General features: G+C 42.1%; 2 protein-coding genes and 1 non-coding gene across 5 annotated transcripts; all 3 read left to right on the forward strand.

The window, feature by feature from the left end:
- Positions 1 to 8,358: 8,358 nt before the first annotated feature.
- HRG (histidine rich glycoprotein) lies at positions 8,359 to 19,241 on the forward strand. The gene is made up of 7 exons (XM_047755421.1): positions 8,359 to 8,612; positions 10,526 to 10,642; positions 11,649 to 11,739; positions 13,457 to 13,623; positions 14,187 to 14,258; positions 16,729 to 16,830; positions 18,278 to 19,241. Exons 1-7 carry the CDS (start codon positions 8,421 to 8,423, stop codon positions 19,166 to 19,168), a joined length of 1,632 nt encoding a protein of 543 aa, XP_047611377.1. The 5' UTR covers positions 8,359 to 8,420; the 3' UTR covers positions 19,169 to 19,241.
- Positions 19,242 to 24,155: 4,914 nt separating this feature from the next.
- KNG1 (kininogen 1) lies at positions 24,156 to 58,284 on the forward strand. 3 transcript variants are annotated; one of them, XM_047788530.1, is made up of 11 exons: positions 24,157 to 24,577; positions 27,042 to 27,152; positions 28,078 to 28,162; positions 34,972 to 35,144; positions 36,535 to 36,642; positions 45,311 to 45,395; positions 46,715 to 46,887; positions 52,950 to 53,057; positions 53,175 to 53,261; positions 56,048 to 56,125; positions 58,050 to 58,284. In XM_047788530.1, exons 1-11 carry the CDS (start codon positions 24,386 to 24,388, stop codon positions 58,128 to 58,130), a joined length of 1,281 nt encoding a protein of 426 aa, XP_047644486.1. In that variant the 5' UTR covers positions 24,157 to 24,385; the 3' UTR covers positions 58,131 to 58,284. The 3 variants fall into 3 exon arrangements, with proteins under 3 accessions (XP_047644491.1, XP_047644479.1, XP_047644486.1); XM_047788535.1 differs by lacking the exon at positions 56,048 to 56,125 and having other exon boundaries at positions 24,156 to 24,577; XM_047788523.1 differs by lacking the exon at positions 58,050 to 58,284 and having other exon boundaries at positions 24,156 to 24,577; positions 56,048 to 57,973.
- A 3,182-nt stretch (positions 58,285 to 61,466) lies between these two features.
- LOC125114445 (small nucleolar RNA SNORA27) lies at positions 61,467 to 61,589 on the forward strand. The gene has a single exon (XR_007131804.1). It is a non-coding gene; the product is annotated as a small nucleolar RNA SNORA27 (small nucleolar RNA).
- The last annotated feature ends 7,835 nt before the right edge of the window (positions 61,590 to 69,424 follow it).

A 69,424-nucleotide genomic window follows, 5' to 3' on the forward strand; every position in this document is an offset into this window, starting at 1 on the left:
TAAGAACCATCAATGAACCAGGAGAAATCAGTGTTACCCAATGGAATTTCCTACAGATCGTTTGGAGGGGCCAGGTGGTTTCTCAGCATTAAGCAGTCATTAGGGACTGTCAGTTACGGAGGGGAGAAGAGAAGCAAGATTAAGGTTATTACAATATAAAAGAGTTATGTGGGTAACAGTTATCAAAAGGACGTCTAGGAGGTGAGGTGGCTGGCTGAGAAATGTTGAGTGTGATGAGAATTCAGGAGCCTTCTACTGCATGAAGTACAAAATGGTTAAAGGGCATCCCACAATTGTTTTCTCAGTGATCTTAACCAAAAGGGCAGTGGCCATAATAGCCCTAAGGCAAGGAGGTATCCTTGTGCCACAGAGTTCCTTTGCTGGACATAATACACTGTGGGTTGATGATGGTCCCTGTGTTTGTGGTGAGTACCCAAAGGCATTCCCTTCTTCTTCATATGCAAAAAGGAAAAGGGGAATCTGACAATTGGGATGTCCAAAGGCAGGTGAGTTCATCCAACTCTCTTTGAGAGCCTTGATAGCTGTGTTCTTCCCATAAAGTTGAATTAGGGTTATTGTTGAGTAAAACACAGAGATTTGGCATAAGAGAGAAAATTGGAATCCAATTTAATTTATTTGTTTATTTTGTGGCATATGGAAGTTCCTAGGCTAGGGATCCAATTGGAGCTGCAGCTTCCAGACTGTGCCACAGCCAAAGATATGCCAGATCCAAGCGTTGCTGTGGCTGTGGTGCACGCCAGCAGCTGCAGCTCTGTTTCGACCCCTATCCTGGTAACTATCATATGCTGCAGGTGTGGTGCAAAAAAACAAAAGACAAAAACCTGGGTTTGGATAAACTGCAAGTTTTCTTTGGTCACCTTATGTCCCTTTAAGGCTAAAAACTTTAGCAAGTGCATGCTGTCTTCCTGTGAGGAGGTTTGTGTAGAAGAAACAAATCATCTACATGATGCAACAAAGTAGAATCTCTGTGGAACTTTGTGGTCCAGATCAGCCTGCAGGATTTGTGAGAAATGAGGTTATTCTCAGAATAACCCTCAGGCGTTACCATGCAGGTGAATTGTTTTTCTTCCCAAGTAAACTTATAGGAAGATATTGGCCAGCTTCATCATCTGGAATACTAAAGCACAGCATAAATCAATTATGATAAAAAAAAATTTTACTCCGGTGGGAAAAGATATTAGTAATGTTTAAGGTATAACAATGTTGTTTATTGCTCAGAGGTCCTGGGCAAATCTTCATGCTTTGTCCTTAGGTTTTTCTCATCAATAAAATGGGAGCATTATGGGAGCTCGTATGACATAAAATGAGGCCGTGAGTCTTGTAATCTACTATGAGCGTTTTGCCTTGAAGGACTTCATTACTAATAGGGTATTGATAATTCTGGGAAGAGGTTTCTAGGGCTCTATTTGAATCTTGATGGGAAGTAGGCTGTGAATTGTGCCAACATCAGTTGTAGATTTTGCCATAAGGAAAGAGGTAGCTGACTCAATAGGGACAAATGATCAGTTTTTCCAGAATCTGCTCTAAGCACTGTCAGAGATGGAAGAAATACACGATGTCCAAGGATCTTTTAATTCATTGGCTTATTTTGATGATGACTAAAAATTTTCTAAAATTATCTTCCCCTTTTGGGAGACATTCTAGCATGATACTTCCTGAAGAAGTCCTGGCCTAATAAATGAGTAAGGGAAGAAGAACTAAGGAGAAAAGGCCTAAACAAAAGGGAATGAGTTCAGAGACAGGAAACTCTTTAAAAAAAAAAAAAAAAAGCACCTTTTTTTTTTTTTTTTTTTTTAGAACTAGAGAGTGGAAGCTCATGGGGTGCTAGATCAGCTAGAGTTTAAAGAGGTACATTTTATCTTTTTTTTTCTTTTTAGGACTGCATTCATGGCATATGGAGGTTCCCGGGCCAGGGGTAGAATCAAAGCTGTAGCTGCCGGCCTGTGCCACAGCTACAGCAATGCCAGATCTGAGCTGCATCTATTACCTAAACCACAGCTCACAACACCGAATCCTTAACCCAATGAGTGAGGCCAGGGATGGAACCCTCATCCTCATGGATACTAGTTGGGTTCTTTAACCCCTGAGCCATGACGGGAACTCCAGGAACCTTTTAAGGTTCACTGGAGGTCCCCACTGTTTGAACTGTCTTAGTGCTACAAGACAGGGACTGTGAATGGTATTGGGTTAAGCACACAAACTACAGCTCTAGTGTCACTTAGGACAGAAAGAGTTTCATCCCCAATCTGAAGAACATTTCTCCAAAGAAATAAAGAGGGAGGACTGGCAAGAGCCCTTGTAGTTCCTCAGAATGCTGTCATTGACCATTGAAAGGACATTGGAAAGGCTGGTCAGAGGGCTGAAGGCGCCTAAAGCGCTTGAATTTTTAACAATCTCTCAGCCAATGTCCTGGCTCTTTGCAATACTAGCAAAAACTAGGAGAGCTTTGGTTTTGTTTAGTAGCCTTTGTTTGCTGGAGCTAAAGTTTACAATTTTGGAAGTCTTCCTTGGATGTGACTTATCAGGAATACAAGAGAGTTGATTTGCCAGATTCACTAAATCTGAGTATAATTTTCCCTTCTATCTTGGTCCATTTTGCTAGAAGGGAAAAGTCCTTGTTCAGCCTATTAATAAACATTGCATTAAAAGCTACCAGGTAAAATCAACATCTGAAGGAAGATAAGAATTAAAAAAAAAAAAGTATTAAAAAAAACAAAAACCAATCAGGGCTTCCCATCGTGGCACAGTGGAAACAAATCCAACAGGGCACCCTGAGGTTGCAGGTTCAATCCCTGACCTCACTCAGCGGGTCAAGGATCTGGCATTGCTGGGAGCTGTGTTGTAGGTCAAAGAGGAAGCTCGGATCTGCCGCTGCTGTGACTGTGGCTGTGGCCGGTGGCTACATGTCTGATTTGACCCCTAGCCTGGGAACTTCCATATGCCACCATGTGGCCCTAAAAAGATAAAAAAAAGACCAAAAAAACAAAAAAACAAAAAAACAAAAAAAACCCCAATCCAACGTCTATTGTAATATTCATGAACAGAATGTGCAAACCTGAAATTTGTTCCCATCAACAGGCTTTGGGAAAAAGCCCTAGAATTTGTTTAATGAGGTTACCTAGCAATTGCTTGAGTCTGATTACATAATAAGTTAGTGGACTCGTCCCACTGCTGTAATTCCAGAGACCTTTCTGAGCTTTCCCAATTAGCAGTTTTCATCCAATGCTGGGCTTGGCCTTTGTGGATAATAAGAATTAGTTGACATAAGTCAGAGAAGGCAGGTTAAGTTTGAATGACTATATTAAATTCAAATATGTGAAGATCTTTGGTGCTTTGGGAAAATCTTTGTGGCTCACAGTTTAGCTTTAGTCCAGGGAATATATGAAATTAAGGGTTTTGGAATTCCTATTCTAGCTAAGCAGGTTAAGAACCTGGCTAGTGTCCATGAGGATGCATGTTCGATCCCTGGCCTCGATCATTGGGTTAAGGATCTGGCATTGCCATGGCCCATGGTGTAGGTCCCAGACACAGCTCGGATTCCGAGTTGCTGTGGCTGAGGTGTAGGCCAGCAGCTATAGCTCTGACTCAGCCCCTAGCCTTGGAACTTCCATATGCCATGAGTGCAGCCCTAAAAAGGAAGAAAAAAAGCAAAAAAAAAAAGAAGGGTTTTGCCCTTGGATCCTCAGAAGACTCCATTTTTAAAAGACAGGTTCTGACAAGCTCAGGAGAAAAGGGAGTGTGGAGAGTTGAAGAGATAAGGGAGAGTTTGGTCGTAGAATTTGTACATGAGTTCTGAGGGTATAGAGCAGATCTTGGCGTCATAGAAGGGAAGAAAGATGGTGCCAGGACAGAGCCTGAGACCAAGAAACCAAAGAAGAAGAGCCTGGGGTTTCGGGAGCCATTTACTTTCTTTGTTTGCCTCACTTAATCTTAAAACCTTGTTTTGCAGAAGCAATTTTAGACTCCTGGTAACAGCTGGGAAGCCTCAAAATACCAGTTGAAATAAGCATTCCACTCCGTTCTGGAAATTTTTGAGCTAATGTAGTCCAGTTTGATTTTAAGGAAATTAAGTCTGTGAATTTCAAAAGTTCCCCACAATGGCCATTGGTATTGTCTTTGGTCAGGTCCATGTCTTTAGTTAGAAAAGAACCTGAGGGAGTTCTCGTCGTGGCACAGCGGAAACGATTCTGACGAGTAACCACAAGGTTGCAGGTTCGATCCCTGGCCTCGCTCAGTGGGTTAAGGATCTGGCGTAGATGTGAGCTGTGGTGTAGGTTGCATATGCAGCTCGTATCCCACATTGCTGTGGCTGTGGCTATGGGCAGCAGCTGAAGCTCCAATTTGACCCCTAGCCTGGGAACCTCCACATGCCACGGGGGCAACCCTGTAGTGGGGGCACCTTCAAAATACTTAGACAACTAGGATCCCATTTCTCAGAGTTTTTTCCTCTAGACTAAAGAATAATTTTCAAACTGCTTGAACAGCTTGCAGCACAACAGCGCAGTTCAAACAGCTTACAAGCCAATCCCAGGCAGTCTTAAGGAGAAGTCTTGTTCCTGGAGAATCCACATCGAAGGGTTAAAGCCAGTTTCCAAAAGACAGCCCTTCCAAAGGAACAGGCCAAAGGCAGAAACACTTGGCACTGTTTCAGAGAAACAACCCCTGTTCCTGAACAAATGAGTCAAAGGCTAGCCAGGTTCAAGAGAAGCAGTCCTTGTTCCAAAAGGAATAGGCCAAAGGCTGGCCAGTTTCAGTGAAACAGTCTGATCTCAAATCAGACAGACGTGCCAACTTCACATATAGGACAAAGCCTTAATCAGAAAGAGGAAACCTTTAAATAGATACTGAATAAAGCCTGAGCTTCAAGTGCAAAGAGGGTGTGAGCTTACATGGAAGATAAAGCTGTACCTTCCAACATCAGGATCAGAAAAGCAATGAGTGGCAATGGGTTCAATTTTGGATACCATACTTGTTTGCTCACCAACCCCAGAGCTGTTGGGCATCTTCTCTGGTCCCTGTACAGGCCACTAAAATGTTGATCTGAAACAAAAAGACTGCCAGATTCTTCTCTAGCAAAGACAGGCTTATTTTGGATCATCAGAGAATTGCGAATTGGGGTCTGCAAACACAGCAAGCCGCAGGCGAGTTCCCAGACAGCAAGGGAAGGAGAACCCTTTTATGAAGAGGAAGTTGGGAAGGCTGGGGTAAACAAAGAGTCTGTGGATTTTTATCAGCTGAGTTGTTGACAGGAAAGCTCTCTTCCTATTGGTCTCTGCTGTTGCCACGGGGCGTTAGTGCTCCCCGCTCTGGTCTTCCGACCTTATGTAATCATGATTTCTGTTAATTTTTTACTCTATGATTCTTTTGATCAAATAAGATGAAAATGGAAGGATATCAAGAGACTGAGTTTCATCAGAATTTCACTTTCCCTTTAATCCATAATTATTTCAACACCAGGTATTGATCAGATATTTTCTGTACAACCTTCAACTGAATTTTTTTCCCTTACCTGTCTGAATAGTCTCCCAGCCCCAGAACTTGGTATACTCATTGATGGAATAGATGGAAGGGATATTTACCTGTACCCTGTGGTTAAGCCTGGGGAGAACCAATACTTACTCCAAGTTGGGGAAATTTCTGACTCCTTTAAAATGTTTTTAGGAGTTTCTGGTGGCTCAGTAGGTTAAGGTCACTTCTGTGGCTTGGATTTGATCCATGACCTGGGTACTTCCGCATGTTGGAGGCATGGCCAAAAAAAAAAAAAAAGTTTTCCCCAGAATAGGAATTAAGGGCCCAGATAACATTTACTCCCAATTTTTTCACTTAAAAATTATGTAATATAAAATATGTGTATGGGAGTGCCCGTCATGGCTCAGCAGAAACATCATGGCTCTAACTAGCTAGCATCCATGAGGGCACAGTTTCAATCCCTGGCCTCTCTCAGTGGGTTCAGGATCCAGCGTTGCCATGAGCCATGGTGTAGGTTCTAGACAAGGCTTGGATCTGGTGTTGCTGTGGCTGTGGTGTAGGCCAGTGGCTACAGCTCTGTTTCAACCCCTAGCCTGAGAGCTCCATATGTGAGGGTACAGCCCTAAAAAGACAAAAAAAAAAAAAATTGTTTCAGAATGTGGCTGTATTTGGAGACAGAATCTTTAAAGGGTAATTAGGTTAAATGAAATCATTAGGGTGGGCCCTAATCCATTATGACAGGTATCCTTATAAGAGGAGGTTAGGGAGGTCCCATTGTGGCTCAGCAGGTTAAGAACCCTACATAGCATCCACGAGGATGCAGGTTTGATCCCTAGCCTTACTCAGTGGGTTAAGGATCTGTCATGGGTCACAGATGAGGCTCAGATCCAGTGCTGCTGGAGCTGTGGTGTAGGCTGGCAGCCGCAGCTCTGATTTGAATCCTAGCCTGGAAATCCTAGCCTCCATATGCCTCAGGTGCAGCCCTAAATAAAAAGAGAGGCTAGGATACAGATGGTACAGAGGGAAGACCATGTGAGAACACAGAGAAGGTGGCCATCTACAAACCAAGGAGAGGCCTCAGGAGAAATCAGTCCTCTGACACCCTGGTCTTGAATGTCCAGCCTCTAGAATTGTGAGAAAACTAACTTCTGTGATTTAAGCCACCCAGTTTGCGGTACTTTGTTTTGGAATTCCAGCAAACTCACACTAATAGGGAATTTGCAGCCGTAACTATTGTCCTCGCTCCTGGCAGCTGTTTCTCCGAAGAGGCACACAGGATTTTTCTAAGCTCTTTGGGCGATTCCAGTATGAATCCAAGGATGAGAACCGTTGCCATAGACTCTTACAGAAACTGCAGAGAAGAAAGTGGGGAGGATGGCAGATGGTAGTTATTAGTGGTCCTTTCTGATGCCACAGGGGTCTGCTGAGGTGAGTGGTCCATGCAGGTATATTGGTTTTTTTAGGAGGGAGGTGGGTGGAGCATCAGCTTATCCCAACCCTATCCCCCAATGCTGAGCACCCCCCCCCAAGGGTGTGTTCCCCCAACGGCTCCTCCAATAGACATTGAATGGCTTGGCTCCTACCCTCACTAGCATCCTCCTCCACATGAATTAATTCTCTTTAGCATGCTTTCAGGGTCACAAAGAACTGGAACATCGTGAGTGTAACCCTAACTCTTTCGAGGCACACTAATTATAATAATAAAAGAGCATTATTCATTTAGCACCTGAGTCTGTGCAGAGAATTGAATTGGTTACTTTATACACGTTTTCTTAGTTATCACACCATCCTACCAAGAGATATTAATCCCTATATTATAAATGAGGAAACTAAGAAGAAGAGAAGCTTTATAGCTTACCCAACATCACACAGTAAGAGTAACAGACCCAGGGTGGAAATTCAGATCTAACTTCAAAGCAAAATTTCCTGTAATCATTCATTCTATTCTACCTGAACTCAATTCCTTTTAGGTGTTAACTATTTTTTTCCTTTTCATTTTTTTTTTTGTCTTTTGTCTTTTGTTGTTGCTATTTCTTGGGCCGCTCCCGCCGCATATGGAGGTTCCCAGGCTAGGGGTCGAATCGGAGCTGTAGCCACCGGCCTACGCCAGAGCCACAGCAACGCGGGATCCGAGCCGCGTCTGCAACCTACACCACAGCTCATGGCAACGCCGGATCGTTAACCCACTGAGCAAGGGCAGGGATCGAACCCGAAACCTCATGGTTCCTAGTCGGATTCGTTAACCACTGCGCCACGATGGGAACTCCTCATTTTTTGTTTTTTGGGCCACATCTGCGGCATATGGAAGTTCCCAGGCTAGGTGTCAAATTGGAGCGGTAGCTGCCTGCCACAGCCACAGATATGCCAGATCCTTAACCCACTGAGCGAGGCCAGGGATGGAACTCGAATCCTCATGGATACTAGTCAGGCTGGTTACCACTGAGCCACAATGGGAAATTCCTAGAGTATTAACTATTTAACATGTTACCTCCTTTAAATAATGTAGCTACATTCTACTGAGGATTTTCACTACCACCATCCAAAAAGGGGACTGAGGGTAGAAATTTCTAGCTGGCAGATGGTGGATAATTATTTCTGACTCCACCTGCCACACCAACGCAGGCAGAGCTTATGGTCAAAAACACACTTTGGATCTGCCACCTACTGGAAATTTCCAGATTTGTACAGATCAGAGTTTCACCCACCCACAGGTGGCATGTTTCAACTTTCTGTCCCCAGGACCCACTAATCATTTACAGAGTGTTGACAGACATTTGAACCAGGGGTCAAGGTGAACATCCCCGGTTACACAACAAAAACATATAAGACATTGTTTAATCAATTGTGCATGTGTGTGTTTAAGAAAATCTGTATATAAACTTCTCCGCCGTGGTATCCAGAGCAAGGCATGGTTTTCACTTTTTAACAAAATGAGATTACTCAATGCAGTGCCGCTTTTCATCCTTTTGATCACATTGCAGTGTTCCCATGCTGTGAGTCCCACAGGCTGTGATGATGCTGAGCCTGTGGCCAGAAAAGCTCTAGACCTGATCAATAAAGGACGATGGGATGGCTACCTTTTCGAGTTGCTGCAGGTTGCTGATGCCCACTTGGACAAATCGGTGAGGAGTCGCCTGTGGTAGAGCTGAGTGGGAGAGAGGGTGATGGATCAGGACCAGTGTGACTCTAGGCTGGCCACTTTGCCCCCTGGATTGGCTTTGGTCGGGTTGTCTGTTTCATTTCCAGGTAGATTCAACCAATAGTTAATATTTGTTACTAGTATGTCCTTAACTATGACTCAGTCTACAACTACTTATAAGCACTTAGGCAGAGCCCAATCCAGTGCTAAATGCTCTCAGAGAAAGGTTAGAATAAACTGTGGGCCTTGTTCTCAATGCAATAATCAGCTCACATGCACACACAGCATATTCAAGGCACCAAGTGAATGGTACGGATATGGAAATAATAGAGCAATGGGGGTCTGTTAAGATGGGATGGAAGGAGTTCCCGCTGTGGCTCTGCAGAAATGAATCTGACTAGCATCCATGAGGATGCAGGTTTGATCCCTGGCCTTGCTCAGTCGGTTAATGATCTGGTGTTGCCATGAGCTGTGGTGTAGGTCACAGACATGGCTCAGATTTGGCATTCCTGTGGCTATGGTGTAGGCCAGAAGCTGCAGCTCCGATTGGACTCCTAGCCTGGGAACCTCCATGTGCCACCTAAAATAAAAAAGACAAAAAAAAAAAAGAAGAAGAAGAAGAAGAAGAAAGATGGGATGGGAGAAGCCTTCCTTTGGGTCCTGAAGAATGACCGGGATTTGAATAGGACGATGGCCTGGGTAAAGCCATTCCAGGGTACTTCCATGCCTACCTCCTTGATGTGGGGATGGAAGCAGGAGGGAGGGTGTTAGGGAGAAACTGAACCTAAGCAGAGAGGTTCCAGAAATTCTCTGTGGGCTTTGGAGCAGTCATCATCTTGGAAAAGAAAGTAGGCTTTATCTTGAAGCCAAGCAAGCCAACTGTCTCGGAGTATATGCTTATTTTGAGTGAGTTGAAGGGCTTGACAGAGATTGTGGAGGGAGTCCTCCCTCTCCATGTCCTTCAAAAATAACCTTTCCCTTGTGGAACCCCTGAAATTAGGGGAGGCCAGACCACGGGGCAAAGCAGACATGCAGAGACATTTATACTTGTTAACATGTTAGAAACAGAGGCACCAAAGTTTGCAGAGAACAAGAGTGCAGGGCCTTAGGATTCAGCTGGCAATTTGGTGACCGTGAGTCCCATTGCAGGCTCTCTGCCACACATGTAGGGCACAGGATGAACCGGCACAGTGCTACCTCTGACTGGTGTAGGGAGGGTGTGGGGATGAGGGGGAGGGGTCCCCTGTGCCTGGGGAGATGGGAGCAGGTGGCAGGGACACAAATTGGGAGTTACTTCACGTGTTCAGAAGTGAGGCCATGCGGACCAGACCTAGGCAGTGGGAATTAGGCAATGAGAATAATAAATTAGGCAATAAATAAAGACCTGGGACATCTGCAAGAAAGACCATCCAGGCCTGGCCACTGGACATTCTTCAAGCCAAAGACTAAGGAAATAAATAATTCACAGTGCAGACAAGGAAAGTCGAGAGAGGGAGCTGGTTGGTAAGAGAAGAGAGTGACGTTAGCTTAGGGCAAATTGCAATCAAGACAAGAAATCCAAGATGAGGAATAAAGCTGGATGAGGTGCACAATTGCACTCATGGATTGGAGCCCACGACGTAGTTGCCATCACTTATATTCTAGGCTTGCATCTTCAACACCTCCACCCAAACCAACACTGCTTTTTAGTGATTGCTTTCCAGTTAAAGAGAGCATTTGGAAGCAACACTTTGAAACTTTTTATTCAAATAAATAGATCCAAGGACACACAGGTAGGACATCAGCATGACTTTGAGAAGAGCAATAATTCTATTTAAGAAATAAAGAGGTTGTTTCATTGAAAAAGCACCAGGCTCCCACATGCTCCTCACCCATTCCTTTCTTGGCATTCCCCAGGAATCTACCGCTGTCTATTATTTAGTCTTGCATGTAAAAGAATCGGACTGTCCAGTCCTATCCAGGAAGCACTGGGATGACTGTGAGCCAGCTGTTTCCATACGTCCATCTGATATAGTAAGTAAACAGGGTGCCCTTCCCCTCCTTTTGGCATTCTTGACTTCTGTCTATCCCACTTGCCCATGGTAACTGCATAGCTGGGCTAACCCGGCCAAAGAGTGTGAGCAGCTTCTGCCTCTTGGCTCATGACAACAGTGTTGACTGTGAGCAATACTCTCTTGAGAGCCATACTGGGAACCCAGTTCAAGATAAATTAGTGGGGCTTGTGATCTCCTGTGGTAGCTCAACCAGCTGTGAGACCTTGGGCAAATTACCTAATGCCTAAGAACCTAGGAACTTGGAATTGTGTCCTCTGAATGCTGGTGCCACTAACAGAAATGACCAAAGAAATTAATTGTAGACACCGTGAGGTCTTGTTCTGGACATTGCTCACAGCTACTCAGATCCCCATCTCTCAGCCACAGGAGGAGGATAGGAAGATGCACATTTATAGGACTTCAGTTCTAGAAAATAGGATGTTTACATACCCAAGGTAAAGTTTTGGCATTTTTCCCCTTGCAAACATTTGGGACATGGCGATGAACTGTTTTAACAGTTTCTCCATGGTTCTCATGAGGGTTTTGGATGCTTAGAGCATCCGGCTCACAGAAGCATACTAAGAAAATTCAGGTCTTTGAGAGAGGATTTGGTGAGAGAAGGCACATATAAATTTTAAATGGGAGTTCCCATTGTGGCTCAGTGAATTAAGAACCTGACTAGTCTCTATGAGGATGTGGTTTCATTCCCTGGCCTCACTCAGCGGGTTAAAGATCTGGTATTTCCGTGAGCTGTGGTGTACATCAGAGGCGGCTTGGATCTTGTGTTGCTGTGGCTGTGGTGTAGGCTGGCAGCTGCAGCTCCAATTTGACCCCTAGCCTAGGAACTTCCATATGCCATTAGTGTGGCTATAAGAAGAAAAAAAGTTTTAAATGGATAGTAGGAATAAATTGTCTCACTTGTTTGTTCCCTTATGTTCAATTTGAGGAAAGCAGTGTGTGCTAACATTAACCCCTCTTTCTTACAGGTTATTGGACAATGTAAGGTAATAGCTACAACATGTTTGGATGGATCTCAGGATCTTAGAGTGAATGGCTTTAATTGCACCACAAGTTCTGGTATGGTCACCTTGTAAAATGCTAATTAATTATATGTTAATATAAAATTCAATCATACAGTGGTATTCATCACATTAAGACTATGAAATACATAATCAGAAATGGTTTGTGCCCTATGGGTGCAATTATTACTTGTTCTCTTGAGAAGAGAAGGGAGAAGGTTTTTTCCCTGTTATTGGTACACTTTCCTTTAAAGAAATTCAAAATATAAAAAATAGAAATTTACAAGTGGCTGCATAGCATCATTGCGGAGAATATAGGCTCTGGATTCAAATTTGTCTGAGTTTGAATCCCAACCTCATCGCTTAGTATTTGTATGGTCTTGAGGGCAGTTTACTTAACCTCATCAAGTTTCTTCACTTGTAAAATGAGGATAAAAATAGTATTACCCCTTTGGGTGCTTCTAATAAGTAAATAAGATGGTCTAGATAGAGAACACTTTGCAAAGTACTTAGCACTCAAATATTGAGCTCAGGAGTTCCTGTAGTGGCTCAGTGGGTTAAGAAGCCAATGTAGTCTCCATGAGGATGCAAGTTTGATCCCTGGCCTTGCTCAGTGGGTTAAGGATCCAGCGTAGGCCTCAGCTGCAACTCCAGTTTGATCCCTAGCCTGGGAACTTCCATATGCCACAGGTGCAGCTATAAAAAGAATATATATATATATATATATATATATATATATATATATAGACTTCAACATATATGTATATATTGACTTCAACATCTGAGAGCTATGTATTACTGTACAGCTCCCAAAGTGATTATACATGTCATTTAATCTCACAACAAAATTATGAAGTAAAGATTATGATACTTTCTACTTTAGAGATAAATTAACTGAGGCTCAAAAAGATTCAATGACTTGGCCTGGGGAAAACAGCCACAGTGTGGCAAAGACATGACCCTTCCCTGCCAGCCTTGACTCTAAATTCCATGCTCTTTTAATTCACTTTTTCAAAAATAATTATCATAGAACTCCCTTTAAGATAGCAAATCTTAACATGGTTCAAGATACAAAAATTCAACAGCCAAGCAATTAACTCAGGAAGTTGGCTTAAAGAAAGCTGTATCTTCTCTTCTCTCTGGGCAAAACTTTATGTTAATGATGCCGCTGTCCTTGACAGAGACAGGAAAAGTTCACAAAAACATTAATGCTTCATGAGTGATGGGGCTGGAGGGCATCGTGAATAAGGGTCACAACAGAGACCTGAGCATCAGAAGGATCTGGGTTTAGGAGTTCCCGCTGCGGCTCAGCAGTAACAAACCCAGATAGTATCCATGAGGATGCGGGTTTGATCCCCGGCCTCGCTCAGTGGGTTGAGGATCTGGCATTGCTGTGAGCTGTGGTGTAGGTAGAAGATGCCACTTGGTTCCTGTGTTGCTGTGGCTGTGGCATAGGCTGGCAGCTGCAGCTCCGATTCGACCCCTAGCCTGGAAACTTTCATATGCCACTGGTGCTGCACTAAACCACACACACACACACACACACACACACACACCCAAAGAAGAAGAAGAAGGATCTGGGTTTAAGTTTAGCTCTGCTGCTGATTGGCTGATGTGATTTTGGACAAGTAACTCAGCCTCTCCAACCCTCAATTTGTCCATCTCTAAAAGAGAAGCCATTGTTATTCTTGTCCCCACACTTGGGTATATTAAATCCCAAGTGACATTGTTGTTTCTAAGCCAATAATTACAAAGCTGCCAACTTTTTTCTCCAGCCTCTTCGGTACTGGCCAATACGAAAGACAGCCCAGTACTCATCGATTTCTTTGAGGATACGGAGCCCTACAGAAAAGAAGCTGACCAAACCTTGGAAAAGTACAAAAGGGAGAACAGTGACTTTGCCTCTTTCCGAGTGGACAAAGTGGAGAGGGTTACAAGAGTGGTGAGTTCCCACTAATGCTTAGCTAGAGCCTGAGGGCCCAGGTTCCAACCTGGCAGGTGAAGATGCGAAGTTAAATAGATAATGGTGCATCCAAGCGTCCTAAACACGTTTTGGATGTTTGACACCGGAAAGAGTTTCAAGATATATTATTGACGGGAAAAGCAAATTACAGAACAATACTTAGACTCTGAGACCATTTCTATTAAGTAATTAGATATATGTGTCTATGAGCAACATATTTTGGAAAAGCCTTGAAGGAAAAACCCATCAGGGGGATGGTAGTGGTACCTTTGAGAAGGGGAGGCTGGGGTACAGGAAAGGTGATTTTTCACTCTATACTTGATTACATCTGTATTATTTGACCCTCTCCATGAAATTGTATTCACCTATCACTTAATGTGATAAATTTTTAAAAGGCAGAGACCATCAGAATAATGACACCTATTGGAGATTTTTGAATCTTCATAGTGCTTTATTAAGTACAGTAGATAGGAAGTATCTATTGCCTTTTTTTTTCTTAAACTATTTATATTCCTGAAACTGAGTCATCTGTTTTATCCTAGAGAGGAGGGGAAAGAACGAATTACTACATGGATTTCTCTGTGAGGAACTGCTCCAGTCGCTGGCGCTCTCCTGTGAGTATAATCAGCATCTATGAAAAATGAGGTAATATTTAGAGACCACTTACAATATGCCAGGCACCCTTCTAAATGCTTTACATATGCTAAGGTTTTTGTTGTTGTTTTGTTTTTAACCACTGCACCTGAGGCATATGGAAGTTGCCAGGCTAGGGGGTCGAATCAGAGTTACAGCTGCCAGCCTACACCACAGCCACAGCAACTCAGGATCCAAGCCGTGTCTGCAACCTCTGCTGCAGCTGGCAGCAACACCGGATCCTTAACCCACTGAGCGAGGCCAGGGATTGAACCTGCAACCTCATGGAGACTATGTTGAGATCTTAACCCGCTGAGTCACTATGGGAATTCCAACATATGTTGACTTATTAACCCCACCTCCACCCTATGAAGTAGGTACTATTTTTAAAAATTGGACATACAGTGTTTATTCCTGATTTACAGAGGGGGAGAATGAGGCACAGAGAAGTTAAGTGAATCATGAGCATATCATGTATATTATAAAACTATACATGATATATACATTAACACTGAGGGTTTTCTTACCCATTAGGATCACAGACTTAGCTAAAACTAGTCACTAGCTTGTACTAAGAACTGACACCAAAGGGTGCTTTCTCTCCACCTGATTTACTCCTCACAATAGTCCCATGTGACAAACAGGGAGGTAATAGAGGGACATCAGAGAGTCCTACAACCAAGCTGAGATTAGAATCCAGTCCTCAGATGCTTGGCTTGGATTGTGGGGGGTGGTGGTGGTGGTGTTGGGTTCCCTGAGTCATTTGTAAGTTGATACTCAGACACCTGCAGGAAGATCTCCTTACTAACACTTGGCACTTGTACGGTGACTTAAAGCTCACAAAACACATATATTTTCACCTTGTTGGAGCCCTATGACAACCCCACTGAGGAGAGGCCAATGTCTGCCTCCATTTCCCCAGGACAGGAGGGCCTATGCATTTATACACTTACCTGAGTGCACTGAGCTAGAAAGTGTTAGGATTTTAATGATGGCCTTCTGATCTCTTTTCTGTCTTTTTTTTTTTGCTTTTTTTTTTTTCTTTTTAGGGTGGCACCTGCAGCATATGGAAGTTCCCGGGCTAGAGGTTGAATTTCTGCTGCTACAACGGGAACTCCCTGGCCTTCCAATGTCAAGTCCAGGATTTTTCTGAAGTTTAAGAATACTTCTCCAGGACTGGAAGAAAGGAGGTATTCATTAGTTCCTTCTCTGGCTGTTCCACTTTTTCAGTCTGAGGCAGTTCTAGAATCTTACTTAGGGGGTACCAGGAAAGATACCTCCCCACTCCTCCACTCCCACCCCCAACAAAACCTACCTTGGTGCGGGTGATGCAAACCCAGTGCAGAGACATGACAGCTGAAGAAGAGGAGCCCAGTGTTTTCCAGCCTTTCTAAGTGCTAAATGTTTTCCAGCCTTTCTCCTTTAATTAAGCTGTGGTAGTTAGTATTGTACTCATTTAATAGACCAGATACAGACTGGTTTCAGAAATCTTATGTTACTTGCTTAAACTCACAACTAGTAGATGGTAACCCAGGATTAATAAAGGACCATCTGACTCTAAAGCTGTACTCAGAACCTCAATGCTTAACAGTCTCTTCTAAAAAAGAGAGTTTTAGAGTTCCCCTTGTGGCTCAGTGGTAAAGAACCCAACTAGTATCCATGAGGACATGGGTTTGATCCCTGCCCTAGTTCAGTGGGTTAAGGCTCTGGCATTGCCATGAGCTCTGGCGAAAGTCGCAGACATAGTTTGGATCCCACTTTGCCGTGGTTGTGTTATGGGCTGGCAACTGCAGCTCCGATTCAACCCCTATACTGGGAAATTTCATATGCCATGGGTGTGGCCCCAAAAAGACAAAATAATAATAAGTAAATAAGAGAGTTTTCTTCTTGTCTAATTTACCTTTGACAGCTGGATGTCGAGGCTTCAGGACCTAGGGGTGCCAGCCCGCGGTAGCCTATGTACTTAGGGTAGGACCAGCAGACAGTCACTTTGTACAGTCTGTGCAAACCCATTTTTACACTGGTTCTCCCCTTCCAACACTTTCCTTCAAGGGGCCTATTAAAGTTGTGTAAGTCCCTCTTCTGCATCACTCTTCACTCTCTTTAGGCACAGGCAAGTCAGGTCTTCGGGCAGAAAACTGGCCTAAAGGCAAGGCATCAGTGCCATGGAGTTCCTCCTATACCCACAGGGAAGCCTGGCTCTGGGGATCATTCACAGAAGGGAACCACATCAACCTGGAATGAAATCCTTTGGAGCCTGAACTTTCCCCAAAGTATTGACTAGGAAAGATGTTCAGTAGGTGCTGGGGAGATTTGATAATATTATCCTGACTTTTCTAAAGTCCATCTTCCTTTCCCAAATGTCTGAAGGTTCACAGCAAAAGCTGGGTAACTTCACACTACCTGCACACACACACACACACACACTCTAACAGGTTTATCTCTTTATAGACCTTTGGATTCTGTAGAGCAGATTTCATTAATGATGCAGAAGCCTCTGACTTGGAAAACCCAGAAGATATTGTCATAAACTGTGAAGTCTTCAACTTCAAGGTGGGTTGCTTAAGTAGCCTTTGTCACGAGCAGTGTCAGAAAAGTGATATTTTCACACACATAGTATATTTTGTTCTTATGGCTGTTTGTATGTTGTGTGGGTGTGTGTGTGAGAGAGAGAATGAGAGAGAGAAAGATGAGGGTTGAGGGGGAGGAGAAATACAGAGAGAATAGGCCTCTGGGGAAAGTGTAATTGCTGGTATGACACAAAAAGTATGATTATTTTTCCTCCAAGAATTAGGGAAAGTAATATTTGCCAAAAAAGTAAAATCATGACCAATTCAATCAACCTTTAATGAATTTGAAAGTGGCTCTTGTAGTCAGGACTCCAGTGCTGACAGTTAATAATTCCCAGCTTTTATCGTTAGGCATAGAACCTAAGAAGAATAAATTAGCCTAAAGTTTACTATATAAACATATATGAAATAAGATTCAAACAAAATATTTTACATATGTCCCAGAAAGCTTTGTTCTGTACCAAGATATTCTTCACAGTATTTTTGATATAAGCAAAAACCAAAAAACAAAAAAAAACTAAACATTATCCAAATATCCATGTACCAAACCAAAAAAAACACAAAAAACAAACAAAAAACCCCAGAGGGGGCAGGTTTGTCACCATGAACATGGCTCCATAACTTTCTTAAAAATTAAAATCTCAACAAGGAGCTGTGCAAAGAAGTAAGAGCGCATCCTTTAGGAATAGGAGATATTTTATCATAAAGCCTTAACTCTATTGGGAATATAAATTATAAAGCATTAGTTTTTCAAAGGTTGGTCTACAGATGATTACCATTCTACACTATAATTTTACCTGTCTATGCTGAAATGAGAAGAGTAATAAGAAAGAGTATTTTCATAATACAACATTTATTCCATTCAAAGGACCACCCTGGAGTTCCCGTTGTGGCTCAGTGGTTAACGAATCTGACTAGGAACCATGAGGTTGCGGGTTCGATCCCTGGCCTCACTCAGTGGGTTAAGGATCTGGTGTTGCTGTGAGCTGTGGTGTAGGTCACAGATGTGGCTCAGATCCCGCGTTGCTATGGCGCTGGCATAGGCCAGCTGCAACAGCTCTGATTAGACAGACCTCCTAGCCTGGGAACATCCATATGCTGAGGGAGCAGCCCTAGAAGAGACAAAAAGACAAAAAAAAAAGATAAATAAATAAAGGACCATCCTTTACTCTGAGATTAACTCTCTGACTCTTGTGTTATCAAAATACTATTCCTACTGTGAAATAATGATGGTGGTAGGTGATAACGCTTTTCTGTATTTTAATTGCCAAGTTGGCTAGATAAGAATTTGGGGGATCCTTTTTTGGTATTCTACTTTTAACATTAACTGTGGAATCCAAAAGTCTGAGAGCCATTGGTCTAAATCAGATTAAACGTCTAACTTCTTTTGTGTTCCATGATGATAGTCACTCTTCTGTGTCTTTTGCCAGGATCATAGAAACATCAGTGGTGGGCAGCAGCATTTGGACCATCACTTCCACTCTGGTGAGCATGAGCATTCTCCTGCTGGCAGGCCTCCACATAAGCCCGGTAGATCTCGAGATCACCATGATTCCCACAAGCCACATAAATTTGGGTGCCCACCTCCTCTAGGAGACAAAAGTCACTCAGACAGTCCACCATTTCAAGCAGAAGCTTCTCCATCATTGCCCTCTTTAGGCACCAATGGGGTCCATGGACCCTCAGATAATCATAGTTCCAGTGAGCATCATCTCCCAGAACATCCTCCTCATGGACGCCATCCCCATGGGCCCCCTCCTCATGGACGCCATCCCCATGGGCCCCCTCCTCATGGACGCCATCCCCATGGGCCCCCTCCTCATGGACGCCATCCCCATGGGCCCCCTCCTCATGGACGCCATCCCCATGGGCCCCCTCCTCATGGACGCCATCCCCATGGACCCCCTCCTCATGGACGCCATCCCCATGGACCCCCTCCTCATGGACACCATCCCCATGGCCATGATTTCCATGACTATGGACCCTGTGACCCACCACCCCATAGCCAAGGTCCCCAAGACCACCATCGCTGGGGCCATGGCCCACCACCTAGGCACTCAGAAGAAAGAGGTCCAGGTAAAAAACACTTTCCCTTCCACGGGAGAGAGATTGGATATGTTCACCGACTCCCACCATTAAAGAAAGGTGAGGTTCTTCCTCTTCCTGAAGCCAATTTTCCCAGTTTCTTGTTGCCAAACCACAAGCCCCTACAGCCAGAGATTCAGCCCTTCCCTCAATCAGCCTCTGAATCATGTCCAGGGACATTCAGGGGTGAGTTTTCATATCTTTCAAAGTTTTTTGCACATGCATTTCCAAAATAAAGTCTCATTGCCTTGTTGGGGAAAAATGGATCATGTCCTGAAGTTGAACCATAAATAAAATGTGATCAGTAATAAATGCAAAATTACAAGTTATTTTAATTGTATTTTCATATCCAGGATATGGCACAATGGGGGTGGGTGTGGGGAAATGGCATGAGAAGAGAGAGACAAATGGAAAGGAGAGGAGAGATCACAGCACTGCAGATTGGTTAATTCCATCACTGGCTACTACAGCACTTGAGGCAAATCTCTGATCCTGAGCATTTCTTTCTTTCCTGGACTTAACTCCTTTTATGATAGCATCATTCCTCTGTCAGTACTTATGCTGTAGCTGGGCATACCAAGAAGAAATGTATTATTACTTAAAGGATTATTCTTATAAAAATGACACAAATACTCTTCTACTTGTTGCTTTCTAGTCCTTTAAATTTCCCTTTGGAAAAAGAATTTCTCAATTCAATTATGAAGGAAACAAAGTTCATGCTATAAATTGCAAAAGAAAAAAAATGGTTGCAAGCATGAATCATGACTATAAACTCAGGGGTGCAAAAAATAACACTTTATTTTGGAGCAAATCAATTCCCATTTCAGGTGGCAGTCCTAACTGACCCATTGGGAAATTTAAGCTCCATCCTTCTTGGTGTTGCTGCTACTCCCCACACAAAGTGGTGCCAGAGTTTTACTCTCACAAAGTGCCAAAGTGTCTGGGTAGTGGGCATGTGAAGGAGGTCTGATTCTTCATCAGTGGTCCACCAGGGTGTCCTCCTAAGGATGCTTACTACTCATTCACATTGGTCATCTTCTGTATCAAACTAGGGCCAAGGAAGTCTCTATAAGACTGCTAATGGACATGACTGCCCAGAGAGACCAGTGGCTGTTCTCTCTCCCTGAGATCTTGCAGCCACCAGACCATGTCCCCAGAAAGCAGGGTAGAGGTGTCCTCTGCTTCAAAACTCCTGTCTTTTCTTCAGGCTAGATATAACTTCATTCATTTCGGGTGCCAACAGACTCCTTTTTCACACTCAAATCCTCTTTGTTTTCCTGTCTTCCCAAATCAGGGCTCAAGCATTTAAACACAGGCTAGTAAGACTTTAGATTCTCTCTACCTGACTTCGTGAAATGGTTTCAGGTGCGTGGTGATAGCAGCAGGGAGATTTCATGGGGAGGGCGTGGAGGAAAACAAGCTAAGCGTGAAAGAGACTTGGGTAAGTTCTTAGGTAGGGAAGAAGGAGACATGCACAAAGATGGAGAAGCTGAAGCTGGGGAAGTGAGAAAGCGTCTGGAGGTGCACCGTCCAGAAGGGGCTGGAGAGGAATTCAGGGCTGGTCTCATGGTGATTCAAAGTAAAGACCCAAGAACAGTGTTGTTGAACCCAAGTTGGTATGCCCGATGCACCGTATGGCCAAAAGAAATGTCAGTTTGGATCAGAGAAAAGTTGATTAGATGTGGAGGCACCAACTTGGAAGATGAGAGACCTAGATTCACCTCAAATACATCCTGATGGCTCGCCAGGGTACAAAGTTTTTACAGGCAAAAAAGGTAAAGGGGGGCAGGGGACCTTTGTGGTTTCAGCTTCCTGTTAAGACCTCAGTTGCAGATATCTTTGCACCCTCTTGTGACTCGATGTGTCCTTGGCAATGGTGATCGATCCAGTAAATCATGGGCTTGTGATCCCTTAACTTCTTTCTAGGATAGAGCAACAGCAATGGTTGAGGCATTTTGTTATTTCTTAGCACCTTCGTGATGGTTCAGGAGTTTCCATTCTTAATTGACCCTCCTGGAATCATCAATTTTAAGCCAGCTTGAGGCCAGCTGGTTGAAGCCACAGGAGAGTTTGGGGTCATAAATCAAGGCATTGGTTTAAGCTAGCAGTCAATGGAAAACATTCTTTTGGGTCTGCTAACCCCAAACTCCCAGATGCAAAGTGTTACATTAAGAGTGGATAGGCGCTGTGGTCCTGCTGTATAGCACAGGGAACTATGTCCAATCTCTTGTGATGGAACATGATGAAATATAATGTGAGAAAAAGAATGTATATATATGTATGACTAGGTTACTTTGCTGTACAGCAGAAATTGATAGAACAATGTAAATCAACTATAATTAAAATTTTTTAAAACAAATAAAGATTCTTTGGGGCTTGCTTTCCCTTCATTTCTGCATTCCCTCATTTCCCTAGTTAGTAATAGTTTGAATCTGCTCTTTGGAACTCAGGGAAGGTCTAGGAGACTAAAGCCTTTTTTCTACAAACCAAAGGCAGGCAGACAACATGGGGTGGGGGTCTGCTCCAAGAAGACTCCTAGGTGTCCCACTCCATTACAACAGGCTTGGCAGCATATATGGGAGTATAATAGGAAAGAGTGTGACTTTGAAGGATATTGATCTGGGTCCTAATCCAAGTCCCACAATTTAGTAATTATAACAAATAATAAAGAAATAATCATATGCTTTTTAGCTATCATGTAACCAAAGAAAAATCTAGATATCAATGGTATATTCTCTAAACCTCTAGCACAATATAAGATCCTGTGTGATCTCTTAAAGTAGGAATGTTTTTTACCCCATCATTCACCCATAGCAATCGTGTTTGCCTGTTATGAATGCATTTAATTGAAATGCATTGAGGGCATTCAATCCTATGTTTTCCAGGTGGTATTTTCAAGAACTCAAGCCATGTTTGAGAAGGGATTTAATAAAATAATAAAATATTGCTCCAATTCTTTTGTGAGTAATTATGTGATATATTTTTGGGTCTTCCTGGATTTCAACTTTCTCCACTCCCTATTCAAGCAACCAACCCTGTGTCCACACCATCACGGAGGAATATGATTCTGCAGGGCCGACATTCAGCAGGTGCCTCCATGGGGACCAATCTGGTCTGATTGATCAGTGTGTGTATTATATTAGTTATTAAACCTTTTGACTATGGTCACTGTGGCTGCAGGAAAAGAAGTCTAGCTGTATTCCAAGGAGAAAGGAAAACAGGCTGCCACCACTACCATTTTTTAGGAAAGAAAGATGAGGCCCAGAGAAAGCTTAATTATTTTCTTAGGATGTTATTATGGTCAGTAAATTGTAGGAGTGGGATTACAACCAGGATTGGCTTCCTCCAAAGTCATGTTCTTTCCTATTTATTATATTGCCTGTATACACCAAGTCCTGTGGGGGGTTTTTAAACTTTCCAGTTTTATTGAGTAATAATTGACATTCATCACTGGGTAATTTAAGGTGTACATCATGATGCTTTGATTTACATATTTTGTGAAATTATTATCACAATAGTTTTAGTTAACATCTGTCATCTCATATAGAAAAGAAAAGAGATTCTCCTTGTGATAAGAACTCTTAGGATCTACTCTCTTAACTTTTTGATGGATCAGACAGCGGTGTTAACTAGATTTACCGTGTTGCATCTTACATCCCTTGTACTTATTTATCTTATAACTGGAACTTTGTCTTTATTGACCACGTTCCTCCAAGTCCCCCCTTTGAGTCTTCACTTGAAACACCACCATGACCAGCCCTGAATTTCTCTCCAGCTCCTCGTGGACCATGCACCTCCAGCAGCCTCCTCCCTCCCCCTGCTTCAGCTTCCTCATCTTTGTGGGTCCCTCCATCTTCCCAGCCTAAGAACTTCCTCAAGTTTCTTCCACCCTTAGCTTTTTTCCTACATGCCTCCCCAAGCCACACACACTGGAATCTACCTTCTGCCATCACCATGCATCTGAAACCTTTTCAATAAGTCAGGGATTCTTAACCAACCCACTCTAAATGGAGATATAATTTATAAGAACTAATTACCAGACCCTGTACACATATTAACTCATTCACTCCTCCAAAAAGCCCATTAAGATGCTATGATTTCCCACATTTTACAGGTGAGGAAACCAAGGCTCAGAAAGTTTATATGACCCTGACTTGCTCAGGATCATAGAGCAATTAAATAGCAGAGCTAGACTGGAATAAAGTTTGGACTTACTGCCACGTTCGTGTTCCTGTTACTCCACTACAAAGCCACTACTCAGCCCACAATGACCTGTCTTTTCCAGGGACTCTCAGGGAGACTTGCCAAACTAGAGAGCCTATCAACAACAATGAAGGAGTCAAATATGTTTCTGGGGGTGGCAAGACAAACATCCACTAGGAACTAGCTCTTGTCTTTAACTACTTTTGCCTCTCCCCTAATAGCCAGTCTTTCTCAAACAGGTGGCTTTGTAGTGAAATATCCACCAAACAAGAAGAAAGAATTGGGGGTGGTTTGCTTCATTCAAACTATCTCTTCTTATGCTTCTTCCCCGTCTCCTCCACCCTGGGGTACATGGAGTGGCGGGGGAGGGGGAGGGCATTTTCCTCTCTAGAATTTTTTTTTTTTTTTTTTTTTTTTGCTTTTCAGGGCCACGGGTGCAGCATATGGAAGTTCCCCCACTAGGGATCGAATTGGAGCTACAGTTGCTGGCCTATGCCACAGCCACAACAATGTAGGATCCTAGCGAGGCCAGAGATTGAACCAGCATCCTCATGGATCCTAGTCGGGTTTGTTACCACTGAGCCACAAAGGGAACTCATTCCTTTCTAGAATTAATGAAAGTGAGTGGAGAGAGGCTGGCTTGGCCAGAGACATTATAGGAATATCCATGTTTTACATTTGGTTGCACCAGTATCCTGGTGTGGGACCCCCAGCACTCACTACGTCCCTGTGCGTGGGTGCCCCCATTGTGCAATATGATCGGTAGCAGCCGGTTCTCTGCAAAGAAATTTTATTGAAAGATATCTGCAGGTTGTATTCACTGTTGCATTGTTGTCACATGCAGTGACCTTCATAAATGGCTTTGGGAAAGTCACGAGGGAATAATGGAGGTGGTTAGTGTTTTTTTTCCCCTCCTCCCTTATTAGAACCTGCTCTGATTCGCTGGAGAAAGTTATGCAATCACCAGGAAATGTGTTCTGTGCTCCCACATGCTCCCCAAATGTAAACAAGCAGGTCAAAAACCCCAGTGTTGTAATGTTTCAGTCTGAAATCTTCTTGTATAACCCAGCAGGGCCATTTGTCCTTTTGGAGAAGGGCAAACAGTACATGGCAGCAGGAATCAACCAGGGCCCTAGAGCACTGAGGCAGAGTCAGGAGAACCTGGAGGAGACAGAGGCTGAAGACAATTAAAATCAGCATCTAAATCGGCTCCCAACCCTGGGTGAAAGTCCCAGAGAGAAACTTATATCATGAAATTAATCGCCATCCTTTTCCTTTGCTCCAGGCTGCTACCAAGTTTAACTCAGGAGTCTTCGCAAGAAATTGACTGCAACCACCAAGATGTATTTAAGGCTGTGGACACGGCTTTGAAGAAATATAACAGTGGAAACAAAAGTGGCAACCAGTTTGTATTGTACCGAATAACCGAAGTCACCAAAATTGTGAGTGAGCTGGGTTTGACTTTGAGGTCATTTGGGGTTTGTGTTGTCACTGGGAGCCCAGGCACCCCCACACACACACACCACACACATCTGGGGTGAAGGGAAGGGTGTGACTAGTCCTGGGTGATCAGAGCAGCACTTTTCCAGGGTGAAATCAAACAAGCAGATGGAGTAATTTGAAAGAGACTATGCAGTCGATGAATCTAGGAACTTGGCTACCAGCAAGAGGGTTTACTGGGTGACTAGCCCTAGACTAAAATATAGACCTTTAGACTTCGGGGGAGGGGGGTACTTCAGGTGGTACAGCTGAAAACATACCATATGATCTGAATTATATATGGTATCTTAAAAATTCTAACTCGGGGTTCCCTTGTGGCGCAGCACGTTAAGGACCTGGCATTGTCACTGCAGCAGCCTGGGTTGCTGCTGTGGAGCCAGGTCTATCCCTGGCCCAGAAATTTCAACAGACTATGGGTGCAGCAAAATAATAAATAAATAAAATAAAAATAAAAAATAAAAATTCTAACTCACAGACACAGAAAGCAGAATGGTGTTTGCCAGGGACTGGGAGATGGGGGAAATGGGGAGATGCTGGTCGAAGGGTATCAACTTATAAGATGAATAAGTCCTAGGGATCTAAAGTATGGTGTGGTGATTATAATTAATACTGTATTGTATACTTGAAATTTGCTAAATGACTAGATCTTAAATAGTCTCACTGGAAAAATAAAAAAGTAACTATGTGAGGTGATAGGTGTGTTAATGAGCTTATTTGTGGTAGTGGTTGCAAAATGTATATGTGTATCAATTCATCACTACTGTACACCTTAAAGGTAGACAATTTTTACTTGAAAATTGTACCTCAGTTAAGCTGGGGGAAAGGAGTCGTATGTCTAAAAGGAATTATAAATGGGATTAACTTGGTTCTACAGCACTGGACAAAATACCTACCGTGAAGTCTGTATGACTGATGCATCAAGGTAACAGCCAAGTTCTAATTGGTTTTTAGTAGATTTTTTATTTCTATTTTATTTATTTATTTATTTATTTATTTATTTATTTATTTATTTATTTTTGTCTTTTCTAGGGCTGCACCCATGGCATATGGAGGTTCCCAGGCTAGGGGTCTAATTGGAGCTGTAGCCACCGGCCTATGCCAGAGCCACAGCAACGCAGGATGTGAGCAGCGTCTGTGACCTACACCCCAGTTCTCGGCAACGCCGGATCCTTAACCCACTGAGTGAGGCCAGGGATTGAACCCGTGTCCTCATGGATGCTAGTCAGATTCGTTAACCACTGAGCCATGACGGGAACTCCTTTAGCATTTTTTTTAAATCACATATTGATGCACTCAGGATGGAGACAAACCCTGACAGGGTGTGTGACTTTAAGAAATGCAGTCTTTCCTGTGACTGTAGTGTAGGCCAGCAGCTACAGCTCTGATTCGAGCCCTAGCCTGGGAACCTCCATATGCTGCCAGCGCAGCCCTAAAAAGACAAAAAAAAAAAAAAGGTAATCTTTCAGTAGTTTGTTAAATGAATTTCACTATAAAACATTGTGTTTCTGTGATAGTTAAGCAGTTGATTACTTAGGTAGGGGTAAAAACCACAGCCATTTGACATTATAAGGAAAAAGGAAAAAGCTCAGGGACGTATTTTGTTTTGCTTTTTTTCTTAAAGTAACATCCACCCTTTCTTTAGGGCAGCACCTGTGGCATATGGAAGTTCCCAGGCTAGGGATCGAATTGGAGCTGCATCTGCAGCCTACACCACAGCCACAGCAATGCTGGATACTTAACCACTGATCGGGGCCAGGGATTGAACCTGCATTCTCAGTGATACTAGTCAGGTTCATTACCACTGAGCCAGAATGGGAACTCCAAGTCCAGCCTTTCTGTTTCACAAAATTGTGTAATTGTGTGAATTGTGGTATTCTTAAGCAACAGTTGGTATTGGCGGATATCCACGGCAAATATGTTTTTTATTCTAAACTATCTATACAGAGCTCCTGTCGTGGCACAGTGGAAACAATCCAACTAGGAACCTTGAGGTTACGGGTTTGATCCCTGGGCTCGCTCAGTGCATTAAGGATCTGGCGTTGCCCTGAGCTGTGGTTTAAGTTGCAGATGTGGCTTGGATCTAGCGTTGCTCTGGCTGTGGTGTAAGCCTGCAGCTGTAGCTCTGATTCGACCCCTAGCCTGGGAACCTCTATATGTCGCAGGTGTAGCCCTAAAAAGACGAAAAAAGACCAAATATATATATATATATATATATATATATTTGTAAATAGTATATTATGAACATTCTTCCAAGTAAATATTTATAAACTTTCAATAATTTTAATAAATGGTTTTGCCCTAATTGAATCAAATCAAGATTAAATATTCATAACTGTACCAGTTCCCACTCAAATGCTGTTGGGTCAGTCAGATGAAACCTAGGTGTCTTTGGTTGCTGTTTTTCAGGATAATCCTGACATATTTTATTCCTTCAAGTACGAAATCAAGGAGGGCGACTGTCTTGTTCAAAGTGACAAAACCTGGCAGGACTGTGATTACAAAGACTCTGCACAAGCTGTAAGTGTGTTGATGGTTCCCGAGCCTCCAGTTTTCTCTGCAGAGTGTGCCAGACTTTTCTAGGGTGCTTGGGATGATTAGTATTGTTGCACTGTTTTTAAGGGATGCACATAAACCCTCAACTACGTAGAACAAATGCCTGATATCTGTATTCTCACACAGACAGAAGGGGCTTGGAGAGGCCAGCGACTTACACATGGAGGAAACCCTCCCTTAGGAAGAGGAACTTAACAACCAGCTGGGCCTCGGAGAGAGCACAGATCAGTATGTGAGCCGAGATCAGGGGCTGGTGAGGAGAGCAAGTGGGTGCTTCAACTGCACGGGCCTGAGTAAGAATCCTGCTCTCCCTCCAGCTAGCTGACCTCTGGCAACCGTGTCCTCCCTCCTCAAGGGAGATAAAATTGACTTCATCTGGTGGTTGCAGGAAGCAGTGAGATACATTATGCAAAGGATCTTGTTTTAATAACAATGGCTGTCTTCACCTAAGCCTAACCTGTGGGCACAGCACAGTTGATGTAATTAAGAGGGACTAGGCTGGTACCTGCCAGGACTTAATGTCAAAACACTGGCATCCTATATGCAGTGTGCACCCTGAAATTGGAAGGTAAATCAAGAAAATTGTTGAGCAGCCTGTTTCTCAGGCATTGTGTGCATCTTGGTGAAAAAGAATTCTCTCCAAGGCTCAAAACAAAGATTTATACTTTAAAACCTCATCATTTATACCACCTCTCCTCCGACAGCTCATGAATATCAGTGGCTTCTTTAAAGTAATGACTAGCCTGAAAGACATTCGTTCTTGTGTCTCAAAACTGTGGGAAAAAAAATCTTGACATGTTTTTAAAGAAGGAGAGCCATAGTTAGCAATAGTACGAGGTGGATTTCATCTGAAAGATGAAGATAAATGATCTCACTCTCTTCTTCTCAGGCCACAGGAGAATGCACAGTAACAGTGGCGAAGAGAGGCAATGAGAAATTCTCCGTGGCTACCCAGACCTGCCAGATTACTCCAGGTAGCTGAGTGTCTGGCGGTACTGCCCTGGGGGAAAAATGATGTTCTTCTGTGTGGCTCCAAGACCCTTTCCTTGCAGAGGGCGGCAGTGGCGATACCATTTGCAGCCTTGAGGGGGCGCTCGAGGGGTAGAGCGCCAGTATCCTGAGGTGGGGCCAGGCTCATGCCAATCATCCTGTCAGCGCTGTCCTGGTTCTCTTCCTCAAGAGGTGCATTGTCTTACGCGTGTGCGGAAGGATGAGAAGGTACAGAACTGGCTTTACTTGTAGGCAGCATCCTAGCGTGACAAAAAAGCACAGGCTTTGGGTCAGATCAAGTGTGAAATCTTTCGAAGCTCTCACCTTCTTTCCTTTGCTTTTCCTTACCAGGAAGAGGAGATCACAATAATTCGCCCTTTGCAGGATTGTTTAGAATGAAACTAGATGAGGAGTTCCTGTCTTGGCTCAGGAACACCTCAATGAACACCGAGTAGTATCCATTAGGATGAGGGTTTTATCCCTGGCCTTGCTCAGTGGGTTAAGGATCCAGCATTGCTGTGGCTGTGGTGTAGGGTGGCAGCTTCAGCTCCGATTGGACCATGGCCTGGGAACTTTCATATACCACAGGTGTGGCCCTTAAAAAAAAAAAAAAAAGAATAAAACTAGATGATATACCTGAAAATGTAATCACAGTTGTGTATTAACGATAATCAGGATAAAAGTAATAATAGCTAACATACACGGAGTGATTATTACCAGCCATAGTTCTGATCACTTCACTGTGTTTTAAGATAACTTATCCTCACAATTCTGTGAGGCAAGTCTTAATATCCCCAGTTTACAGATGAGGAAACAGAGGCCCAAGTATCTTGCCCAATATCCCACAGCTAGTAATTAGCAGAATTGGTATGTTAGACCCTCAACAAAATATCTTTAGAATTGAAGCAGGGAGCAACTTCTCAACAGATAACCACTGTTGGCTCCTTCCCTCTTGTGGCAGAGGCTCTAGGTACAGAAAGATGAGCACCTCTAGGTGATGTCAATCACAAAAGCTGTTCTGGAGTTGGCCTTCTGCAAGATAGTGTTTTTGTATGTGTGCTCCAGGACAGCATCTTCATCCATAACTATTGAACTTCACCATAGTGGTAATTGTTCTATTCTGGCCTTAGACATCCATATGGAACCCACAAAAACTACATCCCTTGAGCTCCTATTCTTGCAAGAAGTTGCATCAAAGAAAAACAGTTCATTCAAGACAGTGAAGATCACTGGGGAGGGATGAAAGCTAATGTAACAGAGTACAGGTATTTTAGTTGTATCAAAATTTTCTTACAAAAAAGGCCCAAAAAGAAGATGGAAAAATGTTAATAAGTATTAAATTAAGATGGTAGTGGCATAGTTTTCAAACATGATATTTTGTGATCGCTTTCTGTTTTTGAAATAGTTTATGGTTAGAATTTAAAATGTACTTTAAAATTGGAATTCATGCTGTTGCTCAGTGGGTTAAGAATCCAACTGCAGTGGCTGGGTTACTGCAGAGGCACAGGTTCAAGCCCCAGCCTGGCACAGAGAGTTAAAGGATCCAGCATAGGTCGCAGCTATGGCTCTGATTCAATTGCTGGCCCAAGAACTTCCATATGCCATGAGTGTGGCCATAATAAAATAAAAAATAAATAAAATGTACCAAAATAAAAACAATTAAAATGCTTATTTAAAAAAAAAAGGAAAACATGGGAGTTCCCATTGTAGCTCAGCAGTAATGAACCTGGCTAGTATCCATGAGGATCTGGGTTCAATCTCTGGCCTCACTTAGTGGGTTAAGAATCCATTGTTGCCGTGAGCTCAGTAGGTCACGGCTCTGGCATTACTGTGGCTGTGGTGTAGGCCGGCAGCAGCAGCTCCAATTCAACCCCTAGTCTGGAAACTTCCATATGCTTTGCGTGCAGCCCTAAAAGGTGGGGGGGTGGGGGAGAGAAAAAAGGAAAGAAAGGAAAAAGAAAAGCATTTCAAAACAATAGAAATCACAAGTAATTAAAATCTTTTTATGGGGGGAGGGGAAGCGTTTTATTATTCAGTTTAAGAATACTGTCTTGTGGAGTTCCCGTCCAACTAGGAACCGTGAGGTTGTGTGTTTGATCCCTGGCCTCGATTAGTGGGTTAAGGATCCTGTGTTGCGGTGAGCTGTGGTGTAGGTTGCAGACGTGGCTTGGATCTGGTGTGTCTATGGCTGCAGCATAGGCCAGGAGCTGTAGCTCTGATTAGACCCCTAGCCTGAGAACCGTCATATGCCATGGATGCAGTCCTAAAGACAAAAAGCCAAAAAAAACAAAAACAAAAACAAAAAAACAAAAACTCTGTTAAGCAAATTTTCACATGACCCGGAGCACAGCATGTACGCACCATGAGAAAAAAAAAGCCATTTACCACACCTTCGGAAATTATTGCCAGTCCATAATCTCCTATCTGAAACCTTTTTGGCTAGATGTGTTTTGGAATTCAAATTTTAAAATTTTTATTTTAATTTAAAAAACATCTCTCTGGAAATGTTGGGGCAGGGTGGAAAATCATTTTGTTACCCAGAAAAACTGAGTTTGCATCTTTCTCTGTTCCTGACCCTCAAAGGCTGCTCCATCTCTTCTCCTACACCTGCCGTCAAGGTCAGGTGAACTAGCCTCTGGGCTTTTCTCCATTTCCCCTTTCACCTCCTGTTCTTTTTTTTTTTTTTTTTTTTTTTTGTTCTTCCATCAGTCATTTCCTCCCCTTTTCCATGTAATCCCCTCTGGTATTTGAACATTGCCTGTTACTCTGATCCAACCTAACTACTGCAAGGAAAGGAGGTAGGGGCAAGAGGGGGAAAGATATAAATATTCACTGGGTAAAACTTTTCCTGACACAGACTGATGGAGAGGAAAACCAAGGAACAGGAGTTTCCGTTGTAGCTCAGGGGAAACGAATCCGACTAGTAAACATGAGGTTGCAGGTTTGATCCCTGGCCCCAGCTCAGTGGGTTAAGGATCTGTGAGCTGTAGTGTACATCACAGACATAGCTCCGATCCAGCATTGCTATGGCTGTGGTGTAGGCCGGCAGCTGTAGCTCCGATTTGACCCCTAGCCTGGAAACCTCCATATGCTGTGGTTGTGGCCCTAAAAAGACTAAAGACAAAAGACAAAAAAAAAAGCAAAACCAAGAAACAGCTGCGAGAAGGGTTGCGTAGAACACAGCTGGCCTCTGGATTCTGTTGGGATCTTAGGTGCTCGGGCAGGGAGAGCTCCTGGGGCCAAGGGACCTAGGACTCACCTCCCCTTTTTACACGTGTGCTGCTACTGTCCAGTGAGCCAGGGCTCTCTGTTCTGAACATTGGAAATTGAATGCAAACTCTTTCCCTTTTTAAAGGTATTTTACATCATTTTATTAAAACCCCTTCAATGCCCCTGCTTCTTACAGAAGACCATTCTTTTTTTTAATTGAACTATAGTTTATTTATAATGTAATTTCTGCTATAATTAGTCAATGAAGTCATTCAGTTACACACACACACACACACACACACATATATACACACTCTTTTTTTTTTGTCTTTTCTAGGGCCGCTTCCGCGACATATGGAGGTTCCCAGGCTAGGGGTCTAATTGAAGCCGTAGCCGCCGGCCTATGCCAGAGCCACAGCAACGCCAGATCCGATCTGCATCTGCGACCTATACCACAGCTCACGGCAACGCTAGATCCCTAACCCACTGAGCAAGGCCAGGGACCGAACCCGCAACCTCATGGTTCCTAGTCGGATTCGTTAACGGCTGAGCCATGACGGGAACTCCTACACTTTTTTTAATATTCTTTTCCATTATGGTTTATCATAGAACATTGAATATAGTTCTTTGGGCCATATAGTAGGATCTTGTTGTTTATTCCCTCCTTATGTAATAGCTTATATCTGCTAACGTCAACCTCCCACTCCATCCCTCCCCCAATTCCCCTTTCCTGGCAACCACAAGTCTGTTCTCCTTGTTTGCAAACCATTCTTTTTTTCCCCTCTCTCTTTTTACAGCCACATCTGTGGCATATGGAAGTTTCCAGGCTAGGGGTCAAATCAGAACTGCAACTGCAGGCCTACACCACAGCCACAGCCACACCATATCTGAACCACATCTGTGACCTACACCACAGCTGGCAGCAATGCGGGATCCTTAATCCACTGAGTGAAGCCAGGGATCGAACCTGCATCCTCATGGACACTATCTTGGTTTCTTAACCCCCCGAGCCACAGTAGAAACTCCCAGAAGACCATTCTTAATTCACTTCAGAGGGTCTAGGAATCTTTGAAATTATGAGAAGATTGTAAGTATGTGCATTTTCCGGGGGGGGGGGCGCCATTGGTCACATTAAGGTCCCCAAGAAGCCCATGACCCTGAAAGAGTTAGGAATCCCTGCCTACAGAGCTCAGCCCAGGCTTTACAGCAAGCAGAGGCCTCTCTACCGACTGCTCAGACCTTGCCTCACCCCTCCCTGCCTCCCGCTTCAAGCCCTAGTAAGATGTGTGTACACCATGTCCCACAGGGCTGTCCTCGCCTCAACTTCCCCCTCAGGAGCCATCCTGTCCTTTCTCCTCAGGCTTACACCTCAGGTTGTGAGGTTGGCCCTGACCGCCCTCCACCGTTGTTAGCTCAGCCTCTCTTCCTCAGAAAAATCTTCCCTGGGCTCACTCTGGGTCACTGCTTTTCCAAGCTCTTGCCCAATTATACTGAAATGATTCCTCTCCAGTTCCACCTCTCCCCATTGTCTTTGCCCAAATCCTTCATGGCAGTGAACATCTCTAACCAATTCACACATCCACACCACCCATCTCAGCACAGGGCTTGTTACAGCAGGTATGAAATATATGTTTATTTGCATGGATACAAAATGTATTGTTGGCGTTCCCTTCATGGCTCAGCAGTTAACAAACCCGACTAGGATCCATGAACACTTGGGTTCAATCCCTGCCCTCGCTCAGTGGGTTAAGGATCTGGCATTGCCGTGAGCTCTGGTGTAGGTTGCAAACTCAGCTCGGATCCCATGTTGCCATGGCTGTGGTGTAGGCTGGCAGCTATAGCTCCAATTTGACCCCTAGCCTGAGAACTTCCATATTCCACAGCTGCAGCCCTAAAAAGCAAAAAAAAAAAAAAAAAAAAAGCAATATGTATTATATCCTGAGCCAGGCTTCAAGGAGCTTTATTTAACACTAAAAAATAAATAATAATATATTTGTAATGCTTTAAATTTTATGAGAATACATGCATCACTTCTGTAATTTAAAATGACTTTGAGTTCCCTAATAATAACACAACACCACACCATCAAAAATATTAGTAAAGAACTTGAACAGACATTTCTCCAAAGAAGGTATACAAATGACCAATAAGCACATAAAAAGATGCTCAACATTACTACCCACTGGAGAAATTTGAATCAAGACAAAAATGAGTTACAACCTCACACTCAATAGGATAGTGAAAATTAACTAGTGTGGTAAAGATGCAGAAAAATTAGAACACTTGTGTTTGCTGTTGGGAATGTAAAATTGTACAACCACCATGAATATCAGTTTGTGGATTCTTCAAAAAGTTAAAGATAGAATTAGCATTTATTTTCCAATTCCATATTCAAAAGAATCCAAAGCAGAAACTCAAATAGGTACATGTATACCAACATTCATAACAATCATATAATTCACAGTAGCTAAAAGGTGGAAACAACTTGTATGCCCATCAACAGATGAACAGCTCACACATACATGGTATATACATGTAATTATGCACACATCCAATGGGTATGTACATCCAATGGAAAATTATTCAGCCTTAAAAAATGAAATTCTTATATAGGCTGCACCATGGATGAACCTTGAAAACCTTATGCTAATTGAAATAGACTAGGCGCAAAAGGACAATATTGTATGATTCTATTTATATGAAGTACCTAGAAGAGACAAATTCATGGAGACAGAAGGTAAAACAGTGGTTACCCGAGGCTCGGGCAAGAGAGGAATGGAGAATTACTGGTTATTAGGTAGAGATATTTTATTTGGGTTTATTTAAAAATTTCTAGAAATTGGTAGTGGTGATGATTTTACAATATGGTGAATATAATTAATGTTATTGAATTTTACACTCAAAATCGTTAAAATGGTAAATTTCATGTTATGAATATTTTATCACAATATTAAAAGAAAAACTTCCAGGCAACCAGGGTATTCTGAATACAGAATATTTGATAATATTAAAGAATTCCAGGTTTTTTTAGTTGTGTAAAGATCTTGTGATTTTTTAAAATAACTTTTATTATTTCAAAATACAAAAAAAAAAAAAAGAGTTCCCACTGTGGCACAGTGGGTTTAGAATCTAACTGCAGTTGCTCCAGTCACTGTGGGGCCCAGGTTCAACCCACAGCTGGCACAGTGTAAAAGGATCCAGCATTGCTGCAGCTATGGCATAGGTCGTGACTGTGGTTCAGATTCAAACCCTGGCCTGGGGAACTTCCATGTACTGTGGGCGTGGCCATAAAAAAAAAAAGAAAAAGACAACTTAAAAATAAAAATAAATAACTTCAAAATAAATTTAAAATAATTATGCAATAAATTATGCACAATAGAATGCATATAGGATGTCCAAAAGTGAACGATAGGTCTTCCCTCTGACTAAAAAGCGGTCTTATGTTCTCTTTTTCTAGAGCGTACTGGATTTACTAGAAAGTTTGTTTATCGGAGCCTTCTCAAGTATCTTACTTATTAAGGGTGATGTATCAGAGTGGAGGTTTCTCTTGTTAATACTGTCCTTTTGCCTGTTTTTTGTCAAGCTGAGGGCCCCGTGGTGACAGCCCAGTATGACTGTCTGGGCTGCCTGCACCCCATATCAACCTCAAGTCCTGAACTGCAACCTGTTCTGAGACACACCATTCAACACTTTAACAACAAGAGTGATCATCTCCACCTCTTTCATCTTCATGAAATAAAAAGTGCCCAAAGACAGGTTTGTTCTTTAACTTTTCACTTTTTTTTTGTCTTTTTGTGTTTTTAGGGCCACACCCTAGGCATATGGAGGTTCCCAGGCTAGAGGTCTAATCGGAGCTACAGCTGCTGGCCTACACCACAGCCACAGCAACATGGGATCCTAGCCGTGTCTGCGACCTACACCACAGCTCACGGCAACGCCGGATCCTTAACCCACTGAAGGAGGCCAGGAATTGAGCCCTTGTCCTCACAGTTCCTAGTGAGATTCGTTTCTGCTGCGCCACGACGGGAGCTCCTAATTTTTCACTTCTTACGGTATTGTAAGCATCTTTCAGATCGTTGTGGTTTAGGATCTCATTACCTAAAATAAACCATCAGTGGAGGAAAACGTATTTTTCCACAGCTAGTGGTGAGGAACTCTTCCGTGTTCCCACACGGCTGACTCAGGAGGCAAAGGCTTTCTCTTCAGGCAAAGTGATCCAGTTATTGCAGGGTGTGAAGGGGGAAAGGAGGCTAATCAGATCCCCTCCCCGTGAGATTTGTTAAACGAACAGGTGGTCAGCATTACACGGTCTCCTAGAGATGGTGGAATGGAAAAGTCATTCTGACCTTAGGGTTTTAAGAAGACTCTATCATCACTAGCTATCATGAGACAGACATGGCCCCCCAATATTAAATTTTAACTCCAAAGATTGGCTCGGCTTGGTGGGTACCCTCTCAATTATAGTTTCCATTTTATCTGAGAAAAAAGTAAATACTTATAAATCTGGTCTTTTCATTGCCTCACTTCGTGAAGCCTTTACTGACAGCTGATGGGGCCTCTTGGATTTCAGCCTCTAATTATGAGCAACCCACTTGAATCAGCAGCCATCCTGCTTTTAACTGAACTTCCCCACTTGCCTTCATGCAAGATGCATGTTCTATTCAATTCTGTCCATATCCAGCTTTCAGGGTGGGACCTGCCCTCCATAAAGCAGGAGAAATATTACTGCCTGACAGTCTGGGAAGCTGAGGACCTACTGGTAAAAACTACTCCAGCTCCAAAGTTTTCTTTATCCATCTGGAAAAGCGTTATTAGTATTTCACAAAATTCAACAGATCCCTTTTTTTTCTTACTATCCAGAGGAAATTTTGCTAGATCTAACTTTAGGAAATACTGTAACTCCATCTATAAGTCACTTTTCATGTTCAGCTGTGTGTGTGTGTGTGTGTGTGTGTGTGTGTTGTGTTGAACGTATGAATGAAAGTTGAAGTGCTCAATATTTATTGAGTAATGACTTTTGTCTAGTAATAATAATAGTTCATATTTGTGAGCACTTACGAAATGCCAGGCAGTATTTTAAAGTTCTCCTAACACTGTGAATAATGTTTAAGCTTCCCTTTAAACAGTGAATCCAAAATTGTTTCAGGTGGTGGCCGGATGGAACTATGAGATTAATTATTTAATTGTGCAAACTAATTGTTCCAAGGAGAAGTTTCCATCTTTAACTCCAGAGTGCACGTCCCTTTCAAATGGTGTAAGTAGAAAAAAATCTAATCATAAAGTTCTTAGCCGTTTGTGTCTGGTATTTACAGATGTAGGAACTCTCAGCTGTGGAAGAAGACTCAGTCACTAAAATTTTACATGATATTCACCAGTTCGCACTCATGTTCATTTGGGAATCTGAAGTTCATATCACAGGTCAAGCTGCTTGCTGACCTAGTCAGAGAATCTGTATGGCTGGCAATAAGCATTTACAGACATAACCGGGGACTAGGAGCAGCCTGAGAGAAAACGATGCTGTGGCCAAGATGTTTTTTTTTTCTTTTTTCTTTTTTTATTCATGTCTTCATGCTCTCCTGTCTCCTTTTCCTCCCCAATGTGCTCAACATCCTACAGGGCTCCTGAGCTCTATGCAGGAGAATCCTTTACTTCCAACTTGTCTCTGCTGGTTTTCTCACTTTCCCTGCCCTTTTTTTGTCTTTAATAAACACATCTTGAGTCTCTCTCCCTTAGTGACCCCTTATAGGATGATATCTTATTATCTGAACCAATATAATGTTACGAGAGAGCATCTCAGGGTGGCAGGAGTTAGTGTATGTTAAGCTGACTAAGGATTGCTGACCATCCCAGGGATATCTGCACTTTAGCAGAAGCTATACTTTAAGTCAGGGATGGCTGCAAGCCCTTTATCTAGTCATTCTACTTCTTGAATTCCATTAGATAGGAAGAAAATGAGAAATCTAGACAAGATGTTAATTTTGGCATTTTATTAATAGAAAAATATTGGTAATAACATATTTTCAACATTATGGAAGAGTTAAATAAATTAGAGTATACCTATATTGTAGAATATGTGTAGCCATTAAAATTAAGTTTTCACAGTTTCAGAAAAGCAGGATACAGAGTTCCTGTCATGGCTTGGTGGTAATGAACCCGACTAGTATCCATAAGGACACGGGTTCGATCCCTGGCCATGCTCAATGGGTTAAGGATCCAGCGTTACTGTGAGCTGTGGTGTAGGCTGCAGACAAGCCTCATATCCGACTTTGCTGTGGCTGAGGTGTAGGGCAACAGCTACAGCTCTGATTGGGAACCTCCATATGCTGCAGGTGCGGCCCTAAGGGGGGGGGGGGAAAGGCAGGATACAAAATTATACCTACAGGTTCATTCTCATACATAAAGTACATAATAACTGCCACAAGTGATGAAACACAAATATGCCAAAATATAAAATACAGTTAACTTTTATTTGCAACTTTTAGTTGCTTTTTCTGATTCTTTATACTTTTTGGAACTCTTTAATACTTTCCAGTGTTTCTAATCAAGCATGTGTTTATTTCATAATTAGGAAAAAAAATTAAAAGGACACTATTAAGAGAGTGAAAGACAACTGATGGAATGGGAGGAAATATTTGCAAAGCACATATCTGATAAGGGCTTCATATATAGAAGATATACAAAAAAATTTATACAATGCAACAAAAAAAGATCAATCCAATTTAAAAAAATGGGCAAAGAACTCAAATAGATATTTCTCTAAGACATGCAAATGCCTAATAAGCACTTGAAAAGCTCCTTAACATCTTTAGCCATCAGGGGAATGTAAATATAAACCAGAGTGAGATGTTACTTTGCACCTAGAGGATGACTATAATTTTTAAAAATTGTAAACAAGTACTGGGGAGAGTGTGGGGTAATTGGAACTTTCAGACATTGCTGATGGAAATGTAAATGGTGCAACCACTGTGGAAAAGATTTTGGCAGTTCCTCAAAAAGTTAAAACGTAGGATTATCATCTGACCAAGCAATTATAGTCCTTGATCTATTCCAGAAAGGATTGAAAACAGACTCAAACAGGATATTTACATGCAAGTATTCATATTATATGTAGTATTCATATTATATGCAGTGTTATTCAGGAGTTCCCATCATGGCTCAGCCGAAACAAATCTGACTAGCATCCATGAGGACACAGGTTCGATCCCTGGCCCTTCTCAGTGGGTTAAGGCTCCGGCATTGCCGTGAGCTGAGGTGTAGGTCACAGACGCGTCTCGGATCCAGCGTTGCTGTGGCTGTGACATAGGCCAGTGGCTACAGCTCTGATTAGACCCCTAGCCTGGGAACCTCCATATACCATGGGTGCAGCCCTAAAAAGACAAAACAAACAAACAGAAAAAAAACAAAAACAAAAAACATTGCAGCATTATTCACAGTAGCCAAAATGTGAAAACAACACAAATGTTCATCCACAGAGGAATGATAAACATAATGTGATATTTGTTAGCCATGGAAAGGAATGGAGTGTTGATGTATGCTACAACATAGATGAATCTCGAAAATGTTATGTTAAGTGAAATAAGCCAGACACAGAAGAACAACTTTTTTATTTGGCTGCAGCACTCAGTGGTTTGATATGGGGTCTCAGTACCCAAACCAGGGATTGAGCCCAGGCCACGGTGGTGAAAGCTTTGAATCCTAACCACTGTAACACCAGGGAACTCCCTAAGGGCAACTATTATATGATTCCAATTATATGATATATCTAACATACACAAATTCACAGAGACAAAAAGAATTTACCAGGAGCTGGAAAGAGGGAGAACGGCGATTTATTGCTTAATGGTTGTAGAATTTGTGTTTAGGGGAGATGGAAAGCCATTGGAAATAGAGATGGTTGCACAACACTGTGGCTATAATAAATGACTCCAAATTATACACTTAAAAATGGCAAAGTTGGAGTTCCCTTCATGGCTCAGCAGTTAATGAACCCGACTGTCATCCATGAGGGCATGGGTTCCATCCCTGGGTTAAGGATCCAACATTGCCATGAGCTGTGGTGTAGGTTGCAGATGCGGCTCAGATCCCGTGTTCCTGTGGTGTAGGCTGGCGGCTATAGCTCCGATTTGACCCCTAGCCTGGGAACCTCCATATGCCACAGGTGTGGCCCTAGAAAGACAAAAAAAAAAAAAAAGGCAAATTTTATGTTGCATATTTTTTATCATAATTTTAAAAAACAGTAAAAGAGAGTGAGAGAGAGAAGAACCCACTAAAAAACATATGTTCTAGCCAGTATTTAACCTTGTCAGTTTGAGTTGAGTCTGGCCTTTTAAATATCTATTACCATCTTCTGGATTTTTATGCTTAGCCATTTGAGGTTTATTTTATTTATTTATTTTTGCTTTTTAGGGCCGCATCTGCAGCACATGGGAGTTCCCAGGCTAGGGGTCTAATTGGGGCTGTAGCTGCCAGCCTACGCCATAGCCACACCAATAGCAGATCTGAGCCGCGTCTGTGACCTACACCATAGCTCACGGCAATGCCAGATCCTTAACCCACTGAGGGAGGCCAGGGCTTGAACCCGCAAACTCATGGTTACTAGTTGGATTTATTTTCGCTATGTCACAATGGGAACTCCTGAGGTTTTATAAGCCTAAATGTTATCTAGCTTTAATCCTGGTGCATCTGTTTGCAAAGCTTCAGTTAAGTTTTCTCTTTGTGACAGGGAGAGAGGCAAGGGCTGGTTGGAGTTGCCAAGCCCATCTGATTTTGGTATAACTTCTCTAAGCCTTCACTTCCTCATTTGTAAAATCATGAAGCATAATATCACCAATACATAGAGCTAATATCATAACTGTATGGCATAAAATATAAATGAAATATTTTGCCCACAATTGGTAAGATAAAAGTCTTGCTATTCAGAGTGTGTTCCAGATCAGTATCACCAGGGAGCTTGTTAGCAAAATAGAATCTCAACTCTGCCCAAACCTGCCAAATCAGAATCTGCATATTAGCAAGGTTCTCAGGTGATTCATTTGAACATTAAAGTTTGGAAAGCACTGATTTGAGAGGTTTCCTAAGTACTTATCAGGCTGTGCTGCATGGAGAATCACCAGCCTAGCTTTAAAAAAACACCTGTTCCCAGGCCATTTCCCCAAGTATTCTTTTTTTTTTTTTTTTGTCTTTTTGCCATTTCTTGGGCCGCTCCCGAGGCATTTGGAGGTTCCCAGGCTGGGGGGTCTAATCGGAACTGCAGCTGCTGACCTACACCAGAGCAACAGCAACGAGGGATCGGAGCTGCGTCTGCGACCTACCCCACAGCTCTACCCCACAGCTCACGGCAACACCGGATCGTTAACCCACTGAGCAAGGGCAGGGACCGAACCCGCAACCTCATGGCTCCTAGTCGGATTCGTTAACCACTGCGCCACGATGGGAACTCCCTGTAAACCACTTCTGAATACAGAAAATAGTGGCAAACTGCCCAACTCATTCTATACAACTATATACTGGACACCAAAATCTGACAGACACACACCCAGAAAACTGGTAAACCACTTTCATTTACAAATATAGATGTAGAATTCTTAACTAAACTAGAAATAGAATCCAAATGCATATTTAAAGAATAAGTAACACTAAACAGGGAGTTCCCGTTGTAGCTCAGTGGAAATGAATTTAATGTCTGTGAGGACGCAGGTTTGATCCGTGGCCTCACTCAGTGTGTTAAGGATCCATCGGTGCTGTGAGCTGTGGTGTATGTAGGTTGCAGACGAGACTTGGATCTGGCACTGCTGTGGCTGTGGTATAGGCCAGTGGCTACAGCTCTGATTCAACCCCTAGCCTGGGACCTTCCATATGCCATGGGTGGGCCCTGAAAAGACAACAACAACAAAAAGGATAATTAACACTAAACAAATAGAGTTTAATTTAGAAATCTTAAGATTACCATTAGGAAAGTTGTCTAAGCAGCATAGATGAAATTAGAAAAATATAATATTTCTTTTTTCGTTTGTTTGTTTGTTAATATAATATTTCAATACATATTCTAAAGCATGTGCCAAATTCGACAACAGTTTCTTATTCAAAAATAAAACAAAACTCTCTTTTTTTGGCCATACCAGTGGTATGTAGAAGTTCGGCCATAGGTTAACACAACAGTAGCCAGAGCCACAGCAGTGACAACACCTGATCTTTAACCCACTGAGCCACAAGGAACTCCAAAACAAAACTTTTTAAAGAGCAATAGTTTAAGGATGCTTCCTTAACGTGACACAGAATATCTACTTAGATTCCGCAGCAATATTATACATAGTTTAAAAATTCTAGAGGCTTTTCCATAAAATCAGGAATAAAACAGGTGGAGTTCCTTAGCAGCTCAGCAAGGTAAGAATCCAGCATTTTCATGGCCGTGGCTTCAGTCACTCCTGTGGCACGGGTTTGATCCCTGGCCCTGGAACTTCCACATGCTGTGGGTGCAAAAAACAAAATAAAACAAAGCAAACAAACAAAACATGAATGCGTGATATCACCACTATTTCAAAAAATATCTCTGAAAATTTGGGTCAATTCATTGAGATGTAAAACAAAAAAAAGAAACGTGGGAAAAGAGATCGCGTTACTTGTAAAAGGTATTATTATAGATCTGGAACAATCAAAAGAATCAATGAAAAGATGTTAATCAGAGAGTTCAGTAGTTTCCGGATAGAAGATAAATGAATCAAAACTGATATATTTGTATATAACAATAACATTTAAAAGAGAATAAAAGAAAAGAAAAAGGGATTTAATTCCTAATATCACTAGCCAAAAACAACAAAACAAACAAAACCTAGGAATAATTTTAGTGAGCAATGTTCTCAATATAAGCAAATCACACAATTTTAGAAATATAAAATAAAGCTTGACTACCTAGGGATGCATACCCAGTTCTTAACTAAAAGGGCTAAATATAGTATGTTAATTCTCCTCACATTAATTTAAAAATTAAATGCAATTCCAAGCTATGTGATAACGTAAGTTTTTCTTATAATCCTATTCGAAGGTTGGTTTTAAAAATACAAACACTACAGGAGTTCCCGTCGTGGCACAGTGGTTAATGAATCTGACAAGGAACCATGAGGTTGTGGGTTCGATCCCTGGCCTTGCTCAGTGGGTTAAGGATCCGGCGTTGCCGTGAGCTGTGGTGTAGGTTGCAGACGCATCTTGGATCCCGCGTTGCTGTGGCTCTGGCGTAGGCAGGTGGCTACAGCTCTGATTCGACCCCTAGCCTGGGAACCTCCATATGCCACGGGAGCGGCCCAAAGAAATAGCAAAAAGCCAAAAAAAAAAAAAAGTGGTTTACATAGCATGAAAATATAGTATATATTTCTTTAAGTTTTAAAATTAATCATTTATAAAACATCTGTGCTGTTTGGAGGTGAAAAGTAGAATGGAAATTGAAAGTAATAACACTACTATTTCTTTTTTAGTCATTGGTCCATTCTAGTTTTCTTTTTTTCTTTTAAGAGCCACACCCAAGGCACATGGAAGTTCCCAGGCTATGGGTTGAATCCTAGCTGCAGCTGCCAGCCTGTGCCACAGCCACAGCAACACAGGATCCGAGCTGCGTCTGCAACCTGCCCCACAGCTCACAGCAACGCATCTTTAACCCACTGAGTGAAGCCAGGGATCGAAGCCACGTTCTCATGGATACTAGTCGGATTCGCTACCACTGAGCCACAATGGGAACTCCCATTCCAGTTTTCTTTTTATCCTTAAGTCAGTGTTGGTTATTTATAGTTTTCCAGAAAATTGTCTATTTCTTTAGGCTTTTAATTAGCGTATACCTGTTCATAATATTCTCTTATATTTTTATATTTCTCTGTATCCTTTGCTAAGTTTCTTTTTTATGCATTTGATTTTTTCCTGATCCCATAAATGATTGGATTTATTTATTACTGCTAGTGCTTTCTGTTTTCTAATTCATTGGTTTTGCTTTTATTTTTATTGTTTCCTCCTTCTTGTTTTCCTTAAGGCTGTTTATTCTTCTTGTCCTATCTTCTTGAGACTAACACTGGATTTGGATTTGTTTTGTTTTGTTTGTTTCTTGCCTCTCTTAAATTTTGAAAGCATATAAAGCCAAGAGTTACCTCTGAGTGCTGCTCTGGCAACATCATGTGGAGTTTTCATTTTTCTCATTTTGTTTTTTATTATTTTCCTTATCAAGGAAGACCTTAACTATTTAGGCAAGTATGTTTATATTTCCATGTAGTTTTTGCTGTTTTGTTTATGTGTTTAACCTTGTATTATTAATTTTTAGGGAGGTTTGTTATTTCCTCTCAGTGCTGAGGTCAAAGAACGAGGCCTGTAATGTTTTTAATTTGCAAAATTTATTAAGCCTTCCTTGTAACCTAGGGTAAAAGCCATTAAACATACTATTTGCATCATGATTATGAAAATATTGTCTTAAATCAGGTGTATCATATGAGAATACCATTTCAATAAATCTTTATTATCTTATTCCGTCTTCTATGACCTTTTTATTTATTTATCTTTTTAGGGCCACACCCAAGGCATATAGAGTTTCCCAGGCTAGGGATCCAATCGGAGCTGCAGCTGCTGGTCTATGCCACACCACAGCAATGCCATATCTGAGCCACGTCTGTGACCTACACCGCAGCTCACTGTAATGCTGATCCTTAACCCACTGAGCAAGGCCAGGGATCCAACCTGCCATCCTCATGGATACTAGTCAGATTCGTTTCTCCTGAGCCACAATGGGAACCTCCTATGTTGTTTTTTTGTTTGGTTTTATTTATTTATTTATTTATTTTTATTTTTATTTTTATTTTTTTTGCTTTTTAGAGTCATGCCCACGGCACATGGAAGGTCCCAGGTTAGGGGTCGAATCAGAGCTACAGCTGCTGGCCTACACCACAGCCACAGCAACACAGGATCCCCAAGCCACCAAGCGAGGCCAGGGATGGAATCCACACCCTCATGGATACTAGTTGGATTCATTTCCACTGAGCCACAGTGATAACCCCCCTACCCTGTTTATTTTTTATCCATTTTGTCTATTGTATAATAGTTGTATATTAGATTTTCCCAACACAATTATTTTTATCCATTTCTGTTCGGATGTCTTTTGCTTTTCACTTTTTGATTCCATGCTTCTAAATAAAAATTATCTTTCTCTTACCCTTAAGAATTTCTTGTTACCTTGAATTTTATTTTGTCCAATATTAATAATAGTGTAACTCCTTTTTTGTTCATATGTGCTTCATATGGCTTTGCTCACCTGTGATGTTTAATCTTTGTCCTCTTCATTATACGCTGTTATTCTTGACAGTTTAATATGCTGATTTTTTTAACTTAATCTGAAAGTCTGCCTTGCTAAAAGAAAATGTTACCCATTTACTTACATGGTTATTATTTCTACACTAGGTACCTTGTTGTCTTATTCATGTTTCTGTGTGTTTGTGTGTGTGTAGTTGTTGTGGTGGTGGTTTTCTTTTTAGGGCCACACCTGTGGCATATGGAGGTTCCCAGGCTGGGGGTCTAATCAGAGCTACGGCTGCAGGCCTATACAACAGCCACAGCAATGCCAGATCTGAGCCACATCTGTGACCTACACCACAGCTCATGGCAACGCCAGATCCTTAACCCACTGAGCGAGGCCAGGAACTGAACCCTCAACCTCATGGTTCCTAGTCAGATTCATTTCCACTGCACCACGACGGGAACTCTTATATTTGTTGTTGATGATGCTACTCCCTCATTGTTTATTCTCTCTTTTGCAGTTGGACTCTGTTTTGGTTTGTTTTTTTCTCTGCAATGATTTGTAAAGTCAACATTCTATTTTCAATTTTACTAGTCATTTGTTTTAAAGGTTCTTAAAAATGTTTTTAATTTTATGCTCTTGTGTGCTTATTAAAACCCAGGATATCGGTGAATGTACAGATAAAGCACATGTGGATCTTCAGCTAAGAGTTGCTTCCTTCTCACAGAAATGTAACCTTTATCCAGGTATGGGATAATACATGTTCAGTGCTCTAATAGTGCGCGCCGGTCCCAGACAACTGGCCAGGTCTTTCGGTAGAAATTGTGCTTTGGTTCCCTGATATACCACAAAGTCTACATGACTCAAACCTTATTAGGAACACTGTGCCCCATCTCTGCCTGCTGTGCTGCAGCAGGTGCCATTGAGATGGATCTGCAAGTGGCCAGGTGGGAACGTGATAGAAGGGGAAATGTATGTTTCCTGGGCAAAGCTGGTCTTTGGGTGTTGCAGCTGATCTTCCTCAGATACAGGTTGTCCCTGTGTCAGGTGTTGTAAACTGGGGAATCTGTATCTCATTTTTTTTTTTTTTTGGCTTTTCTAGAGTCACACCCACGGCATATGAAGGTTCCCAGGCTAAGGGTCTAATCGGAGCTATAGCTGCTGGCCTACACCACAGCCACAGCAACAAGGGATCTAAGCCACGTCTGCAACCTACACCACAGCTCACGGCGACACTGGATCCTTAACCCACTGAGTGAGGCCAGGGATCAAACCCACAACCTCATGGTTCCTAGTCTGATCCATTAACCACTGAGCCACGACAGGATCTCCCATATCTTATTTTTAACTACTCAGAATAAAAATCCTTTCAGTTAAAGTTTTTTCTTGCATGTTATAATAAGGAGAAAGGGAGATGGTGCAAGTTTAAGGGCAAGTCAGTGTTTCTAATATAAAGAGTTGGCTTTTCACATACTTGGAAGATAGCTATATATATTTCATGATACGAAGCATTACTGAAGTCATAAGATTTAAAGTGTTCGCACTAGAAAATCATTCGTTTATATTAAACTCTGCTTTTGACAGTTTTCATCAAAAATGCAAAAACTTAGTGTTCCACTGTGGTGTAGTGTTAAGAATCCAACAGACTGCTGTAGGGTTGCGGGGTTCAATCCCAGCCCAGCACAGTGGGTTCAAGGATCTGGTGCTGCTGTGGCTTGTAGGTCACAGCTGCAATTCAGATTCAGTCACTGGCCCAGGAACTTCCATATGCCTCGGGTGTGGCCATAAAACAAACAAAGAAACAAAAAAACTTTAAGAAAAGTATGGCCTATGGATTGACTAATACTTTCTGATTGAAAGTTTCTCTAAACACACTTGGCTCTTAGGAGAAGAAAAGAGGAAGAACAGTAAGTTGGAAGTCTGACAGATAACCTCCACCTGCTCAGTGTGGGGCCTTGGGCTGACACACGTCGCTCAATGAATGGATGCTGGACCACGTGTGGGAAAGGTCATAGGCTAGGCTGCTCCTTAGTGCAAATGCTGATGTAAAACCTGCCTCTTTCAGGGGAGGATTTTGTACAACCACTTGTCAAGATTTGCCCTGGCTGCCCCAGAGATATACCTGTCAACAGTCCAGAGCTGGAGGAGCCTCTAAATCATTCCATCGCCAAGCTTAATGCAGAGAACAATGCAGTCTTCTATTTCAAGATTGACCTTGTGGAAAAAGCAACAGTACAGGTCTGTAGATTATGCTATAAAAATAATGATATTATAGTCTATTGTAAGTTGCTTATTAATTTTGCCACTGACCTTGGCTCTGAATCGGGAAACAGTCTACCTGGTGAATGGAATTTGGTAGATTTGAATTTCAATTCCCAACCTCACTGCACACTTGGTATGTGACCTTGGACAAGTCATTTAAAACATTTTCTCCATTTTTGATCTGTAAAAGACTAGGAAGAGGGTCAAAGAAGATTACGTATGTCAATCATTTTTCAAACTCTAAAGTGCTCTATAAGTATTAGCAACTATTACATAATTAATAAAAATCAGGACCAGGAAAAGCAAGACTTGTCTTCTGCCTTTCTAGATTCATCTCTCATTCCAAGGTCACTTAATGCCTTGGGCTCAGCCGCATCAGCCAATCATTGCCCAGACTCTTTACACACTCATTTGTTCCCCACCTGGGGTGCCATCCTTTGTACACATGTACCCTCTGGGGATTCGTCTCTCCTTTCATGCCTGTCAATAGAGGATAAGGGGTGTCCTGGTCTGGAAGTCAGGGGACCCAGTTCTGCCACAGCATCAGCACTTGAATACCAGGTGACCACGGGCAGTCATTCAGACTCACTCAGCCTTTGTGCCCCTATCTATAAAATGAATGGCTGGATTAGACAAGCCCAAATCCCTTCCAACTCCAACAGCATATGACCAATGTATTCATGCACAGATGCCTCTAAGAGAATCTCAAAACTGGCTTCCCTAAAGTGAAGCTAAGAAAAAGTAATCAAGGAGTTCCCATTGTGGCTCAGTGGGTTAAGAACATGATTTGTACCTATGAGGAGGTGGGTTCGATCCCTGGCCTCACTCAGTGGGTCATGGCATTGCTTCAAGTTGTAGCATAGGTCGCAGATGTGGCTCGGATCTGGTGTTGCTATAGCTGTGGTATAGGCCAGCAGCTGCAGCTCTGATTTGACCTCTAGCCTGGCAACTTTCACATGCCTTTCATAAGGAGCAGCCTGAAAAGGAAAAAGAAAAGAAGTCAAAATAGAACCGAACTCTTTCACAGCCACAGCAACGTGGGATCTGAGCTGCATCTGCAACCTACAACACAGTTCATGGCAACAACGGATCCTTAACTCATCGAACAAGGCCAGGGATCGAACCTGCATCCTTATGGATGCTAGTTGGGTTCTTTAACCGCTGAGCCACGACAGGAACTTCAGAACCAAACTCTTAACTGCAAACCAACGTGATCTTATAATCTATGGGAAAAAACAACAACAACAACAACAAAAAAAAAAAAACCGATGTGAAAAAGTTCATAGTTTGGCTCAGTAACTCAATTTCTAGAAATCTAAAATAGAAGGCATCTTTAAATACAATTATATTCATTGCAGCTATAATTGCAAAAGCAAAATAAAATGGTTAACTATCCAGATGATCAATAATATAGAAATGATCAGGTCATGGGTGGTATATCTGTACAATGGAATATTTAGCAGCATTTTTTTTTTCCTTTTTAGGGCCACACCCATAGCATATGGAAGTTCCCAAGCTAGGGGTCAAATCAGAGCTGTAGCTGCTGGCCACAGCCACAGCAATGCCAGATCCAAGCAATGTCTGTGACCTACACCACAGCTCACAGCAATGCTGGATCCCACTGAGTGAGGCCAGGGATGAAACCTGCATCCTCATGGATACTAGCTGGGTTTGTTTCAGCTGCACCATAATGGGAACTCTTTAAGCAGCAATTGTAAAGCATTTTTGTGAGGTGTTCTTGATCTGGAAAATGTTTGTGTTTAATGATACAGTGAAAAAAAGAGGCTGTAAAATTTAATAAACTTTTTTTCTCAATTGCATTATAAAAAGGTAGAAAAAACCACAATGAAATTAAACAAATTCCTCAGATTTTTCACAGTGGTGTCCTTTAGGTGATGGCACAAGGGACCGTTTTCATCTTCCTTGTTTTCTTTATTAGTTGTCTAGCTGGGGGGTGGGGGGGGGGGGAAAGAAGCCTAAGCAAACTGCATTTAAAAAAAAAACAAAACTGACACTTTGTCTCCAACCCAGGCCCTTATTCTTGTCCTGGATGTCACTGGCACATGGCCCACATCAGGCTTACTTGAAAGGGAAACCAATCCGTGCTATTCCTGTCTCTGTCAGCTTTTCTTCTCATTCTATATTTTTGCTTTCCTGTGAAATTCCCTTATTCCTAATGATGCAGGAACAGCCCCTAAATTATTACATGTCAAAGGATTGCTGTCAGGAGAGAACCACTCATTCTCAAATATAAATATCCAGTCCACTTAGTCGCGGTACTCCCTATAGGTTAGCTAATTAGCAATCTAGAAAGGGTGTGTGTTAACACTAAAGGATGCCAGGGGAACCACCTTAGGTTAGGCTGTGAATTGAAGGGAAGTGACATCCCTTCAGTTGCCAAATCAGCCTGTAATATTGTGAAAATTTCAAATTTATTTTTAAGAGATGAATCTTTACTAATTTTTTTCATTTAAAGAGAGCAGTTTGGGAGTTCCCGTCATGGCTCAGTGATTAACGAACCTGACTAGTATCCATGAGGATGAGGGTTCGATCCCTGGCCTTGTTCAGTGGGTTAAGGATCCAATGTTGCCATGAGCTGTGGTGCAGATCGCAGATGCGGCTCAGCGTTGCTGTGGCTGTGGCGTAGGCTGGCAGCTGTAGCTCCGATTCAACCCCTAGCCTGGGAACTTCCATATGCCTCGAGTGCAGACCTCAAAAGAAAAAAGAAAGCTGGCTCAATGGAAGAGGCCAATTTATTGGATATCAACTTACCATAAGGAATTTGCAAAAGCCCGTCTTGAAATGACCAGTCTGCCAAATGGCTAGATTTGTTTTACAGTGTTAGTCTTGGCTTTGCATTCATAGTCCTATTTGGATGCGCGTCCATTCTAAGTTGGTTTCAAAGTTCAGATACCAAACATTTCTTAATCCTTTGTTTTCATGTGGGAATGATTGCACCTTCTGTCATACATGGTTTATTTGACCCTGTCCTTACTGCCACTCTCTCCACTGCTGTCAGTTCCTTCCTGCTGCTCAGATGAATACTTGAATGATCTGTCTGTGCATGTTCAGATTTTTTGCTTTGACGAAGTCCTAGAAATGCCAAGGAACACTTAGATGTCCAGGACTTTTTATTTTTTTTATTTTTAATTTTGTATTATAGTTGATTTACAATGCTCTGTCAATTTCTACTGTACAGAAATTTCTCACATTATCCTCCATCATGCTCCATTACAAGTAACTAGATATAGTTCTGTGCTATACAGCAGGATCTCATTGTTTATCCACTCCAAATGCAATCGTTTGCATCTACTAACCCCAGACTCCCAGTCCATCCCCCTCCCTCCCCTCCCCCCTTCACAACCACAAGTCTGTTCTCCATGTCTGTGAGTTTGTTTCTTTTCTGTAGATAGGTTCATTTGTGCCATATATTAGATTCCAGATATAAATAATATCATATGGAATTTGTCTTTCTCTTTCTGACTTACTTCACTTAATATGAGAGTCTCTAGTTCCATCCATGTTGCTGAAAATGGCATTATTTTGTTCTTTTTTATGGCTGAGTAGTATTCTGCTGGGTTATATGTACCACATCTTTTTAATCCATTCACTTGTTGATGGACATTGAGGTTGTTTCCATGTCTTGGCTACTATGAATAGTGCTGCAATGAGCATAGGGGTTCATGTATCTTTTTCAATGAAAGTTTTGTCCAGATACATGTCCAGGAGTGGGATTGTTAAATCATATGGTAGTTCTGTATTTAGTTTTCTGAGGTATCCCCATTCTGTTTTCCATAGTGGTTGTACCAATTTACATTCCCAGCAACAGTGTAGGAGGTCCCCTTTTCTCTACACCCTCTCCAGCATTTGTTATTTGTTATTTGTAGACTTACTAATGATGGCCATTCTAACCAGTGTGAAGTGGTACCTCATTGTAGTTTTGATTTGCATTTCTCTAAGAACTAGTGGTGGTGAGCATTTTTTCATGTGACTGTAGACCATCTTTATGTCTTCTTTGGAGAAATGTCTATTTTGGTCTTCTGCCCATTTTTCAATTGGGTTGTTTGTTTGTTTTTTGCTGTTGAGTTGTATGAACTGTTTGTAAATTTAAAGATTAAGCCCTTGTCAGTCGCATCATTTGAAACTATTTTCTCCCATTCTGTAGGTTGTCTTTTTTTTTTTTTTTCATGGTTTCCTTTGCTATGTAAAAGCTTGTAAGTTTGATTAGGTCCCACTGGTTTATTTTTGTTTTTATTTCTATTGCTCTGGGCAACTGACCTAAGAAAACATTTGTACGGCTGAGGTCGGAGAATGTTTTGCCTACATTATCTTCTAGGAGTACTACGGTGTCTTGTCTTTTGTTGAAGTCTTTAAGACATTTTGAGTTTATTTTTGTGCATAACAGCATATGGAAATTTCCAGGCTAAGGGTCAAATCAAAGCTACAGCTGCTGGCCTATACCACAGCCACAGAAAAGCCAGTTCCAAGCCACGTCTTCAACCTATACTGCAGCTCACATCAGTGCCTGATCCTTATCCACTGAGCTAGGGCAGGGATGGAACCTGCATCCCCATGGATACTAATTGGGTTCTTAACCCACAATGGGAATTCCTTTTACCTTTTTTTAAGATTAATGAACATTTTAACTTTTTCTCTGGAAGATCTGTTCATGTCCTTTGTCTTTTTTTTTTTTTTAGTTTTGGGCTTCATATATGTAAAAATATTGACCCTACATCATATTTTCTCGTTCACCTTTTTACTTCTAATTGTGTCCTCACATGCAAAGAGAGTGAGCACTAGTCTCTTTCTTCTTATAAGGACACAAGTCCTATCAGGGGGCCTCATCCCAAAGCCCCACCTCCTAATACCGTCACCTTGGAGGTTAGGGCTTCAATATATGAATTTGGGAGGGATACACTCCGTCCATAACAGACACACAGACTCTTAAATCCTAGAATGAAATACTGAATAACTTGGCCTGGAAATTGGGCTACATCAACTAACTTTTTAATTTATGTATATACCTTAAAAACATTAAGTGGATTTTTTGAGGGTATAAAGGATGTAAGGCTTTAAAAAAAATGCTTGGGATTTTGTTGAAGTCCATGTTTTTTGTTTTTGTTTCTTCTCTTTAGGGCTGCACCTCAGCATGTGGAAGTTCCCAAGCTAGGGGTCAAATTGGAGCTGCAGCTGCCACCTTACACCACAGCCACAGCCACAGCAATACCAGATCCAAGCCACATCTGCAGCCTGTGCCACAGCTTGAGCCAATACTGGATCCTTAACCCACTGAGCAAGACAGGAATCAAACCCACATCTTCATGGACACACTAGTCGGGTTCTTAACCTGCTGAGCCACAACAGGAACTCTGAAGTTAGTGCATTTTAAAATACACAGTGACTTTTTAAGTAAATAAAATGTGCCTCTTCTAGACAAAAAAAATAGGCCAAAAAATTTTAATAAAAGATAACATTATATAATGATTAAAACTGTTGCTAGGGATTAAAATAGTTTCTTAATATAAAAAAAAACCTAGAAGAATCAAGTAGAAATCCAAGTAAGTTTCCTAATCACATAATTTAGTCCAAATAAGATTCCTAATCACATAATTTCCATAGCGGTGCTAATTCAGTATTTCTCTGATTCAAGGTTTGACAGAACTATAAGGTATGTTGAAAGAAAATGTTTGGGTTTATTCTTTCTACTCTTCTTCCATCTTATTATGACTTGAGTCCTTGAATTCCCAGTGAATTTTGCAGCTGCTAAACAATAAAACTCAGAAAAACATAAAAATAAAAATTATAGCCCACTTTTCTCTTCCCATTTAGAAAAGGAAATAAGACCAACCAACAGCCAAGTATTTACAGGCAAGCAACTAAAGTTTTGTTGTCAAACATTTGTACCTTTGGGGTGTAACTAATTTGGTCAGCATGTAATTAAAATTTCAATATTTTCCCATAAAAGTCCCTATGATAAGATGTATGATTTATTATATAATATTAATTCAGCTCCTACTTTGTGCCAATTGATTTTCCAGGTGGTGGCTGGAAAAAAATATTCTATTGTGTTCACGGCCAGGGAAACCACATGTTCCAAGCAAAGTAATGAAGAGTTGACAGAAAGTTGTGAGATCAAGAAACCTGGTGTGAGTAGTAATTCAACTGTCTACTTACTCCCTGGAAAACTATTTGATGTTTTTCACTTGTTTGTGCATCTCATGAATAACACTGTTTTCTCTTTTGGATTCTGTTTTCCTGGATAGCAAATTCTAAAGTGTAATGCTTCTGTTTACGTGGTACCTTGGGAGAAAAAAATCTACCCTACTGTCAAATGTCAATTACTTGGACAGGTATGTTTCTAATTATAGTTGGCTTGGGTCAATTTTGTTCATTCTGAAAAGTCATACTTTGTGGTTGAAAGTGAATCACTATTTGAGTGAATTGGGCAGACTATCTTTTTTTTTTGGGCGGGGGGCGTGCTTTTTAGGGCCTCACTCACAGCATATGGAAGTTCCCAGGCCAGGGGTTGAACTGGACCTGCAGCTGCTGGCCTACACCACAGCCATAGCAACACCAGATCTGAGCCACGTCTACAGCCATCACCACAGCTCATGGCAACGCTGGATCCTTTAACCCACTGTGCAAGGCCAGGGATTGAACCTGCATCCTCATGGATTCTAGTCAGGTTCATTACCACTGAGCCATGATGGAAACTCCTGACTATCTTTTTAAAATGGGGAGAACTCTCTCATTTCTGTGCTGATCTCTCTCTTTCTGGCTAAAAAGGTGAGCAGCAGTCCTCTTCATCCCTTCTCAGACAGTGTCAGAGCCCCATGGTTCAGTAGGCTCTCTTAGTTCCAACTGTGGAGAGCTAACTAGCTGTGACCTCCAGGTGGCCCAAGGCTATCTGCTTACATCCAAGAGGTCTGGGAATGAAATACATGTCTCAGACCCCACCCTACATCTCTTGACTGAAAGAAGTTGCATTTTAACAGGATCCCCAGGAGAGTTACACCCACATTCAAGTTTCAGAAGCATTAGTTTGCATCATTTAAAAAAAAAAAAATCTAAAAGAGGAGTTTCCGCTGTGGTAGTTAGTGATCTGGCCTCTTTCTGTCCAGGCACCAGTTCCATCCCTGGCCCGCTGCAGTGGGTTAAGGATCCAGCATTGCTGCAGCTGTGGTGTAGGTCATAGTTCTGGTTCAGATTCGATCCCTGGCCCAGGAACCTCCATATGCCATGGAGCAGCCAAAAAAAGAAGGAAAAAAAAGAGAGGAGTTCCCGTCATAGCTTATCGGAAATGCATCTGACTAGCATCTATGAGAACGCAGGTTTGATCCCTGGCCTCCCTCAGTGGGTTAATGATCCGGCATTGACATGAGCTGCGGTGTAGGTCGCAGATGTGCTTGGATCCCACATTGCTCTGGCTGTGGAGTAGGCTGGAAGCTACAGCTCCAATTTGACCCCTGGCCTGAAAACCTCCATATGCCTCAGGTGCCCTAAAAAGACAAAAAAAAAAAAAAAAAAGAAAGAAAGAAAGAAAGAAAGAAAGAAAGAAAGAAAGAAAGAAAGAAAGCAAGCAAGCAAGCAAGCAAGCAAAGGAAAAAATCTTAAAAGAACCTGTGGAGCCAAGAAATACTTTCCCCATTGCCACAGTAAAAATTACAAAGATGCGGAGTTCCCGTCGTGACTCAGTGGTTAATGAATCAGACTAGGAACCATGAGGTTGCGGGTTCGATCCCTGGCCTCGATCAGTGGGTTAAGGATCCGGCATTGCTGTGAGCTATGGCATAAGTCACAGATGTGGCTAGGATCCCACGTTGCTGTGGCTCTGGCATCAGCCAGCGGCTACAGCTCCTATTAGACCCCTAGCCTGAGAACCTCCATATGCCAGGGGAGCGGCCCTAGAAAAGGCAAAAAGACAAAAAAAAAAAAATTCAAAGATGCTAAAGTTCTAGAGTGAAGAATAACTTTATCAAGTGCTTCTGCCATCCCAGGCACTGTACTGAGGACTTGACAATTATTTTCCTCTTGACAACTCTATGAGGCAGGTGCTGTATTACTCCTATTTTATAAATGAGCAAAGTGAAGCTAGTGGTGCTCGGATTCAAATCCAGGGTCGAATCAGAACCCACTCTTTTCACCATGATGCTGATAACTAGTGGGATCTGGCTTGCTTGACTTCGAAGACCATGTTTTTTGCATGAACAAACACGGTCTCCAACCATCATGTTCTTGCAGATAGTGAAAGTGTAGGTAGAAATAATCCCCAGATCCATATCTTAAATGCAAGCTACATCTGCTCCCTTTGTTCTGATTTAGATATTTGCTGTGTGTAGGTATGTATATAGTCTAACAAAACATTGTTCAGGAGTTCCCGTCATGGCTCAGTGGTTAACGAATCCGACTAGGAACAATGAGATTGCGGGTTCGATCCCTGGCCTCGCTTAGTGGGTTAAGGATCCAGTGTTGCTGTGAGCTGTGGTGTAGGTCGCAGACGTGGCTCAGATCTGGCGTTTCTTTGGCTCTGGCTTAGGCTGGCAGCTACAGCTTTGATTAGACCCCTAGCCTGGGAACCTCCATATGCCGCAGGAGCGCCCCTAGAAAAGACCAAAAAACAAACAAATGAACAAAAAAAACCCACTATTCAAAGGCTGTGTTTCAAGCTTATGAAGATATCTTAATGTGTTTCAGCTCAACAGAGTGATTGTGGATATATGTGACCTGTATATTTTGTTCATAAAACTAGTTACGGCCTCTTTGGATAAAAGCAGTAATTGTGCTAAGAGAAATAGCATTAATTAACAAATAATGTGCCATGGCTTCACATAATCATAGGTTTAGAAAGTACCTTAGGGATTACATAGTTGATCACCCAATTTTTCCAGATAAAGAATCAACTCTTCAATTTAGAGTATTTTTAAGACCAAGAATCAATATCCACAAATCATAAAATCAGTCAAAAGAGGAAAAATATTATTCATCCTCATCCTTTCCAGAATATTAATATACTACTTAAAATCTGATCAAGACATTCCCCATTGTAAACTGAGATAGCATTGCCAGATCCCCATCCTTCCTTCATCAATAGTGTGGTTTTCACAGTAATGCATTCATCTTAATATTTCCTATTTAGACCTCACTGATGAAAAGGCCTCCAGGTTTTTCACCTTTCCGATCAGTACAAGTGGAGAAAACTAAAGAAGGAGTAACTGTAAGTCTACCCCACTCTTCCATGGCACCTATACAAGACGAAGAGCAGGATTCAGGAAAAGAACAAAGACCCGCTCATGGGCATGACTGGGGCCATGGAAAGCCAATAAAGCCTGGCCTCGGCCATGGCCATAAATATAAGCATGGCCAAGGCCATGGGCACCATAGGGGTCATGGTCTTGGCCATGGACATCAAAAGCAACATGGCCTTGGCCATGGACATTCAAGGGGACATGGGCTAGCTCATGGACATGAGCATGGTCATGGCCATGAAAAACATAAAAATAAAGGAAAAAACAATGGAAAGCACAATGGTTGGAAAAAAGAGCATTTGTCAAGTTCTCATGAAGATTGTACTACATCTTCTGCACAGACACAAGAGAAGACAGAAGGGCCAACACCCCTTCCTTCCCTAGCCCAGCCAGGTGTAGCCGTTACCATCCCTGACTTTCAGGACTCAGATCTCATTGCCACTGTGATGCTTTCTACAGCACCACCTCCCACAGAGAGTGATGATGATTGGATCCCTGACATCAAGATAGAGACAAATAGCCTTTCATTTAAACCCATCTCGGATTTTCCAGAAACAACTTCCCCCAAATGTCCTGGACGCCCCTGGAAGCCAGTTAATGGAGTGAATCCAACTGTGGAAATGAAAGAACTCCATGATTTCAGTCTCTCTGATGCTTTTTATTAATTTATGCAACCATGGATATTTCTTTAACATTTCCCTATCCCCTCTCCCAATGTCCAAATATCCTGATATAATGCAACAAAGACCATGAACATTCAGAACAGCCTAGAAACGGTGAGACTCCCCAATCAACATCAATCTCTATGGATAACACATAAAATTGTGTAGAATTCTAAGTCCCTTCTGGGTCTCCTTCCCAAGTTTTCTTAACTAGCATAGAAAATGGATAAACTCATGTGACTTGTGGCTTACCGCAGTTTGCTTTTCTGATAATGGATGTGTACCTTGAAACGTACGTCATCAATTTTCATACAAAGATTCTTGACATTTTGAATAAATTGTAGCATCTGGTCCCTGAACATATGTGAATATAAGGGAAGCCAAGAGACTGAATGCTGAGCTTCTTAATGGGGAAAAAATAATTAAAAAAAACCCTCCAGAGGTCAAAGATAGACAAGAGAGAAATGTTGGCCAAAGGGAGGACAGGAAAGATAAATTGACTTTCTGTTTCCAAAATGGGCTGGCTATATTAAAGAGTTACTCCCATTTGGCAAATCTATTCTGATAATTCTTTTTCTAGGTGAGAGTGTTTCTTATATATTAGTAATTTCTGCTTACTCATTAACTATGCTTTGCAACAGGGCTTTCAAATAGGAGTTTTCTGTTTGTTTATTTGTTGCCTAGGCTAGATTGAGTAACTCTTAGTTTTTAGCAGCTCTGAGTTTACTGATAAGGCTGGGAAGCAGAGGAAGTACTATAAAGACAGGGCTGCTTAAGGAAACCCTGTTCTGTGATTGATAAGGGAATATCACGACATGTGATGCAAAATTGGTTGAGAAATTTTTTCTGAGAAATTGCTCTCTGCCCTCCTTTTATAATCTCTTTATTTTTTTCTGCTACAATATTAAAGAGTACTTAACTTAGCAAAAGAGAATAATATGATATCTGTGAGGGAGGCATATATTTTATAACCCTTGCTGTGCTTTTGCCTAGGGAAACAAGATAGGGCTTTAGACAGCTACACTCGCCTGCAGATGCATGTTATCACTGCTGCTTCAATTTATCAGATGCCCTGGAACCTCTAAGTTTTGGTTTCACTTCAAATATTACCTGTACTTTCAAATAAAGAAACAATGATGTCAGAAAAAAGTCTCATCCTGTCAACTGGTGGTTTCACTTGTCTCCTTTTGAATAATACCCTCAGATTAATGGAGTTTTACTATACTTACAGAGGCACCTAAGGTCCTGCGAGTACAAGGGCCAGCAGCAGGAGGCAGGGGCAGAGCTGGTACCTGAGAGTGAGGTCAATTGACCTGTGGGCAGAATCTCCATGCCTGGCACAGTAGCCCCGACAACCTCTGTCAGCAGCCCTGCGTGGAAGGACGAGAAGATGGGATAGAATTTAAATAGAGAAGAATTTTATTTTATCACTCGGTGGCTGGGTGAAATAAAGTTCCATCTTGATATTCTCCCTCCTGGTTAATTCACAGTGGTCTGCAGCAAAGTCGAGCTGATCAGAGAGGGCTAGAGCTCTGCCCTGGAGGCTCACAGCACAACTCTGGGGCACTCTTGCTAACCCAGGTAGGGTCTCTTAGGTGAGGCTTCCCCTCCACCAAGACCTCATCATGGGTGCCCATCAAGGGTTGGTGGGTCATGTTTCTACCATCAATCTAAGGACTCTCTCTCCCTTCCCTTCTTCCTTCTCCTCCTGATTCCCAGACCAAAGCTGAGAGTAATTGTCTTGTTTTATCACTATTTTTTATGATCCAGATAATTACCAAAAAAGAAAAAAAAATATTTTGTTAATATGATATCTACCAACATCTCATTGTGAGAAAAATCTCTAGTCTCAAAAAAGTTCAAAGAAGGAGTTCCCTGGTAGCTTAGCAGGTTAAGGATCTAGCATTGTCCCTGCTGTGGTACAGGTTCCATCCCTAGCCCAGGAACTTCCACAAGCTGTGGTCTCAGCCAAAAAAAAAATTAAAATTATCTTTTGATCAGGGTAAAGGATAAAATTAAAAGAAGCTGAATAAACACATTTACTGACTGCTCCTTTTGGTGTGTAACTTAATCCTCACAACCACTGTTAGGTCCCCCCTTTCTTTTACAATGAGGAAACCATAGCTCACGGAGCCCTGCCCAGGATCACAAAGTTAATATGTGACGGAGAAGGTATTCAGACTCAGACCTTTTGAACTCTACTACACCATGTTATCATGAGGCTTTATTATCAATGTTGGCATTACAGAAAAACACATCAAGATAATTTCTGCTTCTGAGATGATTATTTTGTTCCTCCCAAACCCTTATGAAACACCTCATTGTGGCAGGTGCTGAGTCCTGCCCACAGTAAACTAGAATGGAAGCAAGCACTAGCTATTTACCAAATGAGTCAGTTCTGAGAAAAGGAGAAATATATTATTTTTTAAAACATTGCATTTTTTTTTTTCTTTTTAGGGCACCTGCAGCATATGGAAGTTCCCACGCTAGGGGTCAAATTGGAATTATAGCTGCCGGCCACAGCAGTGCAGGATCCAAGCCACGTCTGCTACCTATAACACAGCTCATGGCAATGCCAAATCCCTAACCCGTTGAGCAAGGCCAGGATGGAACCTGCATGCTCATGGATACCACTTGGATTCATTTCTGCAACGGGACACTCCTAAATATTGAATTTTTATTTCAAGCATCCCACTCCATTGTGGTCTAGATTGAAGAGAAACTCAGTAAAGAGAAAACTATCCAATCATTTTAAAGAATTACAGAATAAGATGAAGAAGCCATCAAAAAGATGATAGAAATTGACATCAGCATCCTTTTTGTCAGTCTTAGTTTATTTATTTTTGGGTGCTCAGTGGCATGTGGAAGTTCCTGGGCCAAGGATTGAACCCACACCACAGCAGTGACTCAAGACACTGCAGTGACAACACTGGATCCTTAACCCACTGCACCATAAGGGAACTCCTGTCAGTCTTAGTTTAAATACCTGCAGGCTTATCCCATCTCGGGGGCGCTCAGGTGTTCAGAGCATGTGTGTGGTGAGCAAGTGCTTCTTCTTGTCTTCAGTCGATTCATGTTCACGTAAGTCAGACTATGGGAACCTCAAGGCAAATGAAGAGAAATAAATGTTAAGACATAAATGCTTTCCCCTGAAGAGCTTACAATCACATGGGGAAGTCAACATGAAAGCCTGTGGAAGACATTTAATCCAAGCATGATCACGTGTGGGGCAGGGAACCTGAGCAATGTGACAGGAGGATGGTGAAGAGGTGGGGGACCAACATGGGAAGATAAAGGGAAGCCCAAATGGGAGTGGAGACTGAAATAGACAGTAGAGGACCTTTTACATTTATTGGGCTAAAACATGCTAAAAGAGGGTTCGAGACCCATTATTCTGAAGATTCTGGAAAGCACCGATTGTATGAGACAAGCCCGGACTCAGCCTCCCCAGTTTTTTACGTGACTCCCCTTCCCACTACGAACCATGTGGACCTACAGCGATAGGAGACCCACCAGATGACAGCCTTCTGCTGATTTTTTTCCTTTTTTTTTGTTGTTTTGCTTTTTAGGGCCGCACCCACAGCAGATGGAAGTTCCCAGACTAGGGGTCGAATCGGAGCTGCAGCTGGTGGCCTACACGACAGCCACAGCGATGCAGGAACCAAGCTGCTTCTGCAACCTACACCACAGCTCACAGCAATTCCAGATCCTTAACCCACTTAGCAAGGCCAGGGAGCAAACCCGCATCCTCATCGGTCCTAGTTGGGTTCGTTAACCACTGAGCCCTCTGGCAGTTGGACGTGTTGTCCAGATTCCCCTAAAAGCTCGGACTTTCCCAAAGCACCAATGCGTGAGGAAGGCTAATTTGTAACTTCTCCCTGATCCTCCAACTCCTTTGCCCTGGGTCTTACTTCCCTAGCTCTTCCCACAACAGCGGTGGAAAGTCTAATTTCTAAAGTAAATCCCTTGTACCGTAATCCTCATAGTAGCTCTGCTTCCCTGAGCAAATCTTGACTGACACACAGCCTTTTCCCTCCTATCATTTTTCATTAGACAAACACATTCCTCTGGTTTTGAATGCAGAGCCTAGCCCAGCAAGGCAGCTGCCTTTGAGCATCTCCTAGGAAACGAGTAAAGGCTGTTCGTGCCCTAAGGAGATCAGTTTAGTGGGGAACACAGACATATAAAAATGTAAATTAGCATAAGCAGGTAGCAGTCTGCTTAAGGGGTAGTGAGAGCAGGAAGGAAGAGTCGAGTTTAAGAGGCTGTAAGCAAGCTGAGATGCCTCATGCAGAATCATATTCCCAGGGCCCAGGCACGGCACCTTAAAGAAAACTAGTATTCAATCAACATTTCTTGAACTAAACTGAACTTGTACGTGGCACACAGTTAAGCCCCAAGAATGCGGCATTGAACAAGACAATATTCTTGCCTATTCTTAGCTTACAATCTAGTGCAGTGGTTCACAAACATAAGCATGCACTAGAACCTCCTGGAAGGCTTATCAAAACCGGATGGCTGGGGCCCACTTCCAGACTTTCTCATTCCGTAGATCTGTGATGGGGCCATAGAATTTGAGTTTCTAACAGGTTCCCAAGAGAAGCTGGTGCCACTGGCCCAGGTACCACTCTTTCAGAACCGCTGGTATTACCCCCTTTTCACTTTGCTGATTGGACTTGTGTCTTTACTGGTCATTCAAGTGGAACAAAGGAAATATTTAAAACTCAAGCCATCTGAGAGCTTGTCTTGTAACTTGTCAGAGGAAACAAATTGTAAAAGTTTTTTAAAATATAAGTTTTTAAATAGATTAAAAAAAAAAAAAAAAGAACTGCTAATGTAACTGTTGACCCCCTGGCAGGCTACATAATAGAATCACTTGGGCAACTTCAAAAAAATATGACCTTCGCTAGGAACATCAGCTCAGATCTTTTAAATCGCGCTTTAAAAGCTCTGCAGGTGATTTCAATATGCAAGTCAGTGTTGAAACCCCTGATGTTAATGGCAGCAGTTACCATTTATCACTTCCTTGCTGTTGCCAGACACCATCTAAAGAGCCTATACATATGATCACGTCTGCAAACTCCATTTTACAGGTAAAAAAGCCGAGGCTCGGAGAGGGGAGACAGGCTGGCTAAGATCATACAGCAAGTGCTAGGAGGAAAGGCAGGTTTGAACTAAGGTCTTCCTGATCACAGAGTCCACACTCAGAAGCACCAACAACTGTGCCACGTGGGCGTCATAGAAACCACATACCTGATTTGAATATTGAATGATGAGTGGTTCTCCAAGCAGACAAAGAGGGAAAGCATTTCAGACAAAATACTGAGCTCCGCATTTCCAGAGGTGCTAGAGAAGAGGCTGGAACTCAGAGGTATTCTGGGAAGGGTCTCTGGGCTGGGTGGGCGGGGCAGGACAGGATGAAGCGGGGTCCACCCTCCTCCACCAGTCTAGATTCTATGAGGCCATCTAGAACTAACGGACCAAGACAAGAAGGAGAAAGATGTGGGCAGTGACGTTTGCTCAGTTGCCCTGAAAGTGTAATGAGCACATGCCCTTCTCTTCCATTTCTTCTCTGTCTTGAACATCTATTGCCACTAAGTTCTGAAATCTTTTCTACCCCAAAACAACTTTATGCTGGTTCTATGTACTAGATAAATATTTATGAATAAAATCCAGAGCATATGACAGGAAAACACAGGACTAAGATGGAAGCTATCCACATTTAAATATTCATCTGAGGGAGTTCCCGTTGTGACGCAGTGGAAACGAATCTGATCAGAAACCATGAGGTTGCAGGTTCCATCCCTGGCCTCGCTTGGTGGGTTAAGGATCCGGTGTTGCCCTGAGCTGTGGTGTAGGTCACAGACACGGCTCGGATCTGGTGTTGCTGTAGCTGTGGTGTAGGCCAGCAGCTGTAGCTCCAATTAGACCCCTAGCCTGAGAACCTCCATATGGCATGGGTGCAGCCCTAAAAAAGCAAAATAAATAAATAAATATTCATCTAAATGTTGAAATTCACTATTTTTTTACTGGTTGGGTTCAGTAACTGCTGAGTCATGTTGGGAACGCCTATAATCTCATTTTTTACTCAACATATATCATCACTTTTATGCTCATAGATTTGATTTTCATAAATTCATTTATAAGCATAATAAATATGTGAATAACTTTTAATAATGATACACTGCTGAAAAACTGTAGTGGGTAAGAAAATTCAGTGAGTATGGTATTTGCTGTTGCTGTCACTTTCTGTGGCTGATATTACAAGGAGTGGGCCCATAAAATAGGTGGAGGCCCATCTGTGAGTCGCTGACTCACTGTAGTCCTTACTTTCTGTGTAAGTGTCTCTCATTTGAGAAGTGATTCAGCTTAATCTCATTCAGGTCGTGAGGATTGTTTATGAGAGTCCAGCCCCAGTAAGAAGCACGTTTTCCCTCACTGCCTATAAAAGGAGAAACAGAATGCATGGCTCTTAAGAAGTTCTCATCTTTCCCAGGAGTATCTTCCCTCCTTTTTGGGGGACTTCTGCCCCCTAGAGGATAAAGGTAGAGGTGGAGGTCTTTTTAGGAAATGCAAGGCCACCAGGAGAAAGTGCTTTCTCTTAATGAATTCCTTTCCATCCTTTCTTGCCCTTGTTCTTAGAGGGCTGCTGTTATCATTTCAGTTGGCCTAAGAGTTTGATGATTCCTTTTTCTATCTGGCTCTGGCTATTTTTTTCCATGTGAAAGTCCACACCTACCCAGGAGGAAGTAGTACCTCAAAGGAGACTCTAGCCTTTCTGAAGCCTTTGGCAGTAAAAGCCTTCAGTTCTGAAGGACCAATGTAGATATGCCATAAAAGACAGAGGACACGAGCATTCCTTGGTAGAAGCCTTTGTACTATATAGGATGACTCACCCAAGGAGGAAATTAGAAAATAAAGCCCAGTAAAATGATAATTGGTGAGATTTTATGAGGCTAGGGGAAAGGATCATTAAGTGTCTCCAAAAGTGTGAGTCATTAACCTTCATGGTAATGGAAAAATTCTCCAGGCTGTGAAGAAAGGTAAGTGCCAGTAAAATTACACTCTGTGGCTTATAGGATGGCATCGAGTAGGTGACTGTCAGGTTTTTTTTTTTTTTTTTTCCTTCTTCTTCTTTGGCCTCTCACAGCCTGGATCCAAGCCACAGTTGCGACCTACACAGATCATTTAGCCCACTATCCTGGGGCGGGAATTGAACCTATGTCCCATCTCTGCAGAGACACAGCTGATGATCTTGCTCTGCAGCAGGAATGCCTGTCTCTAGAAAATTGAGACCTAAAAGGTTTTTTGTGGGTTTTTTTTTTTCCAGAAAAGGTGACTTCAAGTGGAAAATTTTTATTTGTTTGTTTTTGTCTTTTGTCCTTTTCGGGCTGAACCTGCAGCATATGGTGGTTCCCAGACTAGAGGTCTAATCGGAGCTATAACTGTCAGCCTACGCCACAGCAACATCAGATCTGAGCCGCGTCTGCAAACTATGCCACATCTCATGGCAACGCCTGATCCCTAACCTACTGAACAAGGCCAGGGATCAAACCCGCAACCTCATGGTTCCTAGTAGGATTCGTTTCCACTGAACCACAACAGGAACTCCTCAAATGGAAAAGTTTAAACTTAGGTGAGAATTAAAACTCTGACCAAAGTAAAATTCAAATCATATAAATTATTGTATAAAGATAACTACATTATTCATAAAAATTTAAAGAATATTTCAGAGTTCCCTTTGTGGTACAGCAGAAATGAATCTGATTAGTATCCATGAGGAGATGGGTTGATTCCTGGCCTTGCTCAATGGGTCAGGGATCCAGCATTGTTGTGAGCTGTGGTGTAGGCTGGCAGCTGCAGCTCTGATTCAACTCCTAGCCTAGGAATTTCCGTATCCCTTGGGTGTAGTACTAAAAAGGAAAAATAAAATAAGATAGGAGTTCCCATTATAGCTCAGAGGTTAACGAACCCGACTAGTATCCATGAGGACACAGGTTAGATCCCTGGCATTGCTCAGTGGGTTAAGGATCCAGCACTGCCGTGAGCTGTAGATAGCAGACACTGCTTGGATCTCATGTTGCTGTGGCTTTGGCATAGGCTGACTACTACAGCTCCGATGGAACCCCTAGCCTGGAAATCTCCATTTGCCATGGGTACGGCCCATAAAAGACAAAAAATAAAATAAAATAAATAAAATGAAGAGTATTTCAACTGTTTTTTTAATATAAGCACTCTCAAAAACATTTTTATTTTATTTATTTTTTTGTTTTTTTGCCTTTCCTAGGGCTGCTTCCTGCGGCATATGGAGGTTCCCAGGCTAAGGGTCTAATCGGAGCTGTAGCCACAGGCCTATGCCAGAGCCACAGCAATGAGGGATCCGAGCCGCGTCTGCAACCTACACCTCAGCTCATGGCAGTGCTGCATCCTTAACCCACTGAGCGAGGCCAGGGATCAAACCCACAACCTCATGGTTCCTAGTCGGATTCGTTAACCATTGCGCCACAATGGGAACTCCTCAAAAACATTTTTAGATGAGAAAATTTAACTTTCATTGAATGGCCTGTCGTCCTTTTTATTTATAAGATAAAAAAAGAGAGATAGGAAAAGTGACAAGGCAACCATGAGTAATTATAAAAAGAGAAAGAAAAAACACATGCAGAAGACCCTTTTCATTTGTAAGATTAGTTATAAAAACACAGCTTCCAACTGAAAAGAACTGTTAAAAATTAAAATTGATTATCTTTTTTTTTCCTCTTTTGCCATTTCTTGGGCTGCTCCCTCAGCATATGGAGATTCCCAGGCTAGGGATCAAATCGGAGCTATAGCTGCTGGCCTACGCCAGAGCCACAGCAACGTGGGATCCTAGCCACATCTGTGACTTACGCCATAGCTCACAGCAATGCCGGATCCTTAACCCACTGAGTGAGGCCAGGGATCGAACCCGCAACTTCATGGTTCCTAGTCCGATTCACGAACCACTGAGCCACGACGGGAACTCCTGATTATCCTTTTAACAAAGATATATATAGTTTTCATATTACTTGTAAAATACATGAATAAAAGTTAAAATGTAAGCCAAATATATGTGATACTTCTAACTTTAATAAATTGTTTTTTATTTCCTGGATGTGAAACATAGCTATAGGAGTTTCTGTTGTGACACAGTTGGTTAATGACGGTGCTTGTCTCTGTGGCATGTTTGATCCCTTGCCCAACACAATAGGTTAAGGATCTGGCATTGCTGCAACTCTAGTATAGGTCACAGATGCAGTCTAGCATTCAATCCCTGGTCCAGGAACTTCCACATGCTGTGGGTGAGGCAGAAAAAGGAAAAAAAAGAAAAAAGAAAGATAGCTACATATCTTCTCCTGGTTTTGCCATGTGAGAAATAAAAATGCAAACATAGCATTTTATTTCACAAGAGAAATTCACAGCTTTCCAAACACTAAGTTAAAAGAAATTTCTAGAGTTCCTGTTGTGGCTCAGTAGTAACAAAACTGACTAGTATCCATTGAGGATTCAAGTTTGATCCCTGGCCTCGTTCAGTGGACTAAGTATCTGGCATTGCCATGAGCTCTGGTATGGGTCGAAGACACTGCTCAGATCTGGCATTGCTGTGGCTGTGGTGTAGACTGGCAGCTGCAGCTTCTATTAGACCCCTAGCCTGGGAACTTCCATATGCCACAGATGCAGCCCTAAAAAAAAAAAAAAAAATCAAATGAAGTTTCCAAAATTAGACAAATTAACCTTATAAACTATTATTGCTTAAATTATATAAATGTGAATATGGGCATACAGTTGGACTGAGTTTTTATTTGAATGACTAGTGTCATTAGAAACTGTTTGGTTTTTTTTTTTTTTTTTGGTCTTTTTAGGGCCACACCTGCGGTATATGGAGGTTCCCAGGCTAAGGGTCAAATTGGAGCTACAGCTGCCGGCCTACACCACAGCCACAGCAAAGTGGGATCCGAGCCAGGTCTACAACCTACACCACAGCTCACGGCAATGTCGGATCCTTAATTCATTGAGTAAAACCAGGGATGGAACCTGCATCCTCATGGATACTAGTCAGGTTCAATAACCACTGAGCCACGACGGGAACTCCAGAAACTGGTCTTGAGGATTTCCCACTGTGGTGCAGTGGGTTAAGGATCTGGCATTGCCCCAGCTGTGGTGTAGTTCGCAGCCGCAGCTTGGATTCAATATCAGTGTCAGGAACGTCCATATACCATGGGTGTGGATGAAAAAGAAAAAAAGAAACTGGTCTTGAAAACCTCAGACAATATTGCAATTTATGAGAACCCTGTAGAGTTTCTCTACTACCCTTTATGTATAAACTTATAAGATGTGAGCTCTCTCTGATAAAAGTTTAAAATCAGTATTATATTGACTTTTAATGCCAACTTAATATATTTTTCTAAAATCTTAAATTCTCTTTGAGAACTTAGACAAGTAGTGTATTGAGATACTTTTACTAAGAATCAATGTTTAGCTGGGGACTTTAAAAAAATACTAAAATTCAGAGTGCCAAGAACTGTGAAGAATCTAAGATGTTACTCTAATTTCAGCTAACAAATTAGCCTTCCACAGTTTCATGGATGCTGGCAGAAGACATAGGACACTTGGGTCAGAGATAATGTCTCTCCCAGCAATCTCAGCATCTCACCAGTCCCCTAAGTTCTAGTTCCCTCAGAGTGACATAAAGAGGGTCAGATGACACCTGCACTGCACAAACAGTGGATTGCATTATGGGAGAGGAACCCTAAGTTCAAAGAATGTACATATTTTATAATGAGCAGTAAGCCCACCTGACTTTTGTGCCGGGAGACATTATCTTCATTATAATGGATAGTAAACAAAAATCCTTTGCTCTGGAGGGAGGCATAGTCTCTATCTCCTAGTTGTTCACTGTACAAACATCTTTGAAAGATTGTCCAGAACAAAGTTAGTCATTGCTTTTGCTCCTGAGATGTGCAGGATCATAAGAAACCCATGGAGAATGGTTTCCTAACACAGAGAGAAATGAAAAATAAAATACGTAGTTCCTACTCAGCACCTATGTATGGTTTCATGTGTGTATTCTTTTTTCTTTTTTTTTTTTTTTGGTCTTTTGTCTTTTTAGGGGGTCACCCATGGCATATGGATATTCCCCAGGCTAGAGGTCAAATTGGAGCTATAGCTGCTAGCCACAGCCACAGCAACACAGGATCCGAGCCACATCGGTGACCCACACCACAGCTCACCACAATGCCAGCTCCTTAACCCACTGAGCAAGACCAGGGATTGAACCCTGTCTTCATGGATACTAATGAAGTTCATTAACCACTGAGACATGACGGGAACTCCTCATATATGTATTCTGATTTATGCATGAACACTTTTTTCTTCCGAATACCCAAGATTTAAAAGGAATAAACCATATAAACATCAAGTGATGATATACCTGATGAAGTTGTTCTAAGAGCTAGAGTTTTAAAGCTTTAAGATTGTCATTTTAACTTATGTGACTATGTAACTGTGAGTGCATCTAGACATATCAAGTTTATATTAGAGTTAATAACTTTAAAAACTACAACTATCAGGGAGTTCCTGTTGTGGCTTAGCAGAAAAGGATCTGACTAGTAACCTCGAGGACACAGTTTCGATCCCTGGCCTCGCTCAGTGGGTTAAGGATCTGGCGTTGCTGTGGCTGTGGTATAGGCTGGTGGCTATGCTCCAATTCGACCCACAGCCTGGGAACTTCCAAATGCTGTGGGTTCAGCCCTAAAAAGACCAAAAAGAAACAAAAAACTATAGCTCTAAGAGGAGAGATGACTTGCAGTTTGGGAAAAATATTGGTTTCTGGGCATGTCATCTGTTGTCAACATGAAGCCAGTGGACATCCTTTGCCTAAATTATATCCTGACATGGAAGCAAAAATTGTCCCACCTCTGTGTACGCTCTCTCCATTTTCGAAGCATGCCAGTATTTATACTGATCCTTGTGATGCTTTTGAGTACTTCATGATTATACGAAGGTTCCTTGCTGCTAAAAGAATTATGATTTCCATTGTCACCTCTGTATGGCTGTTATAAAATATCCATTTTTAATTTCCCATCATCTTTGCTGCTTTTTTCAGTTACCTTTGCTGTCCAGTCTCTTAGGGCTCGTTTTTCATGTATTATCCATTTCTACAACTCAACCCCCAAATCAGAAGCTTTGGGCCTCACTGGATGTCTTTGCCTGTCTTTGCTTCTCTCTAGAGTGACCAAGATTGGCTACTCACCTTGTCCAGGTCAGCAAGTGACAACAAGGAGGGGAGTCCAGGGGTGAATGGGCATGATTTGTATGTTGTAGTTTTTTCCAGAACTGCTCCAGAGTCTTGTAAAACCTGCCCCTTTTTGTCAGCTCCTCAATGTTGCAGACAATGCTAAGAGATAGCACTTCTCCCCTCCTTGAGAACACAGTGAAGGGCTGTTCACATGAGCGTGCCCTCATGATTTCAAGCATTTGTCTAGGATGGGTGGAAACAGCCCATGTAGAAAGGTGGACACAGGGAGTTCCCTTTGTGGCTCAGTGGTTAACAAACCTGACTAGGATCCATAAGGACGCAGGTTGGATCCC

The sequence above is a fragment of the Phacochoerus africanus genome, chromosome 1 (assembly GCF_016906955.1).
Source record: "Phacochoerus africanus isolate WHEZ1 chromosome 1, ROS_Pafr_v1, whole genome shotgun sequence".
In the NCBI taxonomy this organism is placed as follows: Eukaryota; Metazoa; Chordata; class Mammalia; order Artiodactyla; family Suidae; genus Phacochoerus; species Phacochoerus africanus.

Coding starts and splice junctions, on each gene's coding strand:
- HRG (XM_047755421.1), top strand. CDS start 8,421: ATGAGATTACTCAATGCAGTGCCGCTTTTCATCCTTTTGATCACATTG. Junction 14,259..16,728: donor CCAGTCGCTGGCGCTCTCCT/GTGAGTATAATC, acceptor ATCTCTTTATAG/ACCTTTGGATTCTGTAGAGC. Junction 16,831..18,277: donor GTGAAGTCTTCAACTTCAAG/GTGGGTTGCTTA, acceptor GTCTTTTGCCAG/GATCATAGAAACATCAGTGG.
- KNG1 (XM_047788523.1), top strand. CDS start 24,386: ATGAAATTAATCGCCATCCTTTTCCTTTGCTCCAGGCTGCTACCAAGT. Junction 27,153..28,077: donor ACAAAGACTCTGCACAAGCT/GTAAGTGTGTTG, acceptor TCTTCTTCTCAG/GCCACAGGAGAATGCACAGT. Junction 35,145..36,534: donor TAAAAAGTGCCCAAAGACAG/GTTTGTTCTTTA, acceptor AAATTGTTTCAG/GTGGTGGCCGGATGGAACTA.